The sequence below is a fragment of the Amblyomma mixtum genome, chromosome 2, assembly GCF_055824585.1.
Source record: "Amblyomma mixtum isolate Tamu chromosome 2, ASM5582458v1, whole genome shotgun sequence".
Lineage (NCBI taxonomy): Eukaryota > Metazoa > Arthropoda > Arachnida > Ixodida > Ixodidae > Amblyomma > Amblyomma mixtum.
The window spans coordinates 203,159,957-203,226,369 of record NC_143013.1 but is presented as its reverse complement, the minus strand read 5'-3'; the positions used below and the strand labels follow the sequence as shown (position 1 = coordinate 203,226,369).

General features: G+C 48.1%; 3 protein-coding genes and 1 non-coding gene across 4 annotated transcripts; 3 read left to right on the top strand and 1 right to left on the bottom strand.

Annotated features, from left to right (window-relative positions):
* The first annotated feature begins 7,816 nt into the window (after positions 1-7,816).
* Positions 7,817-21,979, top strand: LOC149362271 (glutathione S-transferase 4-like). The gene is made up of 6 exons (XM_089572965.1): positions 7,817-8,047; positions 10,811-10,869; positions 13,212-13,353; positions 15,278-15,448; positions 18,874-18,887; positions 21,781-21,979. The coding sequence occupies exons 1-6, from the start codon at positions 7,907-7,909 to the stop codon at positions 21,908-21,910; spliced, it is 657 nt and encodes a 218-aa protein (XP_089429091.1). The 5' UTR covers positions 7,817-7,906; the 3' UTR covers positions 21,911-21,979.
* Positions 21,980-26,782: 4,803 nt separating this feature from the next.
* Positions 26,783-43,446, top strand: LOC149362270 (glutathione S-transferase 1-like). The gene is made up of 5 exons (XM_089568251.1): positions 26,783-26,923; positions 37,042-37,100; positions 39,445-39,586; positions 41,450-41,620; positions 43,300-43,446. The coding sequence occupies exons 1-5, from the start codon at positions 26,783-26,785 to the stop codon at positions 43,444-43,446; spliced, it is 660 nt and encodes a 219-aa protein (XP_089424377.1).
* Positions 43,447-53,034: 9,588 nt separating this feature from the next.
* Positions 53,035-53,230, top strand: LOC149362269 (U2 spliceosomal RNA). The gene has a single exon (XR_016289301.1). It is a non-coding gene; the product is annotated as a U2 spliceosomal RNA (small nuclear RNA).
* Positions 53,231-60,342: 7,112 nt separating this feature from the next.
* Positions 60,343-60,826, bottom strand: LOC149362268 (uncharacterized). Its single transcript, XM_089572964.1, has 2 exons — positions 60,533-60,826; positions 60,343-60,438 (listed from the first exon to the last, which is right to left on the bottom strand). Exons 1-2 carry the CDS (start codon positions 60,824-60,826, stop codon positions 60,364-60,366), a joined length of 369 nt encoding a protein of 122 aa, XP_089429090.1. The 3' UTR covers positions 60,343-60,363.
* Between the last annotated feature and the right edge of the window lie 5,587 nt (positions 60,827-66,413).

The window sequence follows — 66,413 nt, the reverse complement described above, 5'->3', positions numbered from 1 at the left end:
ATCTCTTGGTAGTGAAATAAACGTTGAAAACATCGCGCCGATGCTCGGCGTATAACGATGAACACAGATACTTTAATAGAATTTCCAGCTACGAGAAACGCTAGAATGACATTTTTCCCAACTGCTACTACTTTTCGATGAAACCCAATTAAAATACTTGGCCGAATAAGTTGCTGGTGAATTCAGAAAATGGCTGCGCCTCTACTTTTCTTTTGACGAAGCAACTGATTACACTAATGGTTGTTCCTTAAACACTTTTTCGCTCTAAAATGGATCATTTTCTTTGTCATCTCTGAACTACTGCTGCCATTACTATCACCTTTGCACATAGTGTAAAGCGCCTATTTCTGCGGCTGATATGCAATCATCGTGTTTTGAACTTTACTGTATTTCAACGATGCTCGGTATTTGTTGCTTTAATTAGTTAAACTGACCTACAGAGGCCAGCGCATGCCTAAAGTTTCAGGCATTTACCTCTATTTAGAGCGAACTTATTTCTATCAAAGATCTTAAAAAGTATCTGAACGCTTTCTTTTCAGAAGTCAGACAGTGTTTTTTGGTACCCGGGTTGTTCCCTGCCACTGCAATTTCTGTTTCAAATGCTCTTTCGACCATAAAAATCAAACCCGAATTCTATGCGACTTCCGAAACCTTTATTGTCAGAAAATGACCTCAGATTTGCTGTGTCAAATTTATCTTGTACAAAAGCCAAATCGAGTTGATATTAACGCATAAAATATGGGTCCTAAAAAACACTGCTGCTTTTCTAGGAACGGACTCGGAAATGAAAACTCCTTTGTGCTGCGTTCGGATCACCACCACTCCACGCTCGCTATATTAAAGATAGTTTGCTTCAAACCTATGCACATTATTTATCTTCCTTAAATATCTACACGATACCAATAATTTCGGACCACATGACTAACCTGAGGTTTTGCTAATCACCAAAATATGAATACGAGGTCATGTTTTTCAATGCTCTGTCAAACTGCGTCTTTTGATCTCCAGTCATGCTATATGACTGGTGTCCTACACTGCAAGTAACCCATATAATTTGGTTGTTATCAGTTGCTCTCACTTCTTTTTCTGAAACCACCTTGATCGTTGACCCGCTTTAGTGGTGAGGTCTGTATGGCGTTCTGCTTTTCATCACGAGAGAGGTCGCGAAATAAATTCTCAGCAATGGCGGCCATATTTCTATTGGCGCGAAATAAGGTAGTGCTTGCGTGGTCTGCAATATACTTATAATATACTTATAATACTTATATAATATGCTTATACTTACTTATAAAGCCCCGGCTGTTTGAAATTCATCAGATCACTCCACTACTGCGACTCGCATAGCCAAGGTGCAGTTCTATGATGTTAAACTTCACACATCTTGTGATATCAGGCTAGTGAGGCGGAAACTAGTAACCCTACACTCATAACAGAATGCATTAAAAAGATTTCTACTCAAAATCAGCACTAGATTCAACAGGCGAGTGACAGCGGCCCCATGTAAGCATGATATTTATTTTTTTCCACTAACATAATTGCATTGTTTTTCTTCCTTTTTTAAGGAGGAAACATAAAAAAGGCATTGCGCAAAAATAAATGAATCGTATATTCCAGCAATCGAAAACCTGCCGTTGGTCACACTTTGACGCATCATGCTGATAAGTAGAAATACTTTCCTTTTTTTTATGGTACCGCATGGCGCAAGCTTTTAAAGTCGGTGACTCGCCCTGCATAAATAGCATGCCATTTTCTTCGTTGTCCGATATGTCGACGGTGGTTGCGACTTCCGCGCGAGCCAGTATGCAAGCGTGACGACGCAAGTTGCGCCGCAACCACCGTTGCCTGCCGGAGCCTGCCGGAGCAGTGGGGTCGTCGTGCCATACCAGCAGCTGATTTCGTTCACTCAAGCCAGGATTGAGGGTAGCACAATCGTGGCGCGCGAATGCGCTGGTAACATGATTTTATTGTACTTCGCGGATCTTTGGAGCTCGGAAAAAGATACAGGTGAGGCTTTCTTCATCAAAAATGAACAGAATGGGGGTTTCTGAAGGTGCTCTCCAACTTTGCTGTTCACATCTACCGTCTGAAGTCAATATTTACGGATTTAGAAAAGTTATCTTAACTAGTCCTTAATTAATAGCAATACAAAAAATTGCCTAGATACGCAAACCCGCTGGTAGCTGTATGTAAGTGGTTTCCCTGGCCTACTTCAAATATTTTATTCTTGAACCCTTGGCTAAAGTTAGCCCGGACACCCTGTATAAACAAGTGGCCGAGATTTGCATCCGCATGAAGGCCTTCTAGAGACTTGACTGCTGCCCTGCTTGTTTGTTGAGCTAAAACGGAACGCTCAGTATACGCCCTCGTACCACCAGTGCAGGCCAACAGTCACCTGGCGTGTCCCGAGGGTAAGTACCGCTGAGTGCGCGCTTATCGATAGAAGGTGAAGAACCGCTCCATTTTTTTATCTACAAGTTTTGCTAGGAGCGCCCTTTGGCTGATTACGGTTATTCAGGGTGTTTGCGCGATTCTAGGCGAAGTTCTTTTGCCCTCAAGTAGCGGGTGAAACAATACAGGATGTGGATAACACTGAGAACATCAGGCCACAGACGAAACAACTGTACATACGACTCACCTATTATTCTTTCTGAACAACGTACGACAGAATCCAGGCACTTAAAAGATCAGCAATCGCCATGACCACGCCAAAAGAGCCTCCAGAGCCAGCATCGTGAAGATGAACGCCATGCTATACATGTTACAAGAAGATTTCAATCACAGTAGCAGAGAGCACGGCATGACGCAGTATGTTATCAGGATTATGCACCTATACGCGATTAACAGCATACGACATATAACTTGGATGACCTAAGGGTCCTTATAACATCGTACGCGAACTGGACAACACATACGGAGAATTCCCACTGGCCCACAGGCAGAAATGATCGTCGGCAACATTGCATCTTACCAAAATACTAATAATTGTAAAAAGACTAATATTTGTAATTTACTCTACCGGTGTGATGTCTAATGTAGCTGCAGCAGTCTGACCAAACAATTCTCGCAAATACTTCGTCCGAAACAAGGTATCTCCTTCGATATTCTCTTATGTGGAGGAGATTTCCATGGTAAACAAACCACCCAGAAAAATGAAAGGGACGCCATTTAAAGCAATACTTCACACATCACACTATACTCTTCGTCAGAGACCTTGCTGGCGATGAGTGCGACTAAGTCGTTGAGCGCCGCTGAAGAAAAGCGCGCCTTATTTCTTCAGACGCAGAAAACCTCTTCGAGGTATTCGAAGATTCTAAGTGTCTCGTCAATACTCCTGAAAAAACAGAAAAACTCAGGCAAACTCTATCACGAAGCAGACGTCAATATTGCCGAAATCAGGACGATCAGAAATGCCACATTACAGATTCCCTCATATCACCGCGTACTTAATAGCAAGTACCACACTTTCGTCACACGCTGTCCCAGTTTAACTAGAAACGGCCCTTCTGTCCTCTCGTACCCCAGGGATGCCGCGCACTGGCCGGTTTGCAATAGTTAGTTTTCCCATGGTGCTCGCGCGCGGAAACTAGAGTGGAATGTTTGGGTAATGTGTGTTGTGCACACGAAAAATGTTTTTTGTAATAAGAGAGTAATTGCTAAGCAGCATTCGCCCTAGCACAGCTATACGGCTACAGTGGAAAGCTATGACGCGTTCACATAAAGTTTAAATTTGACGAAAACTTCGTCCTGCTCCTGGGTTTCAACCGGCGGCTCCGCTAAACCAATGAGTAATTGATTCGTCATTACAAGTCTACTTCACCTTGTTGTTTACCCCAGACATCAACCCAGCACTGCAGACACTTGGAGTTTTGGTGAATTCGGTCTCGCCGTACCGTATTATAACCATTCCAGTTAGAGATGAGTTCATGTAGTGACTACTCTGGTGAGGTGATGGTTCCTGGTTCGAACCTCGGTCCTGGAAGAACTTTTCTTCAGCTGAGAAGTTTCTGTAAAAGCTCAAAAGTTTTCTTTTGTAGCCATATGGCTGCGTTTAGGTGGGCGCCCTGTCAGTAATTCTCTGTTCATAAATCTTTGACTGTTACCTAAACATTAGACTGAGGATGTCGTTGTGCTATGGCCCTGTTTACCCAAAGTTCTCTTTCACCATTGAAATAGATCATCATCGCTATCTGCTTTTTTATTGCCAGTGACCTGCGAGACCCTCTGCGGTATCAAAGGATGCAACCCTTGGAGCTGGTCCTATAGTAGATTGGATCGTTGATTATTTGACTGACCGTACTCAATTCGTCGAAATTAACAATGCTATGTCCGAAACAACTAATGTTACATCCGGCGTGGCACAAGGAAGTGCTCTTGGCCCAGTATTATTTTTTATTTTTATAAACGACTTACCTACTAGTATTTCTCACAATATTAAACTCTTTGCCGATGACTGTGTACTTTACCAGTAAATTAACTGCGTCAATGACCATATAGCTTTAAATAACGCTTTAACAGCAGTGACCAAGTGGTGTGAAGAATGGCAGATGACTATTAATGTTAAAAAATCAGTTGCTTTATCCGTAACCATAAAGATGTACCAATCAAATTTCCAGTACACATTAAACAACATTCCTCTTGATTCAGTGTCCGAATATAAATATTTAGGCATAACACTGACCTCTGACCTCAGATGGGATTCTCATGTTAACAATGTCGCATCAACCGCCTTAAAACAGTTATATTTCATTAACAGACGCCAGAAACTAGCACCATCAGAAACAAAGCTTCTTGCGTATAACACATATGTCAGACCAATTCTAGAGTATGCTAATGTTGTTTGGTTTCCTTTCACTAACAAGCTTACTAAACAAATAGAAGCAGTGCAGAGGAAGGCGGTCAGATGTATATTTAATAAACACAGGTTGACAGACTCACCAACAGAACTACTCAAACACGCAGGACAAACAAAACAGAGCAAAACTAGCGCGCCTTAAAACCATGTACCAACTCGTACACAATGAATTAAAAGTCGTCACTTCAAGAAACATATCACAATCACAAACGCGACAAACACGTAATAAACACATACACAATCTAAACGAGTTTTCATTCCTTACTGACACTTTCAAATATTCATACTTGCCTCGTGCTATACGCGAATGGAACACCTTGAACACATCCATTGTTAGTAATCCATAATTGAATTCCTTTAGCACACGTGTGGAAAATCAACTACTTATATCTTAGTATTTATTGAGTTCATATATGTCATTACGAAGTTATTCCTTCCGTTTGTGTTTTCACTTGTGGTATTATTGTCCGCCAAAATCATGTCACATGCTCCTCATTCTGGCTTATTTGTTATACGTATCTTCTAATGTATAATCTCCTGTCATATTTTTTATGTACTTTGATTAATTACCATTGCTGTTTTTTTGTGTGCCTCTGTACTTTTGAATGCCCTCCCTGTTACGATCTCTGATGGGATTGACAGTATCGAATAAATAAATAAATAAATAAATAAATAAATAAATAAATAAATAAATAAATAAATAAATAAATAAATAAATAAATAAATAAATAAATAAATAAATAAATAAATAAATAAATAAATAAATAAATAAATAAATAAATAAATAAATACCGCAGTGAAGGAGGCCACCCAGATGACACCGTTTAGGCTCGCCTATGGCAGGGACGCAACCATCACGCTAGACAAGAGAAAAGCTCGATGGTGGTGAACGACTCCTGCCCCAATGTGGACAAATACGTCGCAAGATTTTCCTTCGGGCTGATTGCAATTAATTAATATTCGTTCCTTTATGAGGGTTCGAAACTGGAAAAATATCATCGAGGAGTGAACGGACTTGAGTTTTCTAAGCTATAGGTTCACTTTCTTCGGGGGCAACTTGAGAGAGAGAGGGATAATGAGGAAGAGGTAAGGCAGAGATTTTACCCAGAATAGTGTTCCTGCTGGCAAGTGGGGCAACACGCAACGATGAGACTTGCATACCTAAAAAAATTGGGGCAACACGAAAAGTTCATTTTCGGTATGAAGGCCTCCTCATTGTGTTGGTACATATTAATGCCATAGCAGTAGAGGTTCTGTTCTCGATAAAAGCCGGCATCAGTCCGTAAGTCTGTGCTTGTCACGAAAAAGCGCCATTGGCCAAGAGGGCCATGGCGTGGTCCTAAGCACTTTCATCGAAATATAGAAGTGGTTGAGCGGGAATCGAAGAGCTGCTTCTTGGGTCGCGAGCCGGGCGTGCTACCTCTACACTACTCGGGTGCTTTAATTCGACTAACCTAATGGCGTGGCCATATCTATTCACCAATTGAACACAGCCTTGTGCGCTGAACGACGAGGAGCAACACATATGACATGCCTTGCCCCGCCGCAGTGGCTCAGTGGTTACCGCGCTCGGCTGCTGCCCCGAAAGACGCGGGTTCGATCCCGGCCGCAGCGGCTGAATTTCGATGAAGGCGAAATTCCAGAGGCCCGTGTGCTGTGCGATGTCAGTGCACGTGAAAGAACCCCAGGTGGTCGAAATTTCCGGAGCCCTTCACTACGGCGTCCCTCATAGCCTGAGTTGCTTTGGGACGTTAAACCCCAATAAACCAAACCAACCATATGACATATCTTGCTATCCCATTGGAACTCTTAAAGCTGTGTTAAGCGTCGTCTAAATTGTTCCCGTGTTTTGACCACAAGTTAGAGAGGGAAAAAAACCTAAATATCGTATACTGCGATACACGTTTCAAAGAGCTGCTATTGAATAATAACTGCAAAAAGAAAGGCGCTCTGGTTCCACGAACTGATACAAATATATTTAGACAAATTGATTTCCAGTCGACATGTGTAAACCATATGCAGAGCGATGAAAATGACGCATTTGGGGGGAGGTGATCCTGCGTGTCAGAAAAAAATATTTTGTATTAAATATTACATGCGGGGCAAGAATAGTACAGGCCTGAGAGTGGATTTATGCCTTACAACTTCTTAAGACCAAGGGGAGTTCAAAGAAACGTGTTCTGTATTTAGAAACGAAGCTCGTTATCAAGTTCACGACAGATGGGATAATAAATATCGTGCTGACTTTACAAGCGGTTACAAAGGGGAAGTGTATCACAGGCTTTAGGTATGTCGTTTTATGGAAGTTTCTGGGCGCAGGACTGTTTTATGTGTCTTCCTTAGACAATGAAGATGGGAGGCTCCATTACATCTACTTTGTAACTTTCTAACCTCTTGCTATATATCACTGAACCATAAGCTGTAAACTACAGTCAGGGATAAGAAACTTACAAATGTCCACCCGAACTGAACAAAAACATATTTCCTGAGTTGTGGTCCTGAATTCCGAAAAAATAAAACAACACGAAGAGATGGTATATGTAAAGCCTGTTTGTCTTTTTTTCCGGCTTGCATTGATTGCATCTTAATGTGTTTTAGGTGTCCAATTTTTTGTAGAGCACTTTCACCGCTTTTTCTCCTTATGTTGCAGACAAACTGCGACCCAAAGCCATCCTGATATGGAAGAAGGAAGACGCCAGAGACAATGAAGAAGTTGCATGCCGCCAATGTTGTCTGTCCGTCACCCTGCTGGCATCCTCTAGTAACGTTTGACAGAAAACGCGTAGAAAGACACGTGCAACATTTCCTTCCACACTGCACCATCTAGGACACTTTAGCGCGCGCATCTCGTTACCTTATACACTCTCACGAGGCACAACCAGCTGGCGCCACCCGTTGTGAAGACACGCAGCGGCAACCGTGACCTCCAACCGGCAATCGTAGCCCTCCTTTCCGACACCGGTCGGCAGACACCCAGCGCACCGCTGCTCACTGGTGCTCTTTCGTCGATCGTTGTGGGTCGCTGAAGACTAACCTCTTACTTTAAATATTGCCATGCCCATCATCCTGTACAGCGCTGCCGGCAGTCCACCCTGCGGCCTCATCCAGTCTTTGGCCAAGGAGATCGGAGTCCAGCTCAGCGTCAAGAGCTTAGATTTGCTTAAAAAGGAACATATTTCCGAAGACTTCCTCAAGGTTAGTGTGGTGCCTACAGCTCGTGCGTTTTTCTCTGTGTAATTGATGTCTTTTTTGGATTTAGCTAGAGAGTCGCGAATGATCTTTGTCTCTTGTCTTATGTCGAGTACTATTTCATATACGCCTATATAGGCAGAGATGCCGCTGCTTGGGACTGCTTCTTTATATCAGAATCTCTCAAAATTACCCACTTGAAAGAACTAAATGCTGCTAACGGGTCTAGGCTCTTTCTAGGCCCTGCAGTTTCCGCTGACCTATCCTTACAGGCGAGAGCTTACATGGTCTGCGCAGTCGCGCAAGCGGTTCGCCGTAGTGAGACCCAACTGCGCTGTAAACGCCCACGAGTGTGTACTCAGGGAGAGACAGCAAACAGATAGCGCAGATATATGATAGGAGGTTTGTTTGAAGAGCTGAGTGCTGGACGTTAGCTCGAAGACGCCCTTCCTTACAGCGGTCTTGCTGCAACCACCTTTGTTTGTAGATGCCCTATGTATAGCATTGGTGTCTTTAGCTTAACCTTCGTACTACGGCTGCAAAACAAAGCCAAAGTGAAAGAAACAGCTATGACATGTAGGGTAGGCAAAAGACGCTGCACGTGCGGTTTGAATGACGCAAAAGAAACGGGAGATGGTGGGGGGGGGGGGGGGGGGCTTGTTTATTTCTCCTCCTGCCCTCACGTTTCCGCTGTTCCGTCAGCGAGGGCAGTTCAGGGGAGGGGAAGCAGGACCGCGAAATCCACATGACTGCCCTTTTCAGCTCATCAGAGGCCCTTCTTCTTTTGTCGGAGGGCGGGCTCTTTGTCACGAGAAGTGCCCGCTCTCTCGGTGATGCTTACACGTCGCCACCAATTAGCTTTTTTGTAGGCCTCTGCTGCCCACACAGAGCAAAAATCTTTGTTGACCAGAAATATCAACGAAGCTATAACCACTCCGTAAAAGTGTAAAAAGCCTTCACAGCAGCCTTCACTACCTAGTCTCGCATTTCGAGAGCCTCGTAGTGTTATATATGGCATTTCCTCGAAATAAAGTAAAAAGCTCATGCGGCATGTGAATATCATCGGCGGGCTCCTGTCTCTTCAGGTTTCCGTCAAATAATATTGTAAAACATTTTCGAGTCTGATAGAAGAATAAAAAAAACGATGCTTTTCTCGTTTTCAGATACTTTTGGCTCCTTTCGTATACCTGTGTAGTCCACTCATATACTATATCCCAACCTTCGCTTGAAAAGTTGAACAATCTACCAGGCATTTTTTTGCGAGCTTCACCATCCCCAATACAGCAAAGTCCACCGATCGGCAAAACTGAACAGTGCCATCTTTTCGGGTACAGTATTTGTGTTGTTTAATTTTGTAATCATTCCAGAGATTTCAGGTGTGCCCTGCACAAGCAGAGGCTTGGACACCAGGGACCATATTGTACCTGTAAGCTGCCCAGTTTTCGTTGTCCATTTCGCGTCCATTCGGCTCTCTGGCAGTGGTTACTCGGGTATACCCGCGGCTTCCAAACGCCTGTGGCAGGCGACCCGGCCATTGGGTGATTCGCGGTCGGACCTCACCATAGCGATAGAGCGATACTCTTATGATGAGCAATGCGCCACTTGTGCCCGATATACATATAACCCAAATCGTTGCGTGCAGTGGTGTGAAGCGAGCCCACATCTCCTCTGGGGGTCGTGCGAAGCACCAACCCTAAGAGTGGCCCAGCGAGAATAGGCAGCTATTACGGCGCCTTTTCTGTGCCCTTTTTTATTGTTATTAGGCCAAATGCAAAATATGCCTGTGCGCTGTGCGATATCAGTGCATGCTAAAGTAAACAATGTGGTTGCAACTGGTCAGGAGCCCTTCCCTACGGCAACGCACTCTCCCTCTGGCTCCTCCTATATCATTTCCCCTAGGCTCTGCTGAGGCATCCACTTCACGCATTCAACAGTTATTGCGCCCGTGATTTCCTCAAAACAAATTTACATTTCAGGGGAGCTCCCAAAGAATCCGACACATTCTGTCGATAACATGTTGCAGTCCGTCTGTAACTGACCTGCTTTCTTTTTTCAAGCCCACCTGGATAGAAATCTGTTGGTCGAATGTTTAGGGGATGTTATATCGAGGTAGCCTTTGAACAGAAAGTTAGTTTTTCCTACATACAACAAAGCGCATATCTTTGTTACAAGCCAGTGGTTGCAGATAACACTTGTGCAGACAAAAGTCGAACATTAGCACACTTCGCACCTGTCAGCGAATAGCATCAGTCGCGTGTCCTGTGTACTTTTTTCCAGATAGTATGCTTATTTAAGTGCACTAAAAACAATTTCCCCCAGCTGGTACGTACTCTAGCCCTTCCTCATCCTATGGAAACCTCAGTCTTACGAAAAAAAAAGCATGTAATGTGGAAGCCACGAAAAACTAATTTAAATGTTAAATGTTTAAATGTAATTGAAATGAAAGCATTAATTGTGCGAATGAAAGTGCATTCCTACCTTAAAGCCTTTTTGAGAACATACCGGCTGCAATGTAAGGTAAACTGGTGGAAGAAAGACGATCAAAATAGAGCTAGCGAGAATACGAAATTTCAAGAGAAATGTATATCTCGCGTGCTACCACTCTTCAACGTAACCAGGTATTTCTATCAGGGTCTCCGGCGCAGGCAGCCCGGTTTGAGCGTAATTCTCCGAGGCCATATTATTAGAACGACCTTCTGCGTTCTGCTGTCGTGCTGCCGCTTCCTTGTCATGACTGATGTCATTACCTTAGCGTTTTCTTCTTTGCAGATAAACCCTTTCCACAAGGTGCCTACAATCGACGATGATGGCTTCATTGTATACGAGAGGTACGCCTGAGCACATTTTTGTTTTTCTTAATTCACCTTTTCTGCGTCCTAGCGCCAGTCAGTACTGATGACTTCAGTCAACCTAACAGCCTGGTGGTGCCCTACATTAGTAACTTGTGCTCTCCGCTGCGCTTGCTCCGTGCTGCATGTCACTTGATTTTTATAACGCATTAAGGCGCTGGTCCAGTGTTTCCCAGTAATCACATTTTTAGTGCGAAAGAACAAAGACGTACCAACCGCTAGTAACAAACTTGTCTTGCGTCGCATCGGCCAATCGATCACCTACCAGTTTCGTTTCTTAAGCTGTGCAAGGTTATTGACTTCTGCTGTTCTTTTTCTCTTTGAATGCGGCAACTTTTAAGGACCCCTTCACAAGAAAATCCGGTGTCGGCGTTGTCGGCTTTGGCGTGCACGGCTCTGCCAGCTGGTCGGTCACGTGACCTTGTGGCGTCACCACTACGTGCCCACCGTATAGTGAGCAAACTGCCCACCGTGGCAGGTGGCAGTTACATTAATGATTGTTCTCTCAAGAAGAGCAACCTGGGTCGCAAAAGGCCAACTGCTGAGAGCACCTTCCATCTCAGTGCAGTGGCGCATCGTTAAACCGCTGCACCACTGCGCCAGGAGTGGCATGATTACAAACCAGGTATCTACAAAAGTAATGTAGAGTATGACTTTCTGCATATATAGGAATCAACCCATCAAGATAACGGGTCATATCCTTAGGAAGGAGCTTAAGTGTCTCTTCCTATTTCAATCTTGCCTTTCTCCACCTTTCGTTTCATAGCCCAGGCTTTGTGAAGCAGGCAGGTGAAAGACCTCATTTAGTGAAAAATGATGTTTCTTTTTTCTGTTCATTTTGAATTTCTTCTCCCTGTCTCAATATTCTGAGACGAATATTTCTGAGCGCAGAAATTTACGCTACCGCTCCCAGAGAGAAACAAAACCGGACGCGAAACCTGCCACGTTAAATAATGACGCCCCGAGCAAGCTAGCGAGGTCGATACAGAATGCAGTTCCTAGTAGGTTTCCTAGTAGGTTTGCCTGTCTTGGACGGTCGGAGACCTCGGCAACGTTCTCTGTGGTATGGGAGTACGCTAGAGGCTGAGGGCCGCACCATTGGTGAAAATTTGATTGCTCGCCCTCTAAGGAGGCCTGGAAAGGAGCTCAGAATCAATCAAATATGGTCAAAAGCCCTGCTGTCCCCAATCCCACCCATTTCTAATAACCCACACCATTTTCCAACATCCCATTGCTATAGGCCATCCCACCCCTCTACTACCTAGGGGAGATTAGGGGAGTTTCCCCGGGCCCGTTCCCCCGGCGGTGGGTCGCTGTAGTAGAGCTTCCCTATTGATTTCTTTCCTCCTTCGGGTGGAAAAATCTCCATATCCCACGGGTCAAATCTTTTATATTACTATTGGGCTTAAACCCGCGATATAGTAGTTGTGGGGGAGAGGCAAATTTTTCTTATTCATTTTTTGCGCCTCAACTATAGTTTGTACTCTTAACAGAAAAAAATGGATCAGCGTGATTTTGAGAAGTAGTTCACGATAAAGGACATCTTCGCTGAAACGTAGAGGAGGAAATGAACTGCGCTCGGGTGGATGCCAATGAGTAATTACTCCCTTATTACAAATCTACTCCACCTTGGGGGATTCCCCTAAACATTTGACCAACACAGTTCCCACTTCGAGTTATTGATCAATTCGCTCTCGCCCTACCATAAGCTTGCCGTCCTGGTTAGCTCAATTGGTAGAGCGACTGCTCCGGTGTAGCGGTGGTCCCGGGTTCGAACCCCGGACCAGGACGAATTTTTCTTTAACTACGAAGTTTCTGAGAAAGCTGTATAGCTTTCCTTTGTAGCCGTATGGCTGCGCTCGGGTGGATGCCAATGAGTAATTACTCCCTTATTACAAATCTACTCCACCTTTGGGGATTCCCCTAAACATTTGACCATTAGCGGAGCATGTGAGGAGAAAACTAGACCACAAGGATAACGGAACGCAAGTGAATACAAGCAAAACTCAGCCGCAGCGGCAGGAACCTAGGCGTGCGGACGTGATAACTGTAAATAAATTTGATCGCTTAAATTACAATAGGTGGCGCATTACAAGGGTTATTAGAGCTTAATAGAAGTATTTGACCTACAGTTGCTGTAGCCATGAGTAATTATGGTGATAACTGTCTTCGAACTAAACCACTGAATTTATCAATTATTTAATGAAATTTCTTCCGGTCAGCTCTCATTTCCGAAACTCCTTGCGTAATTTTCATGATTGCATGTATCGAAATTATCGCACAAGTTGAAATCTAAATAACGACAGCATTAACCACTGCAGCAGCGCCATCGTCTACTACTTGCTGCGCAAGTACGCGCCCGAGTCCGAGCTGTACCCTAGCTGCGTGAGGGCCCGCACCCGCATCGACCAGGTGCTCGCCATAGCTTGCTGCAACATTCACACGCACCTCGGAGCTCTCTTCGTAAGTATACCTGCAGTGATTTTGTCTTCCTTCGTGCATGGAAAGTCCGCGCACACATAGGTTCCCCACCTGGAACTCTGCGAAAAATGTTAATAAAACCACCACAGCGTTGAATGTTGGGTCCCATCCGTGGCGGGTAGATCACAAAGTACGAACTAACGAGAGTCGTGTTAGTGTTGTTTTTCAAACAAGGCCTTCTAGTAGAATTTTCTTTTTCATGCTCAGCGCATGGTGCATGGAGAAGTGTGGAGACACATTTTCTGCTTGATTGTTTTCATCGTTGTAATTATCCGCGAGGCATTAGTGCACAAATTAGCCTGTGTCCAAAATTAAATTTATAACTGAAATTTCTTTGCACAGCCGAATGGCAGTCAGGATTTCAATGTTCAGTTCAGGTCATCACGAAAGGAAAAGCTAAAGTTAAGTTGGGGCTAGTTGGTATAGGTTGATTGTAAAACAGCACGAAAAAAAAAGAGGGACTAGCGAGGGGAGTGCTTGTCCTCTGTCTTTCTTTCTCAGGTCCTTCGTTTTTTGTCGCTGTTTTACATTGAGCAAACAAAAATAGCTGTATTATAGCTCATTCTTTATTGGCAGCTGCCTCATCCTTCGTTCCTATTCCATCTCTTCGCGCAGGCTGGCCTAAAAGTTCAAATTAATTAAGACATCGAGGTAGCGATTACAATATCCGAATTTTTATATATCTAAAAGGACCTACCCTAAAATGAGAGGTAATTACATAATTTCGCAGTTGAATCCGAAACGGAAACCCCATCAGAAACAGATGAGTTTATTTTCCAGGTCCATGCGCATTACACTTGCTGATTTATGTTCAATAACATCTTTCGCATCATTCTATACATAAAAAAAAACGCAATAAACATTCCGTGTGCGTGCACCCGTTAATTCTTCAAACCTGCAGCGCCGCACATCTTTTTCAAAAGTCCACCAAGTTTAAGTGGTCGTATCCTACCCACTTAAACCTGCGGCACTTTCAGACGAGCCATTTCCTGATTTTGCTGCATTCTGCAATTGAATCGTAAAGTAAAAGCCAAAATTTGACATTGTTCTAAGCAATGTACATTCATGCCATCAGTGAAGGCTAGAGAATAATGTGTTACCTGAATCAAATAAAAAATAAAGCGCTTGCTATTAGAAGGGTCCAAATCTTCCAAAATTGTGTCTACTTTTTAGGCTGGTGCCCAGATGAAGAGTACGGCGTGGAAAACTAGAGTAATGGCGCATAAAGTTGCAATCAGTACGCATTGTATTTGCTGTTTGTTCCGCTTGACTGCCTGCACTCTGAATAATGCACCGCTTAGGTGGTGACCGTCCAACGTGCAGTTGAGACATTCGTCACAATATTCCTAACGTATAGCACTCTTACATAAATAGAAATCCCATCTGAATTGCACCGTCTCTTTGTAAACAAACTGGGCTTCAAATTTTCTCGTTCTTGATTTATGCTTCTTGAGTTTCGCGGTCCTGTTCGTTCTTTAGTGACCTGCATCCCTTTCTACTCGTTATATTTGAAAGACATGCTTCACAGAGAATTTTAGTATTCATAGTATGGGAAATTGCATTACATTTTTTCTGACGGGCGCACAACGGCCGGTCAACCTGCGTATGTACTTACTTTGGTACTGCACGTAATGGCGCTTTGTTTATGAACATTCGGACTATTGGAAGAAGAGGGCTTTGTTTTGGTTTCTTGCCGCAAGTGTGTTGACTCTCAGCTCCCGGGGATTTCACTAATATGTGAAGAAAGTGGTAGTCTTCACTCTCACACCTAATGACACCAAAATCTGACGGTGCGAATGAATCCGATATTTACTGAGCACATAGCCCTAGCCTCTATATGGCACGTCGACTATAAGACGACTCCATTTATAACTGAACTGTCCGGCTCATTGCCTCCTCGGCACAGCGCCCACGCTTCTTCGACAGCATCAAGCCGACCGAGGAGGAACTGAGTGCTTTCGAGCAGAACGTGTTGAAAGGACTGGAGTGCATCATTGGTGAAGGGAAGTTTGCCGTCAGCGACAAGATCACCGTTGCTGACCTATGCCTCATCGGACACGTTACTCTAGTTATTGCGGTAAGCATCGCAAGTGCAGCCGCTATATCTTTCAAGTCGCAGGGCTCTACCTTCAAAAGCGCGGCATGTATCATATCTAGTCGCCTTGAACATATCTAACTGAGCAGGATCAGTTGAACAGACAGTAGGAGGAACAGGTTCTGGTTATATCAATACTTGTAGTATATTTTTATATTTAATGTTAGCTTTTCTGGCTTGTTCATTGCATTATTTGTATTCTCAATCGTCTCTGTCGTAGTTGTGCTTTACTAAGCGTTATGTTTCATGGTTTTTCTTGCATTATGTGAAAAGGAGTAGCCGGCATCACAGGCAGGCACCAATGACGCCTTTTTTTTAGGGGAGTGGAAGAGGTGGACGGGCGGATGTGCATTAGTTTTCAATTCAACATTGACATCTGGGCTCTCAAAACGGTCCTGCAACGCTCTGCACTGAGCGTTATAAAAGCGAATGCATCACACTACTGGTTCATGCGTCAGCTTGCCTGAGAAAATTTTTGATGTAATCTGTGTAGCACCAGAGATATTAGCGATTAAAAAGTACCCTCCACCTTTTCCCTCTTAGCCGATACACCCTGGAAAATATGGAGATTACAGGCTTGTGGTCAGAAATAAGCACGACTTGTGATCTGAAGTAAGCACCAAAAATTACTCTGGGGTACCCGATTTGACAACACTACATCTAATAATAGCCAAAATAATTTCTGTGACCATGTCACGTAAAAAGTGCGCTTCATCCTTATAATGCCATATAATGTCAAGAGCCGCAAAAGCTACAGCGAGCGCATCTAAAATTGTGCTTAGTTTCAAGCCGTACTAAAATAAGCGAAAACGAGTGGGTACAAACGTGCCCAACACGGGATCGCCTAGTAGCCAAACCGCTTCGCTTGAGCTTCGGTTCAAGTGCACCGAATTGATGAAGTCAAAACCTGTTCTTCCTGTTGTCTTATGGTGTTAGGACTTGCGAGATAACTGGCACAATGACGTAAATCAACTGAAACGCTTGGTAAGAAAGCGATGTTTCCTACGGTATTTGCAACGATTTAAAACAAACTACCTGGCCGGCCCACAGAACGCCTGCGCGGCTATTCCGGCGTGATGTCGCTTAACTCGCTGCACGAAATTTCTCTTCGTGGGTGGACGATGCAGTCCTGCAATAGCTCTTGCATATCCTGTCCAGAATACAAGAACTAGTGAAAGTAGCTTCAGACGTTAGTTTCCTTCAGCTATATTTGTTCAGTGACATCCGGATCTCGACCCACGGCTTGCACGGCACCTGGTCTCATAGTCACACTGTAGTGACATCAGAGCCCTAACAAATCAGCGACGTCGGCTTGTGTTTTTCCTCTGGAGCCTCTGCCCCTCGGAGGCGAGTGCGGGGATTAGAATGCGGCTCGGCCTAGCCAGAGCTTTACCAGTGAAGGAATGCACCCGGTCGGAGCCACCACGCTAATACGTCGTGTCGAGTCACCCACTCCGCAAAATTCTCGGAGCAACAACTAAAAAGGCATTGTCAGGAGCAGAACTGCCCAGGAGGCACAGCCACGGGCTCACATGCTTCGCCGCCTCTTAGATTCTCCGAGTGGTCCAAGAATGGCGCACGCATTTCGCGCGCTAAGCGGTGCTCGTCTGAAAGCGCCCTCTCTATTTCCCTCGCGCTCTATCCGAGAAGCGCTTCACACGATGAGTCGACAAGTTGAAGCGCTTTTCAGTCTATGCCGCTACTTTTGATAAGGCGGCGGCGTTGCTATTTGCTATTAGATTTTACCACTAGCACGCTGTTGCAGGCTGGAGGAATGCTGCTTCGCGTGTCGAGCTGAAGGATTGTAACAAGGCTCCCAAGCATGGAGGAAAAAAGAAACTAGGAGGGAGCGTGACGTCATATTCTTGAAGCCTAGTCATAAAAAATATAATGGAGAGCATCATGGAAAATAGGCCCTCACGTGACAAGACAGCGCTAGCTCTTAGCCGGATTTCAGTTTCGGTTTCGCTCTCTCGGTGTGTGGCGTTGCGCTTCAGCGCTACTTCGGAGTATAATCGGAGTTCGGACGTTCACAAAAAAGCACCGCGATTCAAGCTTGTTGGCAGCCTGGTAACTTTGGAGGGCCTATTTCCCAAGAGTCAGTGCGCAAAAGGGCCCTCGGCAGCGGCTTCAGAGGAGGATGGCTTGCAGAGGCTGAGCGCTCAAGTCACGCTCCCGTCTAGTTTTTATTCGTCCGTGCTCCCAAGACATTCCCGGACGACCGCCCATTCTAGTAGGAATCGGAGTGGTGTTAAACAATGTATTGCCGCCAGAGTTACGCTTCTTGCGAGTGAACGCCCTATGCACATCTGTCCCCTATAGTACGTGTGCGCTTCCGGTCACGCATACGAGTGAGAAAGGAAGATGAAAAACTTAAAAAATTCCTACAATGTTGCCTAATATCCCCGTTTGGAATTTACTTTTTCAGAGTGGCTATGTCGACAAAGCCAAGAGTGAAGTTCGCGGTGCCGTATGTTGTTTGCTGCATCCGGTCGCTTTATGGGAATGCCCATTACGTTCTTTTTCTTGGGCCCTCCGCACAACCACACAGGAAGGGGTCAGTCAACCCGGCGGGAGAAGAAGGGGCGCCGAATGGCGGGGGATTACAGGAGACGTCAAACTCCCCTCATGGACGGAGTCGTTAGGCGGCATCCTGTGTGCACGTGTGTACGGCGAGGCTGACCCGCGTCACAGTGCGTGGCTCTTTGTACCATGTCTGCAGCGGCATGCTTTGACATATTGTCACGCTAGCTGCAGGCATGAGTAGCGACGACGAGAAACAGATGAGTTGAAATGGCGTTCCTCGAACTTGGCGGCAACCGGACGTTGGGAAAGCGAGTGTTCGCGAAGCTCGCAGCGGGAAAGCATAACTATCCGAAATCGTGATGGTGGAAAGTGTGCATATGTGTACAGTGTCGCGATGAGTTACCTTCTTTCCCCAATCATTCACTGGTTGTGTTATTCTTTCCCCAATTGCTGATTGGTGGTATTTTCCTTTCCCCAATAAGTTATTGGGTGGATGTTTGTATAGTACTTGATTGGTTATTCTCCCACCGAGGGCGGGGACATAGGATTTAAAACCCGCTGCTTCGGCAGGACCGAGGGCTGGTTTCGTCACCTAGAACTGCGAGCCAGTCAAGTGTAAATATGTTTTCTCCTTGCTTGTATCCTCCTTTGTGCTTTTAATTGTTATAAAAGTTTAACCTCTCCAGAAGTGTCCTCTTGCAATGTGATTGAGCAAAACGAATCTGCAAGACGTCAAGAATCCTACAACAATCATCATTAACTAAATTTCCCTCTACGAGATTAAGAGAGGGAATCCCAACTGGCGCAGTTCGACAGGATTTGCTACGTCTTCCTGCTCGAGGTATCTGACGGAGGGGCGGAGGATCAAGTCGGTGGACAAGCTGCAGAGCGGTACGTCCTAAAGGAGGAACGTCAGCGTCATAGAGCGACGTTGAAAGCTTCAGAGACTGCTGGTCTTTGTCAACGGGACGTAGGAGGCTCAAGTCGGCGAGGAGCTGAAGGAGTCAGGCGACCGACGTGTCGTGGAGGTGCCTAGTCCGTGAGCTGCGGAAGGAACCAGGCGTCCCCGTTGAGGTTCAAGAGAAGAACCAGGCGACCAGCGAGTCAAACGAGGCAGGAGGTTCAAGTCAGCGAGCTGCTGTGAGAGCCGGGGCTCAACTCAACTCATCCGCATCAAGGAGCCCGCTGTCGTCACTCAGGGCGACGAGAGTACCGTGGCAGAGGAAAGCAACCTGCGAGGTAGGATACCTTTCTGCTTCCTCCGAATTCACCATGTCGGTGTAGTGTTTTCGTGCTATAAATGATAGCACGGAAAAGGGAGATGGCTGCCGTACGGTATAATTGGGAGGGCAAGATGCGATGTTTGGAGATTGAGGAGGCAGAAAAGCTGCTTGAAATTGAGAATTTGAAACTCATAATTGAGCGAGAAAAGATAAAGCTCGCACAGATGCAGTTGAAAGTAGGACAGGGAACGAAAGCTGGTAGCGAGATGTTATTCGCTGCAGTTCAATGTTTTCACTGCATGGAATTTGGGCATCTAATGATTGACTGTCCGAAATTGAAGCGAGAACAGCATGTTCCCGTATCGAGAATGACCTGTGTGCCAGTGACTATAGGTGTGAAAGCTGCAGCGGTTAGGCAGCAGGGCCCAACCGTGTGTGCCGTGCCAGGAGAGATGGCTGAGGGCATAGGGGCGTTAGTCGCGCCTTTGAAGCGCTGCTTGTCAGAGCAAGCTGAGACAGAGGAGACCCAGGAGGCACACGAGTGTTTTGTTTGTGAACAGGAGTTCAGCATTGAGCCAGAACAGGTTGGCGCAAACTCTGGGGCAGCTGTAACGAAAGGCGAAGGTAAGCTGGCTGTCAAAGATGAATTGGTAAGCCAGCCGGAGCGGACACTTTGCGCAGTGACAGCAGACGCTATAGCTGAAGGTGTAGAGAAGTTGGTGACACCTGAGACGCACTCGCTGTTAGACCAGATAGAAAGAGAGCGGCTACATCAAGAAAATGAGAGAGCTGATTTGGAAGAGCATTTCAAAATTCGAGACAAATCTGAGACGCCGGTAGAGCTTGAGGCCAATTCGGTAGCTGCAAAAGTTTCTGCAGCAGATTGTGAGCTATCAACGAGCGATGAGGCTGCATTTGATGCCGAGAAAGGAAGGAATGCGCGTTTGTTCGCTGCAATGGTTTTCGAAGCTGATAAGGAACTGCAGGATTGGGATAATGCATCTGTCCCTGTGGGTATCAGCGTGGAGGAGACACAGTATGTTTCATTGCCAGAAGTGCGGCAGCAAGCTGGTGAAGGCAGTTGTCAGAAAAGGCGTGACGGCACGATTTTCTTTGAAGCGAACGTCTCTGGGCAGTTGTACGAAGAGCTAGGGCTACTTGAATCTCGTTGCAAAACTGCATGCGAAGTAGCCGATGAGAGGCCTGAGCGAACTGTAAAATTGAAAGAAGTGGAGAATGCAGACGCGAGGGCAGCAGCAATCTTCGTAGCCCGCGGGGAGCAGGTGAGCTCTATTGCTCCGACGGTGGCGGCAGCCTTTAGAACCGGTGTTTTCCCGGATAATTCGGAAGTTGGGTCCAGTCTTCTGGGCAAGGCTCAAAAGAAACAAGTGTTGTTTCGAGATGTAGGTGGCTAGAATTTATTTCTGCCAGTTTGGGGCACCGATCTGACATGGTGAATTCTGGAATGTGCAGATTGGTTTCCGGCCTTGTGTGTGCGGGTTGAAATATCCGCTGTGTGCGCGCATGTGTGCGTGCTGGTGTACTGACCGGACAGCCGGCGCATGTGTGCGTGTTGGTGGACTGACCGTACAGCCGACGTACGTGTGTGTGCGTGTGTATGTACTTTTGTTGTTGGACACCATGGCTGAACTTCAATGCCCCACTGACAACAAGTGTCCGTGTGACATTCTTGGTTGGGAGGAGTGAAGTTCGCGGTGCCGTATGTTGTTTGCTGCATCCGGTCGCTTTATGGGAATGCCCATTACGTTCTTTTTCTTGGGCCCTCCGCACAACCACACAGGAAGAGGTCAGTCAACCCGGCGGGAGAAGAAGGGGCGCCGAATGGCGGGGGATTACAGGAGACGTCAAACTCCCCTCATGGACGGAGTCGTTAGGCGGCATCCTGTGTGCACGTGTGTACGGCGAGGCTGACCCGCGTCACAGTGCGTGGCTCTTTGTACCATGTCTGCAGCGGCATGCTTTGACATATTGTCACGCTAGCTGCAGGCATGAGTAGCGACGACGAGAAACAGATGAGTTGAAATGGCGTTCCTCGAACTTGGCGGCAACCGGACGTTGGGAAAGCGAGTGTTCGCGAAGCTCGCAGCGGGAAAGCATAACTATCCGAAATCGTGATGGTGGAAAGTGTGCATATGTGTACAGTGTCGCGATGAGTTACCTTCTTTCCCCAATCATTCATTGGTTGTGTTATTCTTTCCCCAACTGCTGATTGGTGGTATTTTCCTTTCCCCAATAAGTTATTGGGTGGATGTTTGTATAGTACTTGATTGGTTATTCTCCCACCGAGGGCGGGGACATAGGATTTAAAACCCGCTGCTTCGGCAGGACCGAGGGCTGGTTTCGTCACCTAGAACTGCGAGCCAGTCAATTGTAAATATGTTTTCTCCTTGCTTGTATCCTCCTTTGTGCTTTTAATTGTTATAAAAGTTTAACCTCTCCAGAAGTGTCCTCTTGCAATGTGATTGAGCAAAACGAATCTGCAAGACGTCAAGAATCCTACAACAATCATCATTAACTAAATTTCCGTCTACGAGATCAAGAGAGAGAATCCAACTCCAAGTTTCCGAAGCTTGCCGGCTACTACGAGCGAGTAAAATCCCAACTGCCTTACTACGACGAGATCTACGGGCCTGCCATCGCTATAATGGAACAGATCGTGGCTAAGCTGAAATAGCGTTTGCATTTGTGCTCTTTTTTTTTACCCTCACAGGATATAAGTGCGACGTAATAAACAGACGTCCGGAATACGGCTCAACGAAGTAACCCTGTTCTTATCCATTATTTCCCCTTTCCCGGCTGTAGCTCTAAATCCGAAAAGGAAAATGGAACCGCAAAACAGAAGTATATCCTCAGTCTTCTGGTACTTAACGCCATCGTATGCAAAGCTGTTCCAGCACTTCGATCACACACGCACACAAATAGCAGCAATTCACTAGTCATCCAAGGGGTAATGTTAGCGGAAAGTAATTTTAAACCACGCACTGCGCACCGCAAGCCCCCGGGGCGATTTGTGTGGCTCAGAGGGACAGGTCCCATTATAGTCAGCTTATAGAAAGGCGCCGAAACATGGCCACGAGTTAAATTAAAATCATCGGTCGATAAAACAGCTTTCTGCATGATCTTTAGCGCGATAGTATCAAAGGCCCCGTTGTTGAAATAATATGGTGCCGGCGTAGTCGGCGTCAGCGTTGTGAACGAAAAATCACGAGCATGACTCTGGGCGAGGTGCCCAGAGAGCAACCCAGTACATAGGTGGGCCACTTAAGTCGCGTCAGGGTGCAGTGTCATCTTAACCTGCCCACCGGAGAGTGACAAAAATGCCCACCGTGGCAGCTGGCAGTTAAAATAGTGATTGGTCGCTCGGGAAGAGCAGCCTAGGTCACACAAAGCCCACCGCTACGAGCGCTGCCATCGCAGGGCAGCGGCGCATCGCTTAACCGCTGAACCACTGCGACAGGAGGGGTATGGGGACTTCCAGGGACCTGCGAAGGTAAAGTAGAGAGTGATCTTCTGTATATATGGGAATTAAAAACAAAACGCTGTCACCTCATACCCTTAAGACGGACCTAAAGTGTCCCCCTAATTTATGTTTTCACCGTAAACCAGCGGGAACCAGTTCGATCCAGTAAGAAATAACCCCGGTGCTTAAACTAAAAGAAAACCCGCAATGTCTGAGCCGAAACAGACCGTTCCCTCTGCACTCAATACATCTCAAAAGCACCCAATGTAAAGGCTCATTCGTATCACGTGACCACACAGAGTACAATTCGCTCCAGTGTTGAAGGCAATAACGAGTTTGCAGAAAAGACGGATTTTTTCATCATTTGTACACTGAACTTGAAAATGACCTTTGGATAGTATACGAGAAAAGCAAAACTAGTTAGAAAACTAGAAAGACTGTGTATCGCACATAATTACCGAATAATTATTAAATGAATGCCCATTCTTTTTACTCTCGACCCGACGTCTCGCACATGGCGCCATATAAAAACTTGTTTGCTGAAGTACTCGTGCATGCAAAACAGCCCAACTTCGCGGTACGCAGGAATTATTCTGTACCATGTTTCTCTCCCCGGACCACCTCCGGAACCGTTATATTAGTGCTAAGTATGCTCATATGGAAGTGACGACACGCAGGCAAATAAGGAATATGACGCTGAGAGACAAACCTTGTTTGCTTGGGCGAACTCAGACAGGAAACTCAGATCGGTGGAAGCGACATCCGCAAGTGCGCCCGCCGCTCGGCAAAGATCGAGCGGCCGAGATCGAGCCGATGATCTAGAACGTCGCCGAAATAGTTTTGCGCTGTCGAAACTTCTCCTGGGGCATCTCGCCGCGACCCGCATGGAAGCCAAGTGATAAGGCCACATGCCGGCGACCATAAGATAAAAGTAACCTTACTGCCCAAGCAGCCTGTCTATAGTCGTATAGCGTGTAAAAACTGCTCCCATCAGCCATGAAAGTGGAAACATTCTGAGCGTTGAGAAGTTGTGTATGACCCTTAACATACATTGCCTATGGGTGATCTCGTCGTAGCCTAATTAGCTTACGCACGCGCGTCTGGCAAGGACAGGGAGGAGCAAAGTATGCGGAAAGATGCAGGCACGTGGTGTGGGAAGCACTAAGGGAGCCGACAAAATGAGTGCTCCTCTTACTAGTCACTGTTTAAGGACGCTACGGCCTAAGCGGGAAATTTCAGTGCACGTTGCCTATGACTGAATAAAAATACCATATTTCACGTCAGTAGGCAGGGCCTACCCATCACTGTACAGACTTAACACGAATTACGGACTTAACAAATATGACGGAACGCGTGGCCTGACCTGCAATCAGCGCCAGGAAGCGATAGTCATCGCGTGGAAGATAATGCTCTTGATATGTTTACGGCGGCTGATGATAGCTGGTTTGAACCGGGGCAGCAAAGCGCGCAATTTCTGGTTCCCGCGATAAGAAAACTGTAAAGTGGTTTGCCGGGCCCGCGGAGGCCACATCGGCGAGCATAAAGCGCCGAAACGCCCCCGTGGCGAGCTTGCAGTCCACGCTGCGATCAGGCGGAAGCGAAAAAGCAGCTAAAGCCAGCTGCGCACCAGCTATCCGCAGCCACCGTAAACATACCGAGAGCATTATCTCGCCCCCGGTGACTATCGCTTCGTGGCTTTGACGGAAGTCCAGGCCACGCGTTTCGTCATTCGTGTTAAGTCTGTGGGCGGCTATGCGTAGCTTAAGGCAAAGCCATCAACGAAGCGCGCCAAAAGATGACGTCTGGCTACATACTCCTCCAAAAAATTTGACTAAGTAGAACGTGTTGTCGGTCGGGCTAGTTGGTTCAATACTTCAGACATGCTAGTTGCGCGAAACACACACACACACACAAGACAGGGTACGGGACGAGCACCTCCAAAGAAATTCGCTGATAAAACAAAAACATGAATTGCAACTTGTCTCTAACTGCTTTGATATCTTGCTTCCGCTTTTTCTGGGAGCATAACAGGACGTGGTACAGACGTTCCCTTAGAGTCATAACGTTTCGGAGACCTGTGTATTCCCGCCCGTTTCATATCTACTCTTTAAAGCAGTGGAATGGAATCTGAATGGCACATTCTGAAGGTTTTTAGTAATCAACGCTATTTGACATGTCAAATCTCGTTCATTCTGATCTGCAAACCATCGGCAAGAATATTGATTTCGTTAGTGTATCACATCAATTGCAAGCGCTTCGACAGCCGCCAGTGCAGAAAGTTAGAAAGTTCTACTCCTTTGGCTAGGATATAGCTAGAAAAGTTAGTGACAGCAGTTATTGGAGACTACCTTAGTAATCTGAGATTCGCCGATGACACTGCTTTTCTATGTCTCTCAGGAAATTGCAGAAAACAAAAGTAATAAAAGTAATGTTCAACAGTGTCTCAAGGGAACAGCAGTTCACAGTGGTAGCGATGTGCTGGAAGTGGTAAGGGAATACGTCTGCTTATGGCAGGTATTGACCTCTGATCTGTATCATGAGAGGGAAATAACTAGAATAGTAAGAAAGGGGTAGAGCACATTTCGACGGGTCTCTAAGATCATGAATTTCAGTTTGCCAGTATCCCCCATGACAAAAGTACATAAAAGCTATATCTTACCGGTAGAAACCTACAAGTCTGAAACATGGCGACTAACGAAACGGGTGCAACTTAAATTGAGGACAACACAGCGGGCTATAGAAATGAAAATGAAAATGTTAGGTCTAACTATGAGGGACAGGAAGAGGGCAGAGTGGGTCAGAGAGCAAACGGAAGTTTCTGGCATCCTAGTCGGAATAAGGAAAAAGAGGGGTTTGGAGAGGGCATGTGATGCGAAGGCAAGGTAACTGGTGGCCGTCAAAGGTAACGTACTGGATACCAAGAGCACGCAAGCTTTAAGGGTAAACCGGCTACATTGCAAGAGACGGAAAGCATAGCGGGGGGCGCAGAAAGTTATGTGGACGAATGGGATTAAGACGTTTGCGTGGATAATATGCTCGCAGCTGGCAGAGAACAAGCTTGATTGGAGAGATATGCGTTTGTCTTGCCGCACGTAGTCAGCGTGATGATGATGATGATGACGATGACCCACTCCCCCACCCCATAACTAATTGCTCCGCCCGGTTTCTCAAACATTCTCAGCAAAAGGGTCATAGCGCCTGTACAGGTTAAGTGTCCTGGCGTCAGATATGCCCCACATCTACCAAAAATGACTTATCACTCTCACTAGCAACAGCATTTTGAACCACCCCAGCATTCACTAAAATTCACATCTTCACAGGCATAAATGTTCGGCCACTTTTTTGTTTACATTTGATTCCATACTTCGTAACATATACCACCACAAAATTGGAAATGTGAGTCAATTAGAGGAATCCTCAACTTCATTCTCAACTTCACGTACTGAGTAGATGTCCTGTCCAGCGAAGCTCTTTTTACTTCCCCGGTGTTTTGTCGTAATTTCATAGAACAGAACTGCATGAACACGTATCTGATGAAACCATTGCACTGATGTTAAACGTCCGTGCAAATCGTGGGAACCGTTCTATTTCTGCATTTAAAATCGGATGTTTGTTCCGTAGGGACTATTACTCCATGAGAACGTAGGAGCCACACAGAGATCATATACTCTGCTGCTCAAGCCTATATATTTTAGGCCTGCGAATACCGCCTTGAAGGCTTTCTTCTGAGACGAAGGTTGGGAATAAGGACATGTGGCCTTCTGTGCTCGGATGTGCCCTTCCTGCCATCTTTTTTCCGCTTCATACGCCTCCCAACGTGCAGGGTAGAAAACCGGGCATTGCCTAGGTAACCTATCGGTCGTTCCAGTATTCTCTCTCTCTCTCTCGCTCTATCTTCGTCTTTTTGCGCCCTTCTCTATCTTTTCACAACTGCTTGGCCATCTGTCAGGTATTGTATTTTAATGAGGTGACGACCCACAGCAGCAACCTTTTCGTTCCACTGGCTCTTCTCGGGTCTGCCCGCTCACTGCCATTGTTTAGCTGTCGGTCAGTCAGCTAAGTCGTGCTCTTGGTTTAATTACCACCATGCCTATCGTCCTCTACAACCTCGTCGGTAGTCCGCCCTGCGGCTTCATTCGGTCTCTGGCCGAGGAGATCGGTGTAGAGATCAGCCTCAAGAACTTGGCTTTTACTAAGAAAGAACACCTTGGCGAAGACTTCCTCAAGGTGGGTAAGCCTCGTTCGACACACTTTCTTTCCGGCCCTAGTGGCAGTCATTTTGTGGAATATGGTGACGACCTAGTCGCATTCATTATACCCTTCTATATATTTATCCTTCGCAAACTTCATACTGACTGCCATGCCATAGGAATAACACTTTCGATCTGCGAATACAAAATGACCCAGCAATACCAAGCTACACAAGAGCTTAACGGTCGGAGGTACGCTGAGAGTCAGCTGGAACGGCTGCTCATATGTGCACGACATAGCCAGCCACAAAACCAGGCTTTATTATAAGGCTGCTCTGTTGCAAAAGCAAACAAGCAGAAAGCATGAACTCGTGGCGCGGACATTATGGACACTGTGGACATTATTACGTGCAGTGAATGACTTTTGTTTGCAGGGCGACAGGAGTCGCCGTCGGGTCTTGAGTGACCGCTTTTCGGTAATCGAGCGACACTAGTCGTGAACTGTACTCTTGTATTTTTTGAGGGACTGTGGTCCCTTATCGTGTAACCATGGGGTCCAATAAAATTTTCTTGAGAGTGATATGAAAAATTACAAAAGTGCTTTAAGAGAACTTCTTTCAGCTTATATTCCAGAAATTACCAGCAAGAAACTTGCAGGACAGCTACCCCTTTATAAGCAGAGATACATCGAGAGCTGCTTGCTGTGCAGTATATATTATTCTGCATAATTACTGTTACCTCTCTTCTCTGGTAGGATGCGCATCACGTCCTTATGCTGGCACTCATAGCTTTACTTTGTTCAATCCTTTCAGCGCGGCGCGTTTCCATGACACATTGAAGCCATGCCATGGATGACGTCACTGCACGCAGCCCAACCGGCGTGGTGCACTGCGTGTTGGCATGACGCGTTGCGCTAAAGTGATGCTTGATGTCACCATATGTGGAGAAACCAGCGTGGCACTGAGTTGGCCGATGTCACTGCAGCCGAAACGGGAACCGCACCTTTAACAGCTGGCCGGGTAGAATGACGTGTTAAATGCTGCACTAAAGTAAAAAAAAAAAAGCTTCATCCGGTGAGCCCCGTTCTACGCAAACTAAAACTAAACAGGCTCGCAGAGTGTTTACTGCAAATCTTCTAATTGGGCACAAACCTCTTAAAACTCTATACTCATAAAGAAGCGGGAAGCCAATATACAGGGTGTTTCACCTAAGACTTTCTGCAATTTTTAAAAATAAGCTATTTGAATTAGATGCGAGCTTTTTCTGGCATAGCATTGTCAGTGGTGTAGTACATCATAATTCAACTAAGACGTGCTAACTAGCAGGTTTGTTAACCAATATTTAATAGTTAACTTTTAAACTATTACCGTTGGGCTCCTTAATTATTGAGAGGCATGCAGCCCACCGTAAGTAATGTCCATATCCGTTTTTAGAATGTGAAGAACGCGATTATCCTCGGCGCTGTGGCCAAACAAATTTCGCCTACATCGCGTCAAAATACATGCGTTTTGAGAAGCTTGCAGGCAAAGCAACCTCTCCAGTGAACCTAACTCGTCGAAATTGCCAAAATTTGTTGGGCCACAGCGCCGAGGATAATCGCGTTCTCGAAATTCTAAAAACGGATATGGACATTACTTACGGTGGGCTACATGCCTCTCGAGAATTAAGGAGCCCAACGGTAATAGTTTAAAAGTTAACTATTAAATATTGGTTAACAAGCCTGCTAGTTAGCACGTCTTAGCTGCATTATGGTGTACTACACCACTGACAATGCTATGCCAGAAAAAGCGCGCATCTAATTCAAATAGTTTATTTTTAAAAATTGCAGAAAGTCTTAGGTGAAACACCCTGTATATATAATCATAGCGACGTAGTCAAAGTAAGTGGTATTTATTTTTTCCAGAAACATAAGCTACAATGAAGAAGCGTTTTGAAGATTTTTGCACGCAAGAGAAATTTTCACCGTACCTAGTCAATTAAATACGCGCTACTTGTTACCTGCTCTGCTTTCATTTTCGTAATACCGATATCACTAAAAGAGGCAACAACTCACGCCCAAACTTTCGCCTGAGAAACAAAAAAAGACCAAAGTTACCCCAGTGTTTCACGCAGTGATGGCCTTATTCCCTTTTGCCCTAGCCAATTAAACGCACCAATAAACCCATTTGGCAGCTGTGAAGTTGCTTCATATGATTCAAGGAAACTAAAATGAACCATATTTGACGTCCGAGAGCGGGGACTCGTTTGAAGTCCCTAACAGGGGATGATGAGTTTTTTTGCGCGGTTTGCTACATGTGAATTTTTTTCAAATACCTCATATTAGCCCTTTTTTTGTTTTTTTTGTTCCTCTTATTCACTTGTACCTGCGTTCTTAACTTGTTTACTTCTGTTTTCAGCCATTTGTATTCTGTGTTTTATATCTGTTGTTTTCTTTCATGAATCCCCCCCTATGTAATGCCCGCATTGGGCCTTTAGGGTATTGAAATAAATAAATAAATAAATGGTGAAAGTTTGAAAAATTGTTGCGTTACCGGCGAACGTCTTATTACCTTTGTTATCGCAGACGCTGTCTCAAGGGGTGGCCAGGCTTTGCAGGTTTTCAACTGAGCATTGACGTCTTTGATTGCTCTTAAGAAATTTTGAGTTTATGATTACTGATTTTGGTTTTTCGCAGACTGTTTTCACAATTTTGATCATGAATAAGCAAGACAACGGCAATGACATTCATTTTATGGCGCTCCGAAGATCTTACTGCTGGGTGCCATTGTTTTTACAGCAATGAAGGAACGCTCAATAAACAGCGCACAATAAGTGGAGGCGTACAGTGTCCTGGCGTATCTGGATCCAGGGAGAATGCCTTTGTTCCTTTATCTTTCTGCCGCTTCTGTATGGCCTGCGTAACCTTGCTACTGCATTCAAGTACCGGTGCCGAGAAATGCCCTTAAAGACGCAACTGAAAATATCAGGCAACGTATCAATCATATTATGTCTTATGTGAAAATTATGTCTGACCAATGCAGAAAAAGTCCTGTGGCATAAAGTATCCGCAAGCCCCATCACCACGCGAGGAAACCATTCACAACCAGTATCCGCAAAGAGGACGTGACGCCACATATCGAGCAATGGACTTGTAAGCACGAGAGCATGGAATGATTAACCAGATACTATATTAAGATTACGCATCAGAGGAGCCTTTATGTGCGACAGGTACCTCGGCGAAGTTAGGGGCCATTATACCCTCAACTCACAATACATAAGCATCTGTCTCACACCACGAAAAAAAATACAAATAATCTCCCGAGGAGGCAGCAAGAACCAATTGGATGCTGTACCTTGGAACACCACCTGCTGCTCAAGACCCCAACCCCTAAACCCCGTCCCATTTTGCGCAATAGAGTTTCATACTACTACCACTACTCGACAACTGCATTGCTTTTTAACAGTTGTTCATTGGAAGTGTTCCCTAGAAAATTCTACTGTCCTGCCCCTGGTTTCATTTACTCGCTGCAGGCCCATACTCGAGCTCTCACAAACACCAAGCAGCCTGACATCTCCTGTATTCATTGAAATCTCTTCCTCCCTCTCTCTCGCAAACACGAAATCTGGGGCACCCCATTCCTGCGGATCGCAATCTGTGATGCAGAGCATGGTTGTAAGATAAAAAGAGTGCCCTGAAGAATTTAAGATACGTCATCTGCAGCATTACCACACCGACTGCACCTACCTCCTCTTTAGACGAAGGGAGCGAATTGGGTAAAATCACGGATAGAGATGGTCAAGTGTCCGTACATTAACGCGCCATATTACCGCGCTAGCTCTATTGCACAGTTCCCTCTGTTTCCCGCCGTCATCGGTGCCCTCCATCCGTCCTCATGCCCCAGTACAACCAGCGTAGGAACACACCAGCGTAGGAAAACTGCGCGTAAAGATGCACAACAATACAGATATTTACAAAGCTGTCAGCTCTCCGACACGTTACGTCTTGCGGCTTTAGGTAACCAAATTCGGTACAGAGCATTCAACCCGAATCATGATGAACAGTACATTCCCCTCGGCAAGGCATCCGCCTTATCGCTCACAGGATACTGCAGCTATTCGCGTTTCTTCAGCAGAAGTTAGTGGCACTTGCGGAAGAGATTAGTGGCCGTAGCGGTCTCCATCATGCATGTTTGACTCCTGTGTAGTGTACCTAATTTCGCGAAACACCTCGCGCTGCTCACTCGACGGGCTTTCAAGTTAAGAGGTGGTATCGTTACCTTTAAATGGAGATAATCAACTGCGGATATAGCGTATCTGGGCGAGATACCTGCAAAACATTTGCAGATTCAGAGTCTGATCAGGAACTCTAGTAGTAAACTGAGGAAGCCTGGCATAATCTGCCAAGAAGCAGGCGTTGACGTTCAGGAGATCAGTATAGAGACACACTCGACGGATTACAGATGCGTCATTTATCCCGTAAAGTACAGAATTACAAAGGCTCTCAAAAGACACAAAAAGACGAGCACAAAGCGAGTTTACTTCCATTTTAGCTGGAAGTAAACGCACTGTGTTTGTCTTTTTGTGTCCTTGTCGTTTTAGTTATTTTGCAATTTTGTGATGCACAACCAGCTACACCGCCAAAAGGTATCGCATAATGATGCATACGGATTCGTTCGTACGGAATAATGAAAATACAGACTGGGCAGGACATAGATATCCGCATAGATCCGTATTATATGGATACATATTAACTTCCGCATCACATGGACTCCATACGTTTGAACTTTACGTTTCCACATGCAAACCGTACGTTGCGAACTTAATCAACTATGTTTTGCGGACTCTGCGCTAACATGTGGCCAGGATACATCCCAAAATCTGCCGCTGGTGTTTGTTTAAACAATATTAAGTACCCCACATGCACCCCACGATGACTCAGGGGTCAAACTCGCGCCAACTGCATATATTAGCAGTTATAAACAACGCTACCAACACGTGCTCACTATGGGCTGTTACGTCTCGCCTTCGTCGTGAGGAAGACAATGACATGGCAGCAGCGAAACGCCGACAAACCCCGAGACGCGCGTTGGGTGAGCGCCTGGATTGCCACCGAAGCCGCGTCCGTCGGCCCGGTTGAGCGAGCGTTTCCCATACACCGAGTGTGAACGCGCGTTCGAAATGCGCGCGAACGCCGCTCATGGACATTCCGGCGTCTGCGCTACGTGGATGGCATCGTTCCCCCTCTCCCAGCGCGTGACGGCGGTGTGATCACTCGGGAGTGAGTGAGTGCGTGTGTGTCTGTGATTGGTGCCAGTGAGAACTTCCTTCCCCTGCAGGCCCGGCCCCCATCTAGGACCCTAGGGAAGGGAACTCTTTAAAAACCTCGGCAGCGGCACGGCCGAGGGAGCTTTTTGTCATCATGGTCTTCTGATGAGCTGTCGTCATGCAGCGTTCCTGCAGCTGACTTGTAAATATGTAAATTCCTGTATAAAGTCCTCTTTCATTGTCTTTTTCCAGCAGCCTCGGCTCAGACGTCCCTCAATTCTCTCTCCCGCACACGACCATGCTACCTCGTCTGTAGCAAACTGGTGGCAGCGGTGGGGTGCTGCTACCTCGTCCGTAACAAACTGGTTGGCAGCGGTGGGACGCGAAACATCGGACGCCAGCGGAGAGTTGCGGAGAACGGGACGCTGAGCAGCAGAACGGCGAGTCGGGGGCAGTGCAACAGCCCTTTGTGATGACTGGTTGCCTGCAGCGGAACGACTGCGCTGAATTCTTGGCTGCGAGTTTTGGTGAGTGCGGGACTTTCTTCTGCTGAGTTTTGCCAGGCTTTTGTTAGTGTTAGGAACAGAGCTGGTAATTGGGTTGTCGTTGCTGCTGGGTTAGTTGCAGCAAGACAATAGCGGGCAGTAGAGAAAGCAGCACTCGGAGCAGCCATGGATTTGAAGACGCTGCGCAAACCAAAGTTACTGGAGCTTGCGAAAGAGTTGGGTCTGGATGTATCAGACAAACTCAGAAAACCAGAACTGCTGAAGGCTATTCTTGCGTTAGAGGCTGAAGATGACGAGCTAGCGGAATGCCTTGAGACCATTGAGGAGAGGGAATTGGCAAAAAGAGAACAAAATGAACTAGAACGTAGATAAAAGCATGAACGCGAAAGAGAGCTGCGGAAAATGGAACGCGAAAGAGAGCTGCGGGAACAGGAATACGAAAGAGAGATGCGGGAACTCACGCGTGAACTTAATGCCATCAGAAGTATGAGAACGCGATCTCGCTTAAGTTTTTTGAGAAAAGGCGAAAATTTCAGAGCTTTTCTAGAAAATTTTCAAAGAATTTGCATGGAGGAGCAGCTAGAAGAGGATTATTGGCCAATTGTGTTGATGGGATTCCTCCCATGTGAACCTTGTAATGTCTGGGCGAGGTTGTCTGACGAGGATGCCCACAACTATGCGATAACCAAAAGTGCGCTCCTCCGATACTTTCATATTCCCGCGGAGGCAGATTTGGAAGGCCAAATTGACGGTGGTAAGCTACACCGCGATAGTGTCAGGGACCGAGTTAGAAGCTCCGCTCAGTCGCCGGATGACACGAGTGCTGTGCAGAAGTGGCGGCATAGGACAGGTTTGGTCCAGGAAAGCAAGGCCACTTCGGCAGCGAGGACCGAGGAGTTCGGTCAAGAAGCTAGCGAAGAGTGCAGATCCACAAGCCGTGAGGGCTCGGGGGATAATATAGGCACTAAGGCTAGCAATGAGGAAGAGTGCAGATCCGCCAGCCGTGAGAGCTCGGGCGATAATGTAGGCACTGCTAGAAATAAGGAAAGGGGCAATGCGGTGGTTTTGAGCCCAGAGAAGCATCCACTTTCCGGAAAGGAGGCTGATTGCTGCGATCGAGAAGATAGTACCCAGGACAATAACGCTACGTTAGCCGAACAGCGTCGCACAGTTCAAGTCCGGGCAGGAGCGTTAGGGTAGTAGGATCGAATAGCAAGCCTCAGGAGAGCAAGTTGTTGTTCTCAGCAGAAAGTAATCGGAACCAAAAGCAAACTGTGTGTTGCAGGAATCCCATCGAAAACAAAGCCGAGCGACCTGCTTTGTTCGAGAGCACTGTCAGTGCTAATAAAGAAGCGGCCGTCTCTAACTCTGAGGCTGAGGCTATTTTGAAAAGTGAGGCTGGCGTTTTCTCTCAGGAAGAGAATAGTGAGCTCACCGGCCGGCGCAATGAGGGAATCAAGGGAGACATTTCTTCGATGCGGCCGGCGAACAATAGCAGCCCAAATTTGGAGACGACGCTTTGCTTTAAAGAGATTGACCGCGAGTCAACCGAGTACTCCAGACGCGACTGGCGCCGAAAAAGGGCCAGACTGACTGGGCGCGTTCAGAAAAAACGAAAGCCACCTGACCCATCTTGGCGACCCCGCGGTAGTTCTTGCAGGACGGTGGAACCTCACAGCGGGTCTCAGAGGACGCCCAGCTACCGCATGAAAGAACGCCGCAGAACTCGTTCCAGTCGACGGACATTGCCAAATCGAGAAAGGAGTTCTCATAGGCGTTTCTTTCATCCGCGACCGTCATCCCCTCGCATTCAAATGTTCAGACGCTACTCAGGTGTTGGAGACACGCGGCCCGGGTGCGGAACAAATCAATGTCGCGTGGCGTCTGAGGCTCGCAGGCGTCAAAGCGGAGTTAAGCCCTTCGATTTTTCTCGATTGTCGGCTGCTATACTTCGTTTCATACATCAGGTGCAACGCTGTCAAAGCTAGCGCTCTTTTTTGCGCAGCCTGCATCCGTGACAGAAAATAGTGCGTTGCTTGTGGTGAGCGAAAAATAACAAATGCATTGCCGATAGGCTTCGTGGGTAATACATTTGTCATCAGCGTGACAAAAAACGATGATATTGCGAATGAATCGGTCGAGATCTGTGATTTTGCATTTTGCGTGTGTCGTCTTTTTCCATTTCACGTTTTCGCTGTCCCCGCTGGCCGCCGTGTTTACTCTTTCTGTCCGCCTCCCTTTTACTTTTGAGAAAATGGCGTCCAGCTCAGCGGCGTGACGACAATTTGGACCAATCTGAAACGCGGACAAATACGCCTTGCTCGTCGGTAAATTGGTTTTTGAGGAAAGGAAATGTATCTGTCATATCTCGGTGGACACCTAAACCTCGCCGTAACGGGAAGGGAGGAAGATGGAGCGACGCGTTAGACCGCACGGCCACAAAACAGCGCGGAGGGATACACCTCTCTTTATTTTTTTTCTGCGGACTACTTCCGTAGCCTTCACCGCGTTGCACATGATGTATGAAACGGAGTATAAAGCCACTGTTGGTGTGCGTCCGCGCAGGGCGCGGTTGAAGAATAGGCGACCCCTTTGAGCCGCGGCGCGGCTCGTTAGCAGCGGATTCCGAGGATGTATCTGCTGTTTGCTTTTTCTTTTTTTTTTCAAACCATTCCTGCAGACAAAAAGTTTTGCAGAAAAAAAAAAATTTGAGCAGGAATAGGTTTCCGACGCGTTGTTTACATTGAAAGGGTTTCTTTTGACAAAGATTGTTTCGAAAAATGCACTAGTGGTGCCCATGTGTAGCAGCGTCCGTTAAAACGCGAAGTGCTAGCCAGGCGGGCCATTTAGGCCACTAGCATAAGCGCATGGAGTCGCTTGATTTTTTTTTGGAATTTGGGAAACTAATGTGACTTTGGCTCCGATGTTGAGCAAATCTTTGCGGGGATATACAAGGTGACGGCAGTATGCTGCTATGCAGAATGAAATGTTGTGGTCATTACGAATCGGAATACATCACAAAAAGGGGAGTCTCAAAGGTAATGCCGATAGCTTAAATTGAGGTCCCTAGCGCAAGAGTCAGCATCATAGTTGCAGTTTGCTGGTCTTTTTCTTCCTGATGTAGGATTTTGCACCTATTGGTTTTGTTTAATGTTTTAAATTGAGATGCGCTTTGTGGTGTAATGTGCCGATCTGTGGGAGTTTTCTGAGTGCTGCTGGACCACTCCCAGGGACTAATTAGCTTTGTAAGAGGGAAAGAGCCTGGCATTGCTTAGTGGGGATTGTGTCGTGCTTGCGGACTGAGCGGTTGGGTTTTCGGCGTGGTTCTAACGCTAGCGGAGCACGAGTCGCTTTGCAGTGCCCTTTGGGAACCTGCACATGCAAAGGAAGACTTCGGGGTGCGCTGAGCTCCAGAACCGCCGAGAGAGAACCGACTCCGGTTGAGACCAGCCTCAAGCGACATCCCTCCGGACAGCGGATGCTGTCCCCTGTCCATCGGGATCTCCTTCCCCAGGCGGGGCAGTCTGTTACGTCTCGCCTTCGTCGTGAGGAAGACAACGACACGGCAGCAGCGAAACGCCGACAAACCCCGAGACGCGCGTTGGGTGAGCGCCTGGATTGCCACGGAAGCCGCGTCCGTCTGCCCGGTTGAGCGAGCGTTTGCCCGGTTGACCGAGTGTGAACGCGCGTTCGAAATGCGCGCGAACGCCGCTCATGGACATTCCGGCGTCTGCGCTACGTGGATGGCATCGTTCCCCCTCTCCCAGCGCGTGACGGCGGTGTGATCACTCGGGAGTGAGTGAGTGCGTGTGTGTCTGTGATTGGTGCCAGATATTAGTGTGGACTTAAAAAATAAATAAGAAAAAAGTGCCCTGCCCGCGAGTGAGAACTTCCTTCCCCTGCAGGCCCGGCCCCCATCTAGGACCCTAGGGAAGGGAACTCTTTAAAAACCTCGGCAGCGGCACGGCCGAGGGAGCTTTTTGTCATCATGGTCTTCTGATGAGCTGTCGTCATGCAGCGTTCCTGCAGCTGACTTGTAAATATGTAAATTCCTGTATAAAGTCCTCTTTTATTGTCTTTATGCAGCAGCCTCGGCTCAGACGTCCCTCAATTTTCTCTCCCGCACACGACCATGCTACCTCGTCTGTAGCAGGGCTTGTACTTTGACCAAATGAAAGCGATTGAATAGGTAAATGGCGGCGTTGTTCTCCAAGCTTTATGATTTCACTAGATGATTACGAGTAGCATGTTGTATCGGTGAATTTAATGGAAAGTTGTCTGTTAGTCACATGTACTAATACCAAAGCAAATAATGTAAGCCTTGTTAAGAGTATTTGCAGGGGCCAACGTTTTCTGGCTTGATTTTTCTAAAATCACACACATTTTCTTTCATTCTCTATTGCAGATCAACCCCTTCCACGCTGTTCCTACGATTGACGACGATGGATTCATTGTATTCGAGAGGTGCGGCTTGATTCTACGTTTGTCTTCATTTGCAAATTAAGAATTAATAAGAGAACGTCTGCAGGCAAACCACCTTACCCATCGGCATGAAAATGACCACCGTTTATTTTCCCCTCGTACACTATAAACAGAGGGGGTAAAGAAAGAGTAAGCTGCCCTCCAATACACTCTCTTTTATAAAAGGTTGTGCGCTAGAAGATAGTTTACTGCCTTTTTACTCCCATGTAGGCGTATTTGTGTTTAGACTTTATATATGCTCTACCGGGAGAAAAAGTACTGTTTATAGCACTCGAATTTCGGCAGCCATGCGAGTGCCGAGTAATCGGCGTTGTCAGTATGCAAGAGCATGACGAACACATACAGTATTTCCATGCTGGAAAACCGAGAACTGCCCTCCTTCCCGCTGCCTTCACACCAGGCGCAGGCATGGTGTTGTGCTAGGTGGAGTAAAGTTAAACCTCTCGCAGTATGAAGTGCTTTCGCTCCCGACTACTGCATCCAATAAAGTGGCTCATGACAAATATATATATATATATATATATATATATATATATACATATAAGTCTGGTCACTGAGGTTTGTTTTTGACGCCGCGGTGGCTCAGCGGTTATGGTGCTCGGCTGCTGTCCCGAAAGACGCGGGTTCGATCCCGGCCGCGGCGGCTAGAATTTCTTTGGAGGAGAAATTCTAGAGGCCCGTGTACTGTGCGATGTCAGTGCACGTTAAAGAACCCCAGGTGGTCGAAATTTCCGGAGCCCTCCACTACGGCGTCTCTCATAGCCTTAGTCGCTTTGGGACGTTAAACCCCGTAAACCAACCAACCAGGTTTGTTTTTATATCAACTGCATTTCAAAGGCACATTTTATCGGCTGCATAACTCAGGCAAATGGCTCTGCGAGGAAACTAAACCTGAGGCCGTTTTCAGAAAAACACGTGAAATTTAACACAAACCATCTGCTGAAGCGCAGCTGTCATACACAGAACAATGTTTTGAGCTCACAGCTGCAGGGATAATTTTGAGCTGGGGCGTAATAATGAAAGCATGTCGCTTTAAAAACATGACTGATGTTTATGGCCGCTTCTTTAGATTCCGAAATGCTGCCATTATCACTTAGAAATCACAGGTATATCATGTCATCTAGACAGGATACTTTCAGCAAGGTATCATAGGCAGTCAGCATGACGAGAGTTAAAAATTCTAAACTAGGAAATGCGGAAACCTTGGCTTACATCTTTTTTCTTGGACTGTCAATTTGTTCGTGCTGGCAGGTGGTCTGGATGGCATCATTTCTTTTCTGCGCCGTCTTAAAAGCACTTTGATAGAAGGATGAAATTTGCCGGTAGCACGTATAGGCTTTTTCTTCGGGTCGACAATTTCCAGATCCCATTCGTCTGTGGTACGATTTTTATGCGAAGCATATTAACGTAGGTTTCGGGCCTTCGCGCGACGCCCGGCGGTGGCCACCATTGACCTTGAAGTGAGATCACATGATTTGACGTCACGTGATGACGTCACACCGGCTGCAGATGGGGCCTCATATCGCGCCGTCGGACGTCGCCCGGCGGAGGCCTCCACGCTTCGGTTCGCGCCGTCGCGCGCGACGCGGCGGCGGCGCCACCATCGCTGCATCACGTGATATGTGACGTCACGCCAGGGATGAAGCAGCGCGCGCCCGCCGTAGCGTTAGTCTTTGTGCCCGCAACCGCGCCAGCGACTTTGCGCCGGGCCTGTGTGCGGTCAAGATGACTCCAAACGCTAAGGACGTTAATAATAAGAATGCAAAACGAAGGCTGCTTCGCATCCACTGGGGTTAACCTTGATAAGCCTCCAAGGTTTTTATGATCACAAAGCGACGAGCCTTTAATGAAAGGCTGGCACAAAAAGCATGCCTTGCGCTGACGCGTCATGACAGCGCTGAACTTCACCTCATGTTGTGCTATAATTTACCCTATCCCAAAGCCCGAAAAGTTAACGCTGCCGGTTTTGATGAGTTACGCGCTCCATGTTGTCAGCTTAGTATACAGTCGAACCCAGATTTATCAGAAAAGAAGGTGATCGCGAAACGTCGCAACTAGCATAGACCAAGATATTAATGACACAATTGCTCAAAGCATGAAAGAATTGTTTTAACGTCCCCTAACAAATATAATCACGTTTACGAATAGCTTGAGTCATTGCGCATCGTCCATTTTATGTCCACCTGCATTAAGAATGCATTGAGAACGTACGTTTTTTGAATAACTGCCCACTATGGAGAGGGCTTATGAAATGAGGGATGTGTAGAGTCTTGCCACTGCACTGCAATCGTCTGAAACCCGCCACTGGCCTTTATTCACACTGCAGCAACGCCATTGCCTACTACCTGCTGCGGAAATACGCGCCGGAGTCGAAGTTGTACCCGACGGACATCAGGGATCGCACTCGCATCGACCAGGTGCTCGCCTCAGCTTCTTGCACCATCCAAACTCATCTCGTGACATTTCTCGCGAGTACTTGCTCTTGTCCCGAGTGCGGCGTCATCGCACCTTTCCTCTTTCCTATGTTTCCTTCCACTTTCGTGAGTGAGGGGGAGGTGAATTAGCTGTTGGCGCGGATGTTAATGTGCTGCATGTGCGGAAGAAAATGACATTTCGAGTAATTATAGCACATTTACTCTATATATACTCACCACTACTAACTATGAAATGTGTACCGAATTCCATCTAATCTGAAACTTGTTTGCTTTATGAGGTCGATGCTGGAGAGCTGGCAAAACAAACTAAACTTCAGTTGAGGGGGAAGTGAACGCTGTGAACAATGGAAATGAGAATGAAATTAAGAGCTCCGACGCGGAGAGAGCAATAGAGCACTGCCGTTAGCACAACATTCACCGATAATTATACCGGAGAGGAAACTCAAGTCAGCGGATGTGTCTCGGCAAGACATCTCTGCATCATGTAGCCGGTACCCAATTACAGCGACACATTGCATAACAAAGAAAAAGAAAACTGGGCTGCAAGAAGCGCCGATTAACGTGGTGTGTTAATAGTGAATTACCTGGGAAGGACTGCCCGTGGCTGCTTAAAGTTGAGTTAGATTCAGACCATCAGCGTTGGTTCTCCTCCTGCAGAACAAGTAGTGCTAATGATGATGATCGCACCGCATTCCACATTTTATGCTACCTAAACGCGCTTTAATAAATGACTTCGTAGCTTCTACGCTAGGCAGAGTGCGTAAAGTCGCATACAGCATTTGTAAGTTCAATAACAATCTCCACCGTTCTTCGTACAACCCTAAAATAATATATAAACGAGATTCGACTCACAAGGCGCAGCTTATTCATTCTGGTACACGCAAGCGTTTCTTCAGACTCCTTAATGTAACTGTATAAGTGTCGCTTCTGACAGCTCTTCAGTATAAATTTCTCGTCCTCTGTACATGACCAGTATGGCACCAGTCGACCGTCCTTCGCAGTTTCCATACCTAGGAATACAACGAACCCTGTCGCCAACGCTACCTGCTGCCACAACACTGGACTGTCTCTACTAGCTCATGTGGCAGCCAAATGACCCCTGATTAACTCTTTTTTACATCCTGCATCCTGGAGTTAACACTGTAACTTTCATTGCATCCTATTGTAGTCCCAAAAATTTGCGAATACCCTGCCTATTTTCTTGTCTCAGATGTTCCCTAGTTCAGTGTGTGCATGCGCATAGTTATATTATTCAGTATAGATGCGTCCATTCTTCAAGAAGCAGCAAGGAAAGAGCATTTTTTCTTTTCCACACACCATGAACTACTGCAGCATTAGCGACTAGAAAGGAAAATATATTCACAGGCTCACAAAGAGGTTACCAAGGAGGAAGGTGTAGCGTTACGCAACTACAAGCCAACACATACTCACACCTTAGCATTCTACATAGCATACATTCAATGTTAACTGTGATAGACTTCTATCTTGTTAATAATAACCAAATATATATCATGCGGCATGGGCACGTCAAAAGAACCAAGAACAAGAAATTATAAAAAAATTCACAATTCAGCAGTGCTGTCGGTGGCGACTATCTCACGCTTAGTGGATCAGAAAACACTATTTCGATATCCGAAACAGCAATCTGTCTCCAACAGGAACACTTTCCTGATCTGCAAAAAAGCTTTATTCATCCATTAACTGTTCAACTTCATAGTATACTTCTTGTTCTTCCTTCTGTACTGCGAGGATTAACCATGAGGATTTTAAGCAGCCGTTGCCCTTGTGTTATTCCTTGTTAATGTGTTAATCATTCTTCTTTTATTTTTTTTCACAATGATACATGTGCTGCCTTTGAGTCTAGAACGTTCCTATGAGAGTCTAATTTCCCTACAGTGTCCTCGTTTTTGGGATCGCACCGAGCCGACCCCGGAAGACGTGAGCAGGTTCGAGAAAAACGTGCTTGGGGGACTGGAGAACCTCATCGGTGAATCCAAGTTTGCCGTCGGTGACAAGATCACCCTTGCCGACCTTTGCCTTATAGGGCACCTTGTCATCGCCCTTGAGGTAAGTGACACAATCCCTGAAGAGATGCTTGAATTGCTGTCAGAAGAACAAACCCACTCACCCTGTACTAGGCGTTTTTCTGAAGCCCATCGGCATTTTAGAGCGCAGCTCTTGGGCGCCCGCTTCTGCGTTTCGCCGTGTCGCCGTTGCCGTTGTCCGTTGTAACCAGCAGTGGACACCCTTTAAGCTGCGAAAGCAATGGAGCGGGAGCTTTTAAAGGAGAAAGTAAAATCGCAACCTTCTCCCCTCCTTAGCAACCGGCGCGCCAGTGGGGGTGGGGGGGGGGGGGGGCGCAGCTGTGCATAGCAACCATGACGTCCCACAGTAGCGGTAGAACAAGCGCGCGCGCGTCGGCGGTGGCAGCTACACCGCCGTTCCTTCGCCAGACGTCTCGTTGCAGTCGAGTGACAGAGACGCATGGCTCCGAAGCGGCCCAATGATTCCGCGCCAAGCGGTTCGGGGAAGCGGCAGTGGGCTGACCACAAGGCTTTCGCCAAGCACAGTTTAGAATTTCCGAAATGTCTTCGGTATTTTTTGAGGAAAGGAAATGCGCAGTACCTGTCTCACGTAGCTGCGATACCAATAGAGCGGGGGCTTGGAAAGCGGAGGGTAAAATTTGTAAATTGATTTTAACGGAAAGGAAATGCGCAGTATCTGTCTCACAAATCTCGTTGAACACCTGAATCAGACGGAAGGCGCATAAATGCCCTCTTGGAACAGTGGGCACCACAATCGTGCTTTAAGCTAAACGGTGGTAGTGACAGATGTGCGCTGCAAAAGCATTGACAACGTTGTGCCAGAAACGCTGCCACCTGCCACGGTGGCAGGTTGGGTGGGGACTTTAATGTAGATAGAAATACAGGCGGGATTTCCTTACCACTTATTCAGGAAAACATCCCGTTCCTCTCGCTCGTAACGGCTCCCACAGCTGTGACAACCTCACGACATACTTGCGTAGACCTCGTCTTTGAGAACCAGGCATTGGTGCAGCAAGTCGAGCATATATCCATCTATTTCTCCGTCCACAAAGCATCCTTCATGACAGTCATGAACTGTTAGTGGAGTGTTTCTCGAAGAAGGAGTATGTGAGAAAAATGATAAGTTGTCTGTAATTGTACATACATGTCTTGCTCGAATTCTTTGCCTCAACCTATCGGAAACCTGGAACAGCTGATGGGCTGTTCCAGGTTTCCCTTTCCCTTTAGTAAATAATGTAATCGTCGGCAATTTTTTTAATAAACAAGCCTTGTGCAGTGCAGAGATGCGCTGTTGGGCCCAGTAATACTAGTGGCGGCGGATGTCACACACCAGGGGAGGTTAATAAAATTCTAAAACAAAATTCTTAGTTAGAGGGAGTCAAGAACATAGGGTAAAAGTTTGTAGCTGACGGTTACTAATGTTATGTAAGATGTGAGAACTAATATATGCGAATATAATACTCTACGCTCTAGCGAAACGGATTCAAGCCATCCCACACATTTTCCGATAACTAAGCACCCACCGGCACGCATAAGTTAGCAATTGCGCGTGTGAGGCGACCTTCTCTTTCCTCTTCTCAAAGCTGCACTTCTTTGAAAACAATGTGGCAAATTTATCTTATTGCTGGAGCAGTGCTTTCAGCGTGTTAGGTCTGGAACTAATCTTCACGGCTGAGTGCATAACTGCGTTTTCTTTTCCAGAATGACTCCATCGAGAAGGAAAAATTCCCCAGGCTTAACGACTACTACGAACGTGTAAGGTCTGAGCTTCCATACTTCGAGAAAGTTCACGGTCCGGCCATTGAGTTTGTCAAGAATATTTGGGCTAAGCTAAAGCGGAATTCATGAAATGCCGGCCGTCGGACAAAACACGAACAGCGACTTACTGTAAGCTGCCATAATAAAATTGTCCACACCTTTGGTGCAATACATGTGAAAGAATGTTTACTTATCAAGCATGTTCATTTCCATACGCTGACAACGCTGGTCGCATAAAGCACCGTCCAGAGAACACTTTGTTGCCATGAATGACAAATCAACTAGTAAATTGGTTTTTGAGGAAAGGAAATGTCACCGTATCTGTCTCACATATCTCGGTGGACACCTGAGCCGCGCCCTAAGGCAAGGGAGGAAGGTGGGAATGAAAGAAGAAAGAGAGAAAGAGGCGTCATAGTCTGTCATTAATGAGCCGTCACATAATAGTGTAGCGCAAAAGACACGATGTGCAAAGAAAACGGACACATACCACAGGCTCAGGCCAACGGCCAGAAATGGCTGGTGGATCGGGTTTTACGATAAGCACAAGCCCGTGGACTCCTGGACCAGTGGGAGACCACCCTGGAAGATTTTTTGTTTGTTTGTAATAAAGTTGTTTCCATCCATCCACAGGCGCTAACTTACGAATTATTTCCAAGACGTCCAAGGCGAACTTCGCACGCAAGCACTATAAGGCGCATGCGCCAGGAAGAGCAGTGTCGCATTCACCTCGGGTGTTTTGGACATAAATCAGTCCAAGTCCCACGCAAAGTTGGTCATTCTCTACTTAGCATTATTAGACGGCGGCGAGTCCTCAAACCAATACTAGCGCCGTGGTGCGCCACTGCCCTGGCGGGTGAATTTCTTTCAAAGCCAGAGTTTCCGCGACCCATGTTCTTCCCGAGAAACCTAGCTCTTGCGCCCCTGGCGCTACGCTCCTCTGAACTTACCCGAGTTACTTGGGTAAGCTCGGGTAGTAACTCGGGTTGCTAGGTAATAGCAAAAGGCCGTAGGCAGCGGGCGATATCTTTAACTGGTGTGATTTTTGCATCCATAATTGCACCTTATAAAAGGTTTCTCTCGGCTAAACCGCTAGCATATTCACGCTGTAATTTACACATGTGGCTGAATTTGGTAGTCCATATTTTTAGTATTATGTTTGAGTGGACTAGTTAACTGATTAAATCAAAGTTACTAGTAAGCTTCATCGTCTGCAGCTACGAAGAGCCAAAACAAAAGGGATACGTGGTAATAGTTCCGGTGGTGCAATCGCGCTTACCATGGGTAAAAGGCTTGTCTACCATGGGAAGAGAGGTAGAGAGAGAGAAAGAAATTTCAATGAGAGGAAAAGGAGGAGAGGTCGGTCGGTGGTAACATGGCCCTGGCCTGTTAGTCCACAGAAGAGAGGTAGTCTACCAAGAAGAAGAAGCGAGATGAACTAGAACCACTGCTGTGCGTGCCGCTTGTTTTGGGTCTTCGTAGGTGCAGTCGATGCGGTTTTCTAATAATTTTGATCCATTCAGGCAAGCACTCTACCCAAGCATAATATGAAAAAATGTTTACTTCCAAATTCTGTGACACTCGTCAAATTACGGCATGAATATGCAAGCGGTTTTGCCGAGAGAAGCCTTCTACAAGGTGCAATTAAGAATGCAATAATCACTCCAGTTAAAGGCCTGGACGGGCGGTGGTACGTGCGGTGAAAAGACTCTTTGTCGGTGTTGGTGAGCGCCGGAGGGCTTCTACAGTAAAATACACTGTTTACGAAGTGTGTTCATACATCGATAGCAGAATGCGAGCCCAAGTGGTGAAATAATATCCAATAAATGCCCAACAAATTTTTCTGCTCTTTAAAAGGTTGGGGACCTTCTTAAGCACATTCTAGAAAGGAAATAAAATAAGCTTTAGGTTGCCTTCTATGGTGTCTACCATGAGTTTCTAATGATCTTGCGATTTCCCTGCCAAAACTCCGGTTGGAACCGGCTTCGCTGATCTTACATGGTTTGCATGAGTCATCACCTTACAAAATGACGGAGCACTTTGTATTAAATGATCATATATGATTACACTATTTCGACACACTAATCTATATTAATCCACCTTCTAATCCCAATTGGTGCATTTTCCGGGGTGGACCTACTTCCAAAATTTCATGGGTCCTTTGGAATTTTTGATGGCGGCCAAATTCCAAATTTTGGGCGTCTGCCTGCCACTTGCCACGATGGGCAAGTTCAGACGACTTCACAAAACCACGTGACCTCTCTTGACGAATCGGATCGTCAGAGCAGGTTACGATGACGTCGCAAATCACTAGCCCTTTCCCGAACAACGATGAAATTTGGTTGCGGAAGATCCGAAACCCGTACGAAAACCAAGTGCTATTGGATTAATGATAATAAAATCCTTTCCAGTCTGGCCGATTACACGTATAAGGAAATGTGTGGCTGTCAAGGTAAAGCATGGTAGCTTTCCTTTTGAGGTAAGCAGATGTTCCCATTTCAGCTTTTCTAATTTCCTTTAACACTGCGGAAGAACGATAACATTTTTCGGTAGTGAATGTAACTCTATCATAAATTATGTTTGAAAATTTCATTCACTCTTGACAGTGTCTCAGATTTTCACGTTTCAGCGACTCACCCACCCTACTAGAAGTGAGAATAGATTGAGATTCAATATTAAGGTAAAAAGATATCGCTGCTATAATTAAGCTTGCTAGGCTTTTTACTATTTAAAACTTTTATTGAAATATTTGCTCTTAGACTGAATGCCAGAAAAAAGCTTATCAAATTGAAAGTTAAAAGTCTATATTACTCGCAATGTTTCGCGAGTGTTTGTATTTTTTCTTTTTTGCTGAAGAAGGGCTTTAGTTCAACTGTTCCTTTGAGCCTTTCGCACCTAATGCCGGAATCTCTAACGCATTATAAACGTTGGACGGGAAAGTTTTGGGGCTTTACTCTGTATACAACCACCGGGTTGGCTCGACCTATTGGTGCTTTCTTAGCAATCGATTTGGGCCGTTCATTCGGTAAACCAACAAAACTACACTACTAAATCTCACGTGAGTTTCAAAGGACCATGGATGGCGCAACAAAGTGAATATTATTCTTGGTGCTTATCATACAATTTTAAACCTCCAGCACTGGGAGAAGTTGCAAAGACGTGTGCTCAATATGAGTCTTCTGTCCGCGGCAACGGCGAACGTCGAAAAAGAAGTACGGCGGCACCTTAGCTTTCACACACGCCGGAATGCGCCCGGTGCGAGTGCTGTAAAAAGATACCAGACCGACAAACGCCAACTGATATACTTTCGTGCATACGAAAACTCAAGAAAAATCGAAGCATATTGTTTAGTCTAGGTTTTCAACCCAACCCGGCTAGGAAATTCCGTGACACGGGATACGTGTCCGGACTTAACCTTCACTCGCAACATACGACACGCAGACTGGCTCAACACCGAGGAGACCCTCAGTAGCGAACACTGCATCATTAACACTACACTACGCACACGCCCCCTCAAGCGTCCCAGAACACAAGCCCATATCCCAGATTGGACGAAATTCAGGCAAAATTTTAACTCACTTGATAATACACCCATTCCCGCGCAAGGCTACACAGCATGGTCCCAACAGCTGCTGGCACACCTTTCCTCGTATGAAACACACATCCAGCTCTCAGAGGCGGTCACGGACGTGGATAACCACCTTCTACACCTCTGGGAAGCCCGTCGCAGCCTCGTCCGCCGTTGGCGACGCCGGAAACACAATAGAAAGCTTAAAGCTCGACTTGCCGAGCTTACCCAGAAAGCGGCAGAGTACGCGGCCCAACTTGCCGACTCCAACTGGGTAGATAGATGCAACACGGCCGGGCGACAAATGTCCAGCCGAAACACGTGGCGTCTCTTTCGAGCCCTAATCGACCCAACCCAAACACGAACCGAAACACAAAAACATTTGCACCGAGCCCTGCACGCTTTAATGGCAACACGACTCAACTGGCACAGAAACTTCGGGACCAGTATCTGTGTACAGCCCAAGACCCCCGTGGATCTGCGTACTCTTATGCAGGCAGAGAGAACACGGAGCTGGATCAACCTTTCCAGCTCCATTATCTGCGGGCGGCTCTCGCCAAAATGAAACGGGGCACTGCGCCAGGACGGGATAAGGTCACCGTCAAGCTTTTGACGAACCTACCCAACTTGGCATACCAGTCCCTCCTGGTATACGTCAATGCGATTTGGAGCGGGGACACCCCCCTGCCAATCGAGTGGAAAACGGCTTTGGTCACTTTTATTCCTAAAGCTGGCAAACCAATTGACACAGATAACCTCCGCCCCATCTCTCTCACCTCATGTGTGGGCAAACTAATGGAGACGATGGTGCGGGATCGGTTATCTACATATCTTGAAAACAAAGAAGTCTTTGCGAGCACCATGTTCGGATTCCGCCCACACAGATCAGCACAGGATGTCCTCCTGCAACTCAATCGGGAAGTCCTTGACCCCCTCGAATGCCCCCATAATGACCGGGTAGTACTCGCCTTGGATCTTAAAGGAGTATTTGACAATGTAACACATGAGATCATACTAATCTAAGTCACACCGACTGTGGCCTCAACACATTCCAATACATAAGCCAATTTTTAATGGATCGTCAATCCTACATTCGAATTCAAGATAGAGACCATGCTCCTTACCTACTCGGCAGGCGGGGAACCCCTCAAGGCGCGGTACTTTCCCCGCTGCTCTTCAGTCTGGCCATGATGCACCTGCCGGCCCAGCTGAGTGGTGTCGCCGGCGTGCAGCACGCCCTGTACGCCGATGTCATCACTCTGTGGGCCACGCAGGGCAGCACAGGAGACATTGTAACCAGCCTGCAAACAGCGGCGACGATAGTAGACCGCTACGCCCGCCGCTGCGGTCTTCAATGTTCCCCTAAAAAATCGGAATTTGTGCACCTCCGCCCCTCAAAGAAGTGCACAACTAAAATATATATCTCTCTCTTGAGAGTGCTCCCATACGCGAAAGTGATGAGATACGGGTACTCGGACTCTACATCCACAAACACAGGCGGCCAGACACTACATTGGCCAAACTCCGTAAGGTGGGGGACCAGGTGGGCCGCATGGTCCGCCGGGTTTCCAACAAACGCGGAGGGTTACGAAGTAAGGATGCCTTGCGGCTGGCAAACGCCTTCGTAACTAGTCGAATTCTCTATTCGACTCCTTATCTCCACCTACGGAAACAAGAGGAGGACGCCCTTGAGGTCATCCTTCGCAAAATTGTTAAACGTGCCCTTGACCTCCCCATCACTACTTCAAACTGCCGGCTTATGGCTCTTGGGGTGGTGAATACTTTCCGGGAGCTCCGGGAGGCTCACCTTACAAACCAGTACACGCGCTTGTCGCTAGCGGAGTCGTGTCGCCGCCTTCTTGCTCGACTCCATATCCAACACACCCCTCCAATGGTAGACAAGTTTCGCATCCCGGAACTGTGGAGACGTGCCCTCCACGTGCGACCTCTTCCAGCAAACATGTCACATGAAGACCATAATGGTCGGCGCCTGGCACGAGCGGAAGCGCTAGCCCGATATTATGGCAACAAAACAGGTGTATACTACGTGGACGCCTCTGGCCCTCACCACGGGGGATGGTACACGGCCGCGGTAGTTCACAACAGCAACACAGTTAACGGCCTAACTTTCAGAGCCCGTAGTGCAACACAAGCAGAAGAGGTCGCGATTGCTCTCGCGGCCTGACATTCCAATTCAAAATACATAATCAACGACTCGCGAGGGGCCTGTCGGAACGTCGAACAAGGCTGCACTCCCTTCCTAGCTTATCGAATATACCAAAATTGCATACGGGATAGGGACCCCGCACACCGTTACCTCATATGGGCCCCTGCTCATCAAGGGTTGGCAGGAAACGAGGCAGCAGACGCAGCCGCCCGCGCGCTCTCTCACCGGGCTGTTTTCTCCTCCCCGTCCGATCAGGAACCCGATTTTAATCCGGTCTATACATTCAAAGATATTACAACATATTATCAAAATTTTCATCGCCTTTACCCTAGCCCATGTAAAGGCCTGAAGAAGGCGGATGAGCGGCTCTTTCTCCGCCTTCTCACCAATACATTGCTGTGCCCGGCAGCGCTAAAACATTTTGACCCCTCCTTTAGCGGCAGCTGCCCACACTGTAGTGCAGTGTCTTCTGACACTTATCACATGGTGTGGGCCTGCCCCTCCAACCCCGCTATACCCCCCATCCCCAACCCAACCCGGGAGGACTGGGAGGCAACCCTGCTCGGCTGCCACGACTTACAGGCCCAACAAGCCTTAGTCGGGCGCGCCCGGGCGGCGGCAACCGCCACTGGGGTCCCATACTAGAGACCTCCACCTAGTGTTTGTAAGGATCGGTCCCTTACGGGCTGATCCAAACATACCTCCTGCTCATTCGTAATAAATGTTTTCACCACCACCACCACCAATCCAATCACGAAGCATTTATAGCTCAAGATGAAGAAACGACTCGTAACGTGGAATCATGGTGCGGGACGCAGCGACAGCCTCGAAGCTAGATAAAAGGCAAACTTAATTTTTGAGGAAAGGAAATGGCGCAGTATCTGTCTCGCATATCTCGGCGGACACCTGAACCCCACCGTAAGGGAAGGGGGGAAGGTGGGAGTGAAAGAAGAGAGAAAGAGGTGCCGTAGTGGAGGTGTCCGGTATAAGATCAAAGGCAGGGTTGCCGTTGGGAACATTTTAAAAGGAGTCAAAACTTGAGCTGAAAGAAGCGAAAAGTAACCATGTCATTCAACCTTAGCGCCAAATTTGTAGCCAAATAGAATAGAAGCGATATTAGGAATATGATTGTTGTCAAACAAATAGTAACTGTTAGCATTTTAAATCAACGCAAGAAACTCAATAAAGAGCACCCAGTTTTTGCCCTTTTCCTTGGTCTTTAAGGCACAGGTGTGTTGCAAACAGATGAATTATTAAACTATGAGCGGGTAGATATTGTGATCTATTGCTCTCGCAAGCTTGCGAGAGTAATTTTGTCATGTTTCAGCCAGCAACCTAGTAGGACATTGAAGCTGTTTTAGCCTTGAAGCTCTAGATCGAACTTGATTGGGGTAATCAGGGTAAGGCAGTGGAGCTTCAATTTGTGGTGCTCCTTTTTATTGCGGAGGCAATACTACGCTCACTAACGGCCTTTCGCGTAGCGGCGGCCGGTAGCCACGTTTGACCTTTACAATAACCTCTGACGTAGCAACCTTCGCGGTGGACACCTGAACCGCGCCGTACAAGAAGGGAGGCAGTGGGAGTGAAATAAGAAAGACGAAGAGGAGCCGTAGTGAAGTAAATGAAAGTTCGATTTAAGGAAAGGAAATTACGTAGTAACTCTCTCACATCTCTCGGTGGACACCCGTCAACCGTTGAGAGGAAGGGAGTAAGTGGGAGTGAAAGAAGGAACACAAAGAGGGCCCGTAGTGAAGAAAATGAATTAGAGGAAAGGAAATTATGCAGGAGGTTGCGCCCCTGCGCGATGGATGGATGGATGGATGGAAACAAATTTATTACACCAAAAAAAAAATCTTCCAGGGTGGTCCTCTACTGGTCCAGGAGTCCACGGGCTTGCGCTTCACGTAAAGAGCAACGAAAAACCTACACTATACCACATCACATGGGCCTGCGCGACGTAAAGCGCGACGAAAAACCTACACTATACCACATCACATGGGCCTGCCAAAACATAGACGTGGTCCCCAAAATACAAAACCCGAGTGCGGAGCAGTGGGAGACTCTGCTGTCCAGCGACCGCTGCGAAGACCAACAAGGTCTGGTACAGCGAGCTCAACGGGCGGCAGTGGCCAGTGGAGCCCTGGACTGAGGGCAACCGGCCACTGATTAGAGGCGGACGACTTCGACAGAGAAGGCTCCTGGGGGTAAAACGAAGACGTCTCTGAAGATGCCGCCAAACCGCAGGAAAAGCCATTAGTGTAAATAAAGTTTTCCCTTCCTTCCTTCACGTAATGCCCGATTCACCAGCCATTTCTGGCCGGCGGGCTGAGCGGTCCGTAAAGCAGCCTCCCAGGAAGAATGAGTGGGATTGGGGATGGGGGGGTACTGCCTTTGGGGAAGGACATTCTCAAAGGTAGTGGAAAAGTGTGGATCTGGGCACGCCACAGGTGGTACAATCAGGAGGAAAGGTGGGGTGAAAGCATGAGAGACGGTGGGGGGAAATAAAACAGCCTGTCTGTAATTGTCGCCATGTGGCGCTGGATGAGGGCGACAAGGTACTGTGGGGTGGTGCAACACCACCTAGAAGAAGTCTTCTAGGTGGTGTTGGGTGGTGGCAGTGTCATGCGGCTGAGCTTGTAGAATGTTGTTATTTTATGATATGTATACAGGCCCGATGTAGCCTCTTTCGCAGCGTTGGGTGCCTGATCATCCGGGGTCCGGGAGGAGAGTTCTCGGGCCAGCGCATGAACGCGCTCATTACCGGGGATCGAGGCATGCCCAGGGACCCACAACAGAGTAACCGTTCGGTCGAGAGAGGTGATTCTGGCAAGAATACGATGTGTTGCCGGCGTCGCCACGCACTTTAGGTAGTGGCGGTACGCGGCCTGGGAATCTGTGCAAATTTCGGTTACGTTTTTTTCAATGGTGGAGTGGGCCAGAGCAAGTGCGATGGCGGCTCCTTCCGCTTCTGCAGGCGAATTAGTCCGGGTAGTGGTGGCGGCCCCCGCTGTGCCCTGCGCGATGGAGAGGCCACAGTTGGCACGATTCCAGCGCAAGGACGGACACCGCGAGCATGAGCCATTGAAGGCTTTCGACTTAAAATAAATTACAGGAAAGAAATCGCGTACAGGGGCTAGTGTCGTTTACCGTGACGTCATACCAGAAGCGAGAGATGGGCTACCAACTCGGCTCGTCGGGTAACGGCGGCCGCTGGCCACAGCGCGCCGCGCTATTACACTAGAGGCGCTGCACATGCAGTATAAAACACCTGCTTTCGCAACCTACCAGGCTGAGGAGTATCTGTTCTCGCTTCGGCGAGTGCGGCTTCGGCCGCTTCTTTTTGAGCAGCGGCCGCTCCGGCGGACGCAGTTGTTGCTGCGACGCGCGTCTTTTCTTTCCTTTTCCTCTTTTCTCTTTCCTCTGATCTTTTAACTCTCCTCTATCTGCACGTGGCAGCGGTGGTGGCTTGGCTCAAGCCAGTAGCAGGCCCGTGCAACTTCCTCTTCATCCTTCTCTCAGTCACAACAACAACAACCTACCAGGCTTAACCAAAGCTGAGCCCCCGCCAATTTTTTTGTTCATTTTGCCGGTGACTTTTATTCGCTGGCGACTTGGCTTGGCTTCGCTGAATTCGTTGGACACACGCCGTCGGGCTTCGCGACGACACCGCCAGGGTGAACACAAAAGCCGTCCTCCTTGGCATATTCTAAGCACTATACCTTGGTTTCTGAGCAATCGAAATGAGAATTGGGAGCAGATTAGAAATTTGATGACTTTATTTTACTAAAAGACAAGCGCCCCAACAGTCACAGGGCGCCGGCGTAGTGAGCGCATCAAAATAGGTGCCGAAACTCGAGAGCTTCGTCGCTGGCGGCTTACGGAGTAGCATGGGCTAGTTGGCAGGTCAGCCTAGGGTGCTCCGACCTGTGGTGGCCTTTTAGGGATTATCGCTTCTCGGCCTATTATTGGCTAAGATCAATTTTGTAGTATCTGTTCTTATCAGCTTAATATCTGATACGGTCCTATTCGGACCCTATGATATTAAAAGTATTTTTGTAATTTGGCGGAGTGCTCGAGGCTCGCCTCACCTCCGCCACGGGTTGGCCCGGTATAGCACTGCCGCCGGGATTAGCCCACTCACCCTATAAGGGTGAGGCTTCCTCAAATCCAAAAGCAGAGCGTTTACAATAACTGTTGGACAAAAACACGACGTTTCGGGACTGTCGCGGTGCCTTCTTCGTAGTGGTACCAAGGTAGATATACCATGGTACCGAAGGCTCGATAGATGAAGGCTCCATAGACGCCCATTGGTCCAAAAAATGGCGGCTCATGGGGGTACCTCAGCGCCCCTATTTTGGGGGCAAACTACGTATGAGTGACGTTGAATGACGTCACGCATACGTATGTTTTTGGCGCGAATTATAAAATGGTCGTTTTATTAAAACCCGCATTTTCAAGCCGGTATCACTTGAAGGTTGCCTTTCAGTGCGCACCAACCTTTGCCAGTCAAATGTGCTCGAGTTCCTGCTAGATATGGCCTTGTTAATGGGGAATTGAGAACCCAAAGAAAGTGACTGGCAAAGAAGGCAGCATAGAAAGGCAGCAACACTTTCAGACGCTGGCTAAGCATGCATGATTCGTAGTGAAAACCTTGGTGGAAATACTGGTGCTAGTACTTTTGAGTATATTAAGGTATGACGCACAAAGCACAGGCTGAAGTTCGCAGTTTGCAATACAGTGTACGGCAAGTATGGTTTTCATATTCATGGTTTATTACAGCAACCAAACAAATACAGTGATAAAGCACACCAACAAAAAATGCGCTTCACAGGCAGCTCAAGCAGTAGTTTTTTTTAAGCTGGCTATTCATCTCAATGGTCACAGTGCGGATAGGAAAAAGCCCTGAAGTTCCACGAACGTTGCCAGGTAGGAAATTCAAAAGCATAGAAAACAATGCTACGACAGCTTCCATTGAGGCAAACGTGAAATGGCATAAGTAGATGCATCAACACATAGACCATGCAGCACACAGGGATTATTCTTCACATTTCATTTCTTCAACTGAAAGAATACAGCAGCTGTGTTTACACCTGCATGACAACATTAAAAACAAGTATTAACATCAACAAATCTGCTCAACGGTAGAGCATTACACCATACTTAGGGCCTGCGCATAACCTCGAGACCTCCTTTTCGCTAACCGAAGTAATTTGATGCTATTCTAATCAAACTAAAATATACATGAAGTGCAGTTTAAAGTGAAGTGCAAGGACATTCAATACAGCCGCTCCTTCCTCGAGTAGGCACAGCATCGAGACGCAGTCATCCTGGCCGCAGATACACAAACAGTTCGAAGTGCTTGGAAGAAGCCCTTAGGTCTCGCAGAGAGAGAGAGAGAGAGAAACAACTTTATTGCCATAGATTGGAGGGATTTAGGGCAGGTGGGCTTGGTGTGGCCCCCAGGTGGGGGCGACTTCCTGGGCCCACGAAATGAGTGCCAGTTGGATGCTCTTGTCTGGCCTTTTGAGGAGTTGGTTCCATCCTTCTTCGGAGGGAGCTGGCAGTAAGGTTCGAAGGGGCGGATTTCAGCTGGCACGGCCTCTTCTCCAGGCTGAGGTTGCGGCAGAACTGCACCCACGTTTTGCACCCGGGCATGATGCAGCGTCCACGCTATACAACTGCACCCAAATGAATATCATATACTCCAAACGTCAATACGACAAGATTCCTTTCACCTAAATGCAGTACGTTATAACTATGCAGAAAATGATCGCGCCAAGCCTCCGCGCCTCAGAGTGCGGTTACGCTCGCCTGATATCACGCGGCTAGCTGCTTTTCTATGCTCAAAGAGTGACGAGAGCGATGCAGCAAAATGAGTTTAAAACTATATTGACGGTCATGTATACGTAGAACGGCAATAACTACTGCTGGGCGAATTCAGTTAAGGCACAGTCAATGCGGCGCACATACAAATGGTTGAGTTTCGATACTGTCAGTTGCGAGGGGATCCTCAAATTGGCTTCACGGTGTTGCAAAACCCATTAATGTCATGCTCAGAGCTGTTAGACAGCGCAGTTGGTTTTAAATTGACCATGCGGCAAGTAGAGGGCACGTGGTTGCTCATGACAGCCGGGTATGAATTTCACGTTCGTGACAGTCGGCTGCACGAAACTAGCTATGAATAAGACAAATGATTTGTGTCTTTTGCACATCATATGACTGCAAGTGCGTGCCCTGCAATTTACTAAAATATCCCGATAACACGAAGCCAAGTGCGCATGAAACGGTTACAGCTACGATAGGCGCGGAAAACCCGACAAAAGCATATCTAGAGCAGACGACAACGGCAAGACCTCACGTGCGAAAGTCCAGGGGCAAGCGGTGTAGACTTGGTAAGACACCCACGGTACAACGCACGCTGTCACAATGCGCCACGGAGCGAGGTTTCTTCACATGCCGCAACCTCATCTTGAAATGCAGAGCTAAGCGCTTGAAACGATGAGCGCGAAGCCTCGAGAAAAGGTTTTGCGCTGGCCGTACACCGAAGGAAATGCTGCAGTGGTGCAGCGGGGTGCAGATCTGTTCGAGACCGGCGAGCTTAATTTGCACGCTCTCCAAAGCGCGCCATAGCAGGCAGCTGGAGATAAGAAATCACTTCGTATGTACTCGGATACACTTTGGCCGGGTACCGAAACGAGGCCTGCAATGTCGCGCTGCAAATGCACCGCACACTCATCAAAAGAGGGCGCAACAAGAGCGTTACAAAAAATTACAAAATTCGCCGCAATGTTTTGCTGAAATATTTTACCTATTTTATAAAACGTGGCATTAAAATATTTATTTCTTTCTGTTATTTTATAGCATTTTTATTTGTGCTTTTGAATTTCATTATATAAGTGTTTCGGCCGCCCAAAGTGGCCTTGCTGCAGTCGCGCCAAACCGTTTTCGGGCCCAGTCTTCGCCACCATTCTACATACACCATGGTGGTACTACGGGCGCCGCCGCGAGGCGCACCTAGCCTTTTGAGGCAGAAAGCTTCGCACCCACGCCACAGCCGCGCCTCGTGTGAGCCGTCGGAGCCAAGATTTGCCACAGCTGCGCATGCGCGAGACCGAGTGACGTCACACGCGGCACAAATAAAAATAAATAAAAGACAAACAGTGCGCCAGGTAACACTCATATCTCGGTGGACACCCGAACCGCGCCGTAAGGAAAGGGAAATAAAAAAATTACCGACGATTACGTTACTTCCTAATGCGAAATTTGAGCGCAGCAAATAAGCTGTTTCACCTTTTCGGTAGATTGAGGCAAAGGAATCGAGCAACACATGTATGCGCTATCACAGAATTTTTTTTTATTTTTCACACGTAGAGAGAGAGAGAGAAAACTTTATTTACAGAGGAATTCGGGGCACGCCCCAGGGTCCCCGCACGACCCCACTGCACTCAAGTGTTTATGTTCCGAAGGTCCATAACACTGGCAGCACGGCCGGTGGCGATGGTCTGCACGGCCGGGTCCTCCGAGCGCAGCAGGGTCTCCCAGTCCTCCCAGGTCTTGAGGTTCTCTAGGTCCCGCGAGGGAGGGTCCGCCGGGCAGAGGGAAAGGATGTGGAGGGAAGAAGCGAAGGGTTCTGGGCATAGAGTGCATGCCGGAGTGGGGAAGGAGGGATGATAATGGGCTAGGGTAAGGGGTGAAGGGAGTGTGTGTGTCTGTAGTCTGCGCCAGAGTGTTGCGTGTTTGTTATCTAGGGAGGGGTGGGGCGGGGGTAGAGCTGGCGTAAGGCTCTGTGCGCCTGGGTCAGCTCACTGAATGAGTGCATGCGCTCCTTCGTGAATCCCCGATCAGAGGCCACCTGAGCCCGGTTTAAAGAACCTCGGGCTAAAAGGTTGGCGGCCTCGTTTCCGGGATTCCCGGAGTGCGCGGGCACCCATATCAGCTCCACTTGGCGGGGCGGGGGGGCATCGGGCGAGTCCAGTATGGGAAAAGCAGGGACATGGACTCGGCCTCGAGCAAAATTTAGAATCGCACTTTTAGAATCGCTTAAAATGTACCGGGCTTCCGTGCGGGTTATAGCAAGGGCAATGGCGGCTTCCTCTGCAGCCTCTGGGGACGTGTCTGGAGGGAGAGGTAGTGTGAGGAGGGCGGATAAAGAGGAGTCCACCACAGCTGCTGTCGCTTCATCACCCGTGCAGGCAGCGTCCACCCACACGGCGTCCGGCTGGGGGCCGTACGCTCGATGAAGTGCCTTCGCACGGGCTCTGCGGCGCTGCTCATTGTGGGACGGGTGCATATTCCTCGGGAGCGGCCTGATGAAGAGCTCTCCTTGAAGGGATCGTGGGATGGCGAGGAGGGTTGGGTCGTTGGCCGGTATTTTGATTCCGAGGGTGTCCAGGATATACCGACCTGTGGAGGTTTGTGTGAGCCTGATGTATTGGGCCTGTCGGTGGGCCTCCACCAGTTCCCCGATCGTATTGTGGAGGCCCAGGCCTAGTAATCTGTCTGTGGGTGTGTTGAGGGGAAGGTGAAGTGCTACCTTGAATGCCTTGCGAATCAAAGCATCCAAAGCGTTTATGTCATGTTTGGATAGGTGCAAGTATGGGGTAGTGTACAGCACACGGCTGAGGACAAAGGCATGAATGAGGCGACATAGGTCGCGCTCCTTCATGCCTCTATGACGTCCCGAAACCCTGCGGATGAGGTGCGATATCGCGCCTACAACCTGCTTGAGTTTCTTGAGGGTGGTGGTGTTTTTGCCATCGTTCTGGATGTGCAGGCCCAATACACGGAGGGTTCCAACCTCAGGTACCGGGTCACCATTCAGTTCAATGGCAATGGGGGATCGGGGGCAGCGGTGGTTCTTAGGCCGGATGAGGAAGAGTTCGGACTTCTCTGGGGAGCAAGACAGTCCGATGGTCTGTGCGTAAATTTGGGTGAGGGTGGCTGCTTCCTGTAAGGTGTTCTCTATGTCTCCGTCACTGCCGTGAGTGGTCCACAGGGTGATATCGTCGGCATAAAGAGTGTGCTTCAGGTGGGGAATAGTGGCCAATTTTCGGGCGAGGGGGATGAGGGTAATGTTAAAGAGAAAGGGAGAAAGGACGGACCCTTGAGGGGTGCCGATACTCTGAAGAGTGTAGGAGGGGGAAGACAGAGGGCCGAAGTGTATCTCAGCTGTGCGGTCAGTGAGGAATGCTTGAATGTAGGCATACGTGCGCACACCCACATTCAAGGGGGATAGAGCAGTCATGATCGCCTGATGTTCAATGCGATCAAAAGCTTTGGAGAGATCCAAAGCTAAGACTGCCTTGGTGCGACCCGGAAGAAGCGGGTCGAAAATGTCGTGTGAGAGTTGCAGCATAGCGTCCTGTGCGGATAGATGGGGGCGAAACCCTACCATGCTATGCGGGTAAAGATTGTTGTCCGCCATGTGACTTGTGAGTCTCGCTAACACATGCTCTAGGAGCTTCCCAAGGCATGAGGTTAGCGAAATAGGGCGAAGGTTTTGAAGTGTAAGTGGTTTGTTGGGTTTAGGTATGAATATTACCTTCGCGTGGCGCCAGGACTGCGGGAGGTTACCCTCCCTCCAGCACTGGTTGAAGTATTTCGTAATGTGGGTGATCGATTGGTCATCCAGATTACGGAGCATGGAGTTTGTGATTTGGTCTGCACCAGGTGCGGAGTTGGCGCGGAGAGTCAGGAGGGCCGCTCTGACTTCCGTCTCCGTGATGTCGGTGTCGAGTGTTGGATTTGCTAGTCCTGTGTAGTGCGGTAGAGGTATGGGGCCGCCTGGAGATGTGTACATGGTTCGAAGTGTGTCTAGAAGGGTGTCGGGATCGTCAATGTGTTCATGTGTGAGGCGTGTCACGTGGTGCTGTGTTGCTGATTTGGTGCGCGTGGGGTCAATGAGGTGTCGGAGGAGTTGCCATGCGCGTTTGCTGGACAGGTTTCCGGCGATGCCGTCACATATCTGTCCCCAGTTGGATCGGCAGAGCTCCTCAGAGTGCTGTTGGATTTGTGTCTGCAGCGCGGCCAGCCGCTTCTTAAGCGTTCTGTTGTGTTTGTTGCCTTTCCAGCGTTCTAGGATGCTGTGATAAGCCTCCCAGAGGTGGGCTAGGCGTGTGTCAAGGGTAGGTGTTTCGGTTGTAGTTTCAATGTCTCGCGTGTTGTGGTGAACGTCATGCTTGAGTGACTGCACCCATTCGTCGATGTCTGCGATGGGAGTGTCTGGGAGGGCGGTGCGTACAGCGCGAAAGGCATCCCAGTTAATGAGTTTGTGTGTTGTATTTGCGTGACGGGGTGCTTTGTACGGGACAGTGATTTGTATAATGTAATGATCACTGCCCAGTGTGTGTTGTGTTCTGTTCCAGGTAACGCCGCGGATACAGCGGCTCAGCGTCAGGTCCGGACTGGTGTCCATGCTGACACTGTTGCCGATCCTCGTAGGCGTCTGAAACGTGTTGTGCACAGTGAGTTGGAGGTTCTGCAGGAGCAGCCAGAGCCTGCGACCTCGATGTGTCGTGGTTGTGTATCCCCAGTCAGTATGCTGACTGTTGAAGTCCCCGCCGATGAGTAGGGGATGTTTCCCTGCTAGATGATGTAGGTCTCGCAGAAGTGATTCTAGCGAGGCCATCGGCTGGGACGGGGGGTGGTATATGTTTGCTATAAATATGGAAGGAAGTGAATGTGTGTGATGTATAAGTTCAGTGATCACGCAGGGCGTCTCAGACGTGATGTGATGAGTTTTGTAGGTGAGGCTGCGGTGGACAAGTGTGGACGCCCTGGGTGTGTTAGTGGTATCTGAATGTGTAGATGTGTAGGAGGGGAGGGTTGCCCGGTGTGCAGTCTCCTGTAGAAGTAGTATGTGGGGCGTGGGTGTGATGGTGGGAAGGAGAAGTTGCAGAGGCGCGCGCTTTGCCCGGAAGCCGCGGCAGTTCCAAGTTAAAATGGGTAGATAATTAGTGTTCCCCCCCGCCATATTGGATGGTAGGGGGATTGAGGATGGAAGTAAGACGGGTGTCAATTGGTATGTGTGGCTCAGGATAGGTGGTTTGTGCTTGCGGAGGAAAGATGGGGGGAGTGGAGGGGGTTTGAAGTTGGGTGAAGCGATGGTTAAGATTATGTTCCAAAAGTTCCATCATCTTGGTAAGCATAGCGTCCATGCGCTGCTCAAGTTTTTCGGTGAGGGTGGCGGCAAGGTGATTGAATCTGGCCTCGAGGCGTGCGTCTAGCTCTTTTAGTTTGTGGTCAAATTTGGCTTCGAGTGCTGCTAATTTAGCGTCTATTTCTGAGGGTACGGGAGGGGGTGTGGCGTCTGTGGTGCGTTGTTTCTTTGCGGGAGGGGTGCTCGATGTGTCTGTGGATGATGGGGTCGAGTTAATGACAGCGGGTGCGGGTTTAGTGGGCATGGAGGGGGCGGGGGTGCTTAGGAGGGAGGAAAGGCGGCTTACCTCTTCACGCAAGGCCTTGAGCTCCTGGTCTCTCGGATCTGCCTGGGAGGACTGGGGTGGTGGGGGATGACGGGTAGCCTTGCCAGAAACGCGGTCTGCCCAGGTGAGATGCGTGGCGTTCTTGCTGCCATTCTGCCGGCTTGTAGAAGGCGACCGGGAAGTCGTCGAGCTGCGTTTGCTGGCTGTGCCTGGTTGATCGCAGCGGGAAAGCCGCGATGTATCCGGAGGATAGAGAGCGTTCTTCGGAGACGCTAGTTTGCGGCCCCGTCCCTTGCAGTTCCCGGTGCCGGTCATATGAGGGCCGCCGCAGAGAATGCAGCTGGGGGTGCATGAGGGCACATCTTCCTTTGGGTGGGACTGCCCGCAGCGGGGGCACTTATGAGACCTTGGATGGACGCACACATCCGCCCGGTGACCTGGGACGCGGCAGTTCGTGCAGGCGTCTATATGCCCTCGGTACGGTGTGCATCTGTGGAGGGCTCCTCCATAAAGAACTGCGCGTGGGACAGCTCCAGCCCGGAAAGTTGTTAAGATGGAACGCGTGGAGCCCACTCGGCGGGCGTCCACGATGAGGGCGTCTGGGTTGCCGGTGAGCAGGTCTTGCAGGAGCTCTGACGGGGTCTCATTCCAATAAGCATTGGAGATGACTCCCCGTACTGCTCCGTCCGGCGGGGCTATGTACGGTGCTACGGCGAATTCCTTGCCTTGGTGTGTGATGGTGTTCACCCGAACCAGAGCGAGCGCGTCATCCTTTAGGGGCGTGCTTACGGTGCAGGTGTTGTTGACCGGGTGTACCCTGATTCGGGTACGCGCTGGCTCCTTAAGCTGGGACGCCGCTTGGAGGATGGCCTCTCGTAGTTGTCGGGGTGGAAGCAGGTCCAGCTGCAGCCCGCCTCGTGATCTAAAAACGATCTTGTAATCTGCAGCAGGAAGCCGTGGCTGCTGCCGCGAACGCTGCGCAGCTGTGCGCGTTGCTTGCAGGTGCGCTGACTTTTCAAGGCATGGAGACTTGGGGGTACCGGTAGCAGAGGCTGCGCCCTCCTGGCGTCGGGTTGTTGAAAGGACGTCCTTGGAGCGGGCAGGCACACTAAGAATGTGCGTCCAATCCCTTGGGTCGTAGTCGTTGGGGTTTAGAACCTCTCCCTGCACCTGCACCTCCATGATGGCGTTGGTGGCGGAAGCGTCCTTCGGAGTAGGCCTAGCTCCCAGCGGAGAGAGGCCTAGCTCAGGCGGAGAGGTCACAGAGAAGAAAGGGCCGTGGGTGCCCGAAAAATGACGTAGGCGGGCCAAAAATTGATGGCGTGCAGCGCTCACATTCGCAGATCCGTGGGTGGTGAAATTTTGGCTGATGATGCTGGCGATTGGCAAATTCCGCTGTCTTTGTGCGGAGCCGATGTGGGGTGCGTCTGTACTACACGGCCCCCTAGCGGGAATCCTCACACGTATTCCTTTAACAAAGACTGCACTAACAGTTCTTGACAGTCATGAAGGAAGCTTTGTGGTCGGAGAAATAGAGTGATATATGTTCGAATTGGTACACCAATGCTTGATTCTCAAAGACGAGATCTATACAAGTGCCTCGCGAGGTTGTCACAGCCGTGGGACGCGTTACGAGCGAGAGGAACGGGATGTTCTCCCGCATAAGTGTTAGGAAATTGCTGTTTGTCTTTATGTCAACATTAAAGTCCCCCACTACTAACATCGGTGTGGATCGATGGACGGTTAATGCGAGTTGCAGGAAGTGCACGACGTCTTTCGTGAGTGTGGTAGGGGCGAAGTAGGCAGCTACTACCAGCAAGCCGTTGGGCAACTTTGCGGCGCACAGTTCGCCAACTTCATGTGACGTGCCAAACATTTCGACTTGTATTGCAGAGAGACCTGTGCGCAAGTAGATAGCGACTCCCGCCGCTCTGTTGTGGTCTCTGCGAGCACCACAGCAGTATAGGAAATCTATGATTTCGAGAGGCTCTTCGGGATCCATCCAGGTTTCAGCAAAGCAAAGTACAGAGGAATGGCGCAGAATGTGATCGTGGTGTACGTCCTTGGCATATGCGGCAAGGGAGCGTACGTTAAGAATGTGGTTGTGAATGATGAATCAATTGCTGCCAGCGAATGACGCGTCCATTGGCTGTCTGCGTGTGTTACTGATGTGTGGTTAACATGTTAAGCTTCGCCTGTAAGAGTGGAACGCGACAGTGTCTTGCAACGCTGCCAGGGAGTCCACAGAACGCCATCGCCAATTCGGCTGTACGCCTTGCTGGACGGTAAATTTATTTTTTGAGGAAAGGAAATGTTCTCTCGCATATCTGGGTGGACACCTGCACCTCGCCGTAAGGGAAAGGGGGAAGATGGGAGTGAACGAAGACGCCGTATTAGCTAGACGCGCCTTTGTTCATTCCAAACCATTCAGCTGGCATTACGGAGTGGCTAGCGTGCTCGTATCGCACTCCGGAGACCCTGGTTCGATTCCCCAACTCGACCAATTTCGTTTTCGGTTTTATTGATTTATGCGGTCTAACTAGAAAGGTTAATTAGGCTATTTCATATTTATATTATTTATTTCTATCCATCGTGTTCTGTCATTAACCTGTCAATTGTTGGAACTGTCTAGGATGTTCGACACAACGTATATGAAACGAGCAACGTCTTACTGAGTGGGGAAGTGCGTGGTGGTGGAGGAAACGCGGCTTCGTACTTATCTGTTTTTTTTTTTTCAGCAGCGTCTCCTTCCGCGGACGCTGTTGTCGCTGCGGCGCGCGTCTTTCTTTTCTTTTCTTCTAACCTCTTCATTCTCCTGTATATTAATTAGGCTAATTGATTAATTAAGCAATTAACTAAACTCAGTCCAACTTAGCTGCAGCATCACTATACGATCCCTTTGATTGGTTGCATGGTTACTAGCCAAAGTACAATTGGCCCCATTTGAAATTCGCGCACTGTGACGTCACGAGCATTTCGACCAATTCAAAAGCGAGACATTGGGGGCGGAGCTGGTTACGAGGCCGACGCCGACGCCGACGACGACGCGAAACCCAGGAACGGACGCCAAAGAGCTGCGCTCTAAAAGAAAATTGGTTTTAAGCAAAGGCGCCTGTCTCTCTCATATATCGGTGAATACCCGAACCGCTCCGTAAGGGCCTTAAGGAGAATTAAATCAAATGAAAATTGGTTTTAAGGAAAGGAAATGCCTGTCTCTCATATCTTCCTGTATACCCGAAAGGAATGGACACCACAAAGCAACCTTCTAAGACAGCATGGCCGCGTCTCCTCCTCCGCCTCCGTACAGGCAGTATAAGGACGGCCAAAGGCCTCCACCGTTATTGTGGTGCTTCCAGTGCATAGTGCGCCAACTGCGATAGCCTTGACTTCAAACCAGGCACAACTGAAGCTTTTCGCTTGCATATCCAGGCTTAACCGTAGAGCTAAGCCACTGCCTAATTTTTTAAGCCCTCGTGCGGAGGACGTCCGTGTCAGCGGCCGCAAAGATTCTTCCGTGTCTGTTCAATGTGCAAAGAGCCGAGTAGAAGGCTCCTGCGCGGGTAGACTCTGTTTCCAGTACAGTAGCGACGTCGAAGTCAATTCGGTGGTCGCATGTCTCGCAGTGTTCGGCTAGATTGCTGCGTTGACAGTTCAGTTGTCGGACGTCCGCTTTGTGCTGTCTCATTCTTTCCGCGAAATTCTTCGTCTCCCCTACGTACGAGACCGGACAGACCGAGCAGGGGATTCTGTATACAGCGCCTTGAGCCCTTTCTTTAGGGTGACGGTCTTTCGGGCGGGGGAGATGGCGCCTGATGGTGGTAATCGGATTATTGCGAAAGCAATGCTACTTGCACTTTCACGCCTTTGCCGTGCCGTAGTGGACGCCGTAGTGGAGGGCTCCGGAAATTTCGACCACCTGGGGTTCTTCAACGTGCACTGACATCGCACAGTACACGGTCATCTAGAATTTCTCATACAAAGAAATTCAACCGCCGCGGCCGGGATCGAACCCGCGACTTTCCGGTCAGCAGCCGAGCACCATAACCACTGAGCCACCGCGGCGGCGGATTGGATTGGATCGGATTAGATTAGATTAGATTACGTTAGATTAGAGTAGATTACATTGGATTGGATTGGATAGGAGTGGATTGGATTGGAGTAGATTGAATTGAATTGGATTGGATTGGAATGAATTGGATTGGATGGGATGGGATTGGATTGGATTGGTTTGGATTGCATTGGATTGGATTGTATAACCGATGCCCCACCACAAGTCTAACCACAAGCACCACCACCTAGCTACACTACCAGCTGTACCATAGCGTAGGTACGGATATTGCTTTCACAATTACCGGGCTTAACCAAGCTAAGCCACAGCGAATTTTATTGCGTTGTTAGCACCCCTTCTTTACCGAGAATGCGATCCAGCTTCTCGCTCACGCATTTTATGTACGGAATGCAGACGCGTTTTCCCTTCTGGCGCGTGCTTGGGGAAAGAATGTAGCTGTTTTTGTATTGTCTTTCTTGTTTTAATTGCGAAAGCATTGAGAAAGCAATACTACTCCCAAGAACGGCCTTTCGCGTAGCGGCGGCCACTTGGCACGTTTGACCTTTAGAAAGACCCCTGACGTCATACCATGCCTAGTGACGTCACACCGTGACGTCCTACCAGGAGCGAGAGACGGGCTACCAACTCGGCTCGTCGGGTAACGGCGGCCGCTTGGCACGGCGCGCCGCGCTCCTCCCGCTAGAGGCGCTAGTGACGATATGGCGTGACGTCATAACAGGAGCGAGAGACGGGCTACCAACTCGGCTCGTCTACGGTGGCGTTGGCATCGAGGCACCCTAGGCTCGTCGGGTAACGGCGGCCGCTTGGCATGGCGCGCCGCGCTCCTCCCGCTAGAGGCGCTAGCGACGTTATGGCGTGACGTCATACCAGGAGCTAGAGTCGGGCTACCAGGGCGGTAAAGCTGAGCTCGCAAAGCGGTCCACGCATGTAAGTCGCCATCTTGAACGCCATCTTACAACACACTATTGTGGCCAGCACAGTTTTTTCTCGCAAAGTTAAGCATGGGTGAAGTTTGAGCTTGAATTCGTAAAACTGCGGCAGAGAAAATAATTATATGTCACTCTTACGCGCATTTTCAATGTTTTAAACACATTTTGTAATCGTTAGCATACTGACTGTGGCCATTTCTTTTAATATCGGACGATTGTGAACATGTTCACGAGTAAACTGAGTAAACGCTCTCGGAGTTTCGGTTTTAAACTTCTGCTTTCGAACCTGATTTCAAGACACTTAATTTAAGGAGCTGCATACGATAAGGTGTCACTCGCGCTGTCGTTCACCGCGATGCCACCTTCGTGCGTTGATGCATGGCAAAAGCTCCAAAAGGATCGGGCACTTTGCATCATTTGTGCGTAAACGCGGGAAGAGATACATATGCACATTTCACAACTGTGTACTGTAAAGCGTGTGAATGAAAATCTCCCAGCCGCCGCGGTGGCTCAGCGGTTATGGTGCTCGGCTGCTGACCCAAAAGACGCGGGTTCGATCCCGGCCGCGGCGGCTAGAATTTCTTTGGAGGAGAAATTCTAGAGGCCCGTGTACTGTGCGATGTCAGTGCACGTTAAAGAACCCCAGGTGGTCGAAATTTCCGGAGCCCTCCACTACGGCGTCTCTCATAGCCTTAGTCGCTTTGGGACGTTAAAACCCCATAAACCAAACCAAACCAAAATCTCCCGCTCTTGCAACTCTCTATAAAGGCGGATGACACCAAGCGAATGAACATTGCAGCCGTTTACTTTTTCACGGAATTCGGCTTTCTTAACGCCATTGCCTCGATCTGCTTGACAGAGAACACATTGGCGCTACTTATAAAGGATACAAGTGTTCTTGCTT

What these genes read in the sequence shown, in the direction of transcription:
- LOC149362271 (XM_089572965.1), top strand. Translation starts at nt 7,907, where the DNA reads ATGCCCATCATCCTGTACAGCGCTGCCGGCAGTCCACCCTGCGGCCTC. An exon ending in GGCTTCATTGTATACGAGAG is followed by an intron (nt 10,870 to 13,211) that starts GTACGCCTGAGC and finishes TAACCACTGCAG; the next exon opens with CAGCGCCATCGTCTACTACT. An exon ending in CGCACCTCGGAGCTCTCTTC is followed by an intron (nt 13,354 to 15,277) that starts GTAAGTATACCT and finishes TCCTCGGCACAG; the next exon opens with CGCCCACGCTTCTTCGACAG.
- LOC149362268 (XM_089572964.1), bottom strand. Translation starts at nt 60,826, where the DNA reads ATGACCGGCACCGGGAACTGCAAGGGACGGGGCCGCAAACTAGCGTCT. An exon ending in TCAAGGCCTTGCGTGAAGAG is followed by an intron (nt 60,439 to 60,532) that starts GTAAGCCGCCTT and finishes CATCATCCACAG; the next exon opens with ACACATCGAGCACCCCTCCC.
- LOC149362270 (XM_089568251.1), top strand. Translation starts at nt 26,783, where the DNA reads ATGCCTATCGTCCTCTACAACCTCGTCGGTAGTCCGCCCTGCGGCTTC. An exon ending in TTGGCGAAGACTTCCTCAAG is followed by an intron (nt 26,924 to 37,041) that starts GTGGGTAAGCCT and finishes TCTCTATTGCAG; the next exon opens with ATCAACCCCTTCCACGCTGT. An exon ending in CTCATCTCGTGACATTTCTC is followed by an intron (nt 39,587 to 41,449) that starts GCGAGTACTTGC and finishes ATTTCCCTACAG; the next exon opens with TGTCCTCGTTTTTGGGATCG.